The sequence below is a fragment of the Bubalus bubalis genome, chromosome 2 (assembly GCF_019923935.1).
Source record: "Bubalus bubalis isolate 160015118507 breed Murrah chromosome 2, NDDB_SH_1, whole genome shotgun sequence".
Taxonomy (NCBI): Eukaryota; Metazoa; Chordata; class Mammalia; order Artiodactyla; family Bovidae; genus Bubalus; species Bubalus bubalis.
Window position 1 is genome coordinate 16,667,011 of NC_059158.1, and position 72,089 is coordinate 16,739,099.

At 39.1% G+C, this 72,089-nt stretch overlaps 1 protein-coding gene and 1 long non-coding RNA gene across 2 annotated transcripts; one reads left to right on the top strand and one right to left on the bottom strand.

Annotated features, from left to right (window-relative positions):
• Positions 1-8,679: 8,679 nt before the first annotated feature.
• On the bottom strand, positions 8,680-43,562 carry LOC112579574. Its single transcript, XR_006639948.1, has 3 exons — positions 43,291-43,562; positions 8,979-9,171; positions 8,680-8,863 (listed from the first exon to the last, which is right to left on the bottom strand). It is a non-coding gene; the product is annotated as an uncharacterized LOC112579574 (long non-coding RNA).
• Positions 43,563-44,350: 788 nt separating this feature from the next.
• HDGFL1 (HDGF like 1) lies at positions 44,351-46,810 on the top strand. The gene has a single exon (XM_025266222.3). It carries the CDS (start codon positions 44,887-44,889, stop codon positions 45,592-45,594), a length of 708 nt encoding a protein of 235 aa, XP_025122007.3. The 5' UTR covers positions 44,351-44,886; the 3' UTR covers positions 45,595-46,810.
• The last annotated feature ends 25,279 nt before the right edge of the window (positions 46,811-72,089 follow it).

Genomic DNA, 72,089 nt, shown 5'->3' on the forward strand with positions numbered 1-72,089 from the left:
TGAAAAATAGGTTTAAGGGACTAGATCTGATAGACAGAGTGCCTGATCACTATGGACAGAGGTTCATAACATTATACAGGAGACAGGGATCAAGACCATCCCCATGAAAAGAAATGCAAAAAAGCAAAGCGGCTGTCTGGTGAGGCCTTACAAATAGCTGTGAAAAGAAGAGAAGCGAAAAGCAAAGGAGAAAAGGAAAGATATACCCATTTTAATGCAGAGTTCCGAAGAATAGCAAGGAGAGATAAGAAAGCCTTCCTCAGCGATCAATGCAAAGAAACAGAGGAAAACAACAGAATGGGAAAGACGAGAGATCTCTTCAAGAAAATTAGAGATACCAAGGGAACATTTCATGCAAAGATGGGCTCGATAAAGGACAGAAATGGTATGGACCTAACAGAAGCAGAAGATATTAAGAAGAGGTGGCAAGAATACACAGAAGAACTGTACAAGAAAGAACTTCATGACCCAGATAATCATGATGGTGGGATCACTGACCTAGAGCCAGACATCCTGGAATGTGAAGTCAAGTGGGCCTTAGAAAGCATCACTACGAACAAAGCTAGTGGAGGTGATAGAATTCCAGTTGAGCTATTTCAAATCCCGAAAGATGATGCTGTTAAAGTCCTGCACTCAATATGCCAGCAAATTTGGAAAACTCAGCAGTGGCCACAGGACTGGAAAAGGTCAGTTTTCATTCCAATCCCAAAGAAAGGCAATGCCAATGGATGCTCAAACTACTGCACAGTTGCACTCATCTCACACGCTGGTAAAGTAATGCTCAAAATTCTCCAAGCCAGGCTTCAGCAATACGTGTACCGTCAACTTCCAGATGTTCAAGCTGGTTTTAGAAAAAGCAGAGGAACCAGAGATCAAATTGCCAACATCCAATGGATCATCAAAAAAGCAAGAGAGTACCAGAAAACATCTATTTCTGCTTTATTGACTATGCCAAAGCCTTTGTGTGGATCACAATAAACTGTGGAAAATTCTGAAAGAGATGGGAATACCAGACCATCTGACCTGTCTCTTGAGAAACCTATATGCAGGTCAGGAAGCAACAGTTAGAACTGGACATGGAACAACCGACTGGTTCCAAATAGGAAAAGGAGTACATCAAGGCTGTATATTGTCACCCTGCTTATTTAACTTCTATGCAGAGTACATCATGAGAAATGCTGGGCTAGAAGAAGCACAAGCTGGAATCAAGTTTGCCAGGAAAAATATCAATAACCTCAGATATGCAGATAACACCACCCTTATGGCAGAAAGTGAAGAGGAACTCAAAAGCCTCTTGATGAAAGTGAAAGAGGAGAGTGAAAAAGTTGGCTTAAAGCTCAACATTCAGAAAATGAAGATCATGGCATCTGGTCCCATCACTTCATGGGAAATAGATGGGGAAACAGTGGAAACAGTGTCAGACTTTATTTTTTGGGGGGCTCCAAAATCACTGCAGATGGTGAGTGCAGCCATGAAATTAAAAGACGCTTACTCCTTGGAAGGAAAGTTATGACCAACCTAGATAGCATATTCAAAAGCAGAGACATTACTTTGCCAACAAAGGTCCATCTAGTCAAGGCTATGGTTTTTCCAGTGGTCATGCATGGATGTGAGAGTTGGACTGTAAAGAAAGCTGAGCGCCGAAGAATTGATGCTTTTTAACTGTGGTGCTGGATAAGACTCTTGCGAGTCCCTTGGACTGCAAGGAGATCCAACCAGTCCATCCTAAAGGAGACCAGTCCTGAGTGTTCATTGGAAGGACTGATGCTGAGGCTGAAACTCCAGTACTTTGGCCACCTCATGCAAAGAGTTGACTCATTGGAAAAGATCCTGATGCTGGGAGGGATTGGGGGCAGGAGGAAAAGGGGACGACAGAGGATGAGATGACTTGATGGCACCACCAACTTGATGCAGATGAGTTTGGGTGAATTCTGGGAGTTGGTGGTGGACAGGGAGCCCTGGCATGCTGCGATTCATGGGGTCACAAAAGTCGGACACGACTGAGTGACTGAACTGAACTGAACTTTGTTTATTACAAGTAGGTAGAAAGCTGGTTCTACTCTGTGTCCTTTCAAATTTTAATTAAGCACAATAGAACAGTCACTTAATATGATTACAGATTGAATCTAGCAAAACATTATAAGTCCTGGTGACCATGAAGGATGTGCTGTTGTTAATAGAGATCTGAAAGGATTTCTCAAATGGATAATGCAAACCTTGGCAACACCAGAATAGGAGTATCTCTTGATATTTGAGATCACTCTGATTCTGAAATTTTCTGAACATGGACATCAGCAGATTTATTTTATTTTGTTATAGCATGATATCTTTCAGTAGGAAGAAATGCCAAGGGATCAAAGCCCGGACATGTGCTTAAAAAAAACAGACACAGTGTAACCATCCACTAGAGCTAGGCAATCTTGAAAAAGGCTTTACTCTCCTAACCTCAGTTTCTTCAACTATAAATCAAAGTAATGCTACTCAATACTTTCTACAAGTCTTTTCAATTCAAATATTATGTTGCTTTTAAAGATAGCATTTTCTAGAGCATGTATATTATCTCCATACAGTGGCTGATCCAGTTTTTCCATAAAAAGAAAATAAATTATTCTGATGATATATTAAGAGGGTGATCTAACAGGTTTGTGGAGTAGGAAAAGTTACCAGAAAACATAAAACTTAGGTTTGTGTCTGGTAAATGTTGTTGACCACAGTTTCTGTAATGGCAACACGTGAATTTTCATAAACTCTTCCTGTTGCTGGATCAAGATGCAATAATATGTACAAAAGAATATTGATCAAATAGCATAAAAGGATGATAAAGAACTGTAAAAATATAAGTGACCTGTGGTCTGTGCGGGTTTGCTCACATGGCATTGTTAACCTATAGATACTGAAAGACTATGCAGTTGCATAGGGCCACAGTACTTTTAGGTCTACCAGGAAAATACGTAGTAGATTTGTTTGGATTATATGGATTGTGCATAGTAGATAGACCAAGTCTCCCCCCAATTAACCTTTTAATAAAAGCAACCCCAGATAATATCCCTGAAGGTTTATTTGGGTGACCTTATAGGTTGGATACTAAAATTCATTTCGATGAGAAAAAGCACAAGAATATCCAAGACAATTTTGAAAAAGCCCAGTGCAGAAGGCAGTGGCAAGGCAGGGGGTAGGGAGAGGTTTGTTCTGTGTGGATAATACGGCTACGGCTAAGTCACTTCAGTCGTGTCCGACTCTGTGCGACCCCATAGACAGCAGCCCACCAGGCTCCCCCGTCCCTGGGAGTCTCCAGGCAAGAACACTGGAGTGGGTTGCCATTTCCTTCTCCAATGCATGAAAGTGAAAAGTGAAAGTGAAGTCGCTCAGTCGTGTCCGACTCTTAGCGACCCCGTGGACTGCAGCCCACCAGGCTCCTCTGTCCATGGGATTTTCCAGGCAAGAGTACTGGAGTGGGGTGCCATTGCCTTCTCCATGTGTGATAACAGAAAGTTTCAAAGAACGGATGTTAAAACTCTGTCATTTTGGCCTGGGAATGGTCAAGAAACTATTAGTAGTGGTGTCTCCACCCATCTATTTAATTTTCTAATTGAGAATATTAAAATGGGGAAAACCTGAAACGTTCTACAGGATGGTGACAGTTCACTGTCCTTCCCACCCCCCCCCCCCAAAACTTAGAATCCTGACAGTCACAAAATTCGAAATGTAAAAGAACAAAACTATAAAAACCATAGGATCACATATAGGAGAATGTGCTCACAAATTTGATCCTGGTTTGAATATATTTTTCATCAAGGTACAAAAGGCAAAAGTCATAAAGAAAAAAAATTAAGAAATAATGAAGTGCTAAATAGCAACTCTATAAACAAGGTTAAAAGATAATTTGCAGACTAAAATATTTACACCATATATAACAAATGGTTAATATTTACAATGAAGAAAGAGCTGTTTAAAAACATTAGAAATCCAAGAAAGGATAAAAGGAGGAAGGAAAGGAGGGAGGGAAAGAGGAATGAAGGAAGGAAGGAGCAAAGGATATGGACCATACTCATAGGGGGAAATATAAAAATGTCTATATGTATATTATATCTATATATGGTGTACATTTATATGTTATATATACAATTTATGTATATGCAAAATCTATATATTTACATATATATGTATATACATATAAAACAGTGGAAACAGTGTCAGACTTTATTTTTTTGGGCTCCAAAATCACTGCAGATGGTGACTGCAGCCATGAAATTAAAAGACGCTTACTCCTTGGAAGAAAAGTTATGACCAACCTAGATAGCATATTGAAAAGCAGAGACATTACTTTGCCAACAAAGGTCCGTCTAGTCAAGGCTATGGTTTTTCCAGTGGTCATGTATGGATGCAAGAGTTGGATTGTGAAGAAAGCTGAGTGCCGAAGAATTGATGCTTTTGAACTGTGGTGTTGGAGAAGACTCTTGAGAGTCCCTTGGACTGCAAGGAGATCCAACCAGTCCATTCTAAAGGAGATCAGCCCTGGATGTTCTTTGGAAGGAATGATTCTAAAGCTGAAACTCCAGTACTTTGGCCACCTCATGTGAAGAGTTGACTCATTGGAAAAGATCCTGATGCTGGGAAGGATTGGGGGCAGGAGGAGAAGGGGACAACAGAGGATGAGATGGCTGGATGGCATCAGCGACTCAATGGATGTGAGTGTGAGTGAACTCCGGGAGATGGTGATGGACAGGGAGGCCTGGTGTGCTGCAATTCATGGGGTTGCAAAGAGTTGGACACGACTGAGCAACTGAACTGAACTGAACATATATGAATGTATACAACTTATATTCACTTATTATTTTTGCATCTGGTGTATATTTATGTATATTACATAAATATTCATATCTGAATATGGCCAGTTGTTGAGGGGGATTGATCTCCCTGTCAACATGATTGGACCATTGAGAATAAACAAGCAAAACCAAAAGTCAGGAGTTGAAAACTAATAGTGGGTCTTGTATTAGGAAAATCATAGCTGAGGTTGGAGAGTTTAAAACAAAACACATGTTTGAATATGAGAATCAGGGTCTTTAGAGTCTAGAGCTTCCTGACCTTCTACCATGATGTTACTTTCATACATGTAGGCTTAGAAAGGATACTTAACATGAACAGATTCCTCTAAGTTAAGTGTGGGGATAGATATGACAGAAAATCTGAAGTCACTGATGGTCATTGATAGCATTCTTAATTTCCTAGGACCGAATTAAACTGCTTTGCACTTTTTAAGGACCTTTGGATGTTAGAGAAACAGGAATGGGTTAGGGATGAGGCAGTTTTAGTTGTGTTTCTAGGTTTTCCTATCACCAAAAGATTTTATGAGAGACAGAAAAGTAAAACAGGAGAAATGCTTTAAATTGATTTTAAATGATTTTAAATTCTCATCACAATTAACCTGGGAATGCAAAGTCAAATTAAACACAATCAAATCAAAATAAAGTTTTCCAGTGATGTGGTTTGGCTTAATCAAGCATTTAACTACACTGTAACATTCTGTTTAAATTACATGAATTTAAAAAATACAATCCTATGTCAAGATAGACTTGATTTTCATGTACGTTTCTCCTATTCTTGTACATTCAAAGCTGTATTTATACGTATTTATGTGAAAATAGCACCTTTAATTTTACTTTAGCCATGCCCAAGAACAGTTAATAGCTTTTATAGAGTCAGGTCAAGGTCTAAATTTACATGAAAGCTCATGGTGGTCTTGAGTACACAGTTTTGTTTTGCTTTAAATATAGTTAGATTTCATTATGTGCCCAATAAATATTTTATTGCTGTTTCACAATGTCCGTGGCTGTACAGCTCTCTTAACAGCCAAAACATTTGTTGAACTTCAGTTCTCTGAGTTATATCAGTCATGGGAATTTGGTTGTTTGGGAACCGAAAGGACAGTTTGCTTAAGGCAGAGAGAAAGCAGCCTGGGGGTGCCCTCTCCTCTCTCTGCCCGAGGTTCTCTCCTACAGAAAGGTCTGCCCATCCCCAGGAGGTGATATCCTTTCTCTGGCCCTAAGAGCAGTCCGGAGGCTGGATGTCAGCAGAATGTTCCGCCTCACCCCTGTTCTGCTCATCTTACTACTTAACTCTTTCCCCCATTTCTTTTCCTGTGTGCCCACATTGACTCTGAACAGAGAGCAGTGAAGTGCCTTCCACAGGAAATGGTCGTCTAATGCTTAGAATAAATCACAGATGCTGGAACTCAGAATTAAAAACCTTCTGTGATCTCATCATGAACTGCGTCACCTGCCTTTCCATTTCCCTTCGAGTAGCCCTGCCTGCAGGAGTCACGTATTACATTGTTGCCTTGCGCTTTCAGCCCACTCTAGCTTTATTCTCCTCCCCTTAAATACTCCTTCTCTCTTCCTTCTATCTCTACCTGTTCTAAATTCTGCTATTCTTCAGGGCCTTGGTCAACTTCCAGATACTTCTAAAAACTTTCCTCAGCCCTCTATCCTTTTTCATTGTTCATACCTTTGGAAGATCCTTGTTAAGTCTCTCTGACATTCATCACCTTAGATCTCATCTTGTGGTATGTCTCATTTGCCAAGGAAATTCAGAAAAACAAACAAACAAACCTTGTTAAACTATGAAATGAAGATAGCAACAAACTCCAAGCTTTCTCTTTATATTTTATTTGGTTGAGAAGTATACCACTGGCTGAAATGATGGCTTAGAGCTCTCTGGACAATACTCGTCAGAGACGGTAGATTCTGAGTCAAGAGGCCACTATGACAGTGAGTGTCACATTACGGAAATCTAGTTTGAGCAAGTCCAGTCTTTATTGGGGGAAATCTTGAGATTTTATAAAAATTAATTTTTAAAAAGTTTTAATTTATTTTTTAATTTTTGGCTTCACCAGGTCTTCATTGTTGCATGCAGGCTCCCTCTGGTTGCAGTGCTCGGGCTTCTCATGGTGGAGCACAGGCTTTCTAGCACAAAGGCTCAGTAGCTGTGGTGCATTGGCTTGCCCCAACGCAAGCAGAATCCTAGTTCCCTGATCAGGGACTGAACTTGCGTCCCCTGCATTGGAAGGCAATTCTTAACCTCTGGGCCACCAGGGAAGACCCAAACCCTGCGCTTTGATCTGAAGTAGGTCATAAAGACTAAGGGAAACTGGGTTTCCATAGCACCGCTCTGTGTAGTCGCCTAGGAGATAGCCCTCTTTCCCTTGCATTGAATAACAGAACCAGTTTTTATCTGGGTACCTTGCTGCCAGCTAAAATACTACATATCGCTTCTTCCCTTGAAGTTTTATGTAGGTCTGTGTTTTATTCAAAAGATGTTAAGTGAAAGTTTCCTTCATTAACTATTTCTAAAGTGTGCTTCTTTAGCTCCTTTTTTCATCTTGCTCTTTGGCGTAAGGAGGCTGGACTGGATAATTGTCCAAACAGCCACCTTGGACCATTCGGAGAGAGCTGTGCAGTAATGTAGAGATTATGGGAGGTGAAAAGTTTAGGTGCATTTTTATATTAGCACTTGGGTCACATGCAGCCAAACTTACTTCTCATATGCTCTGTAAAGCCTGGTTCACTTCTGCTAATCCAAGAACTGTGAACTTAGTTCATTCCCAAACCATTAGAAAATGACATGCAGCAGAACCCTGAGTCTACTGTGTGTAGATCTGAAAGATCATGCATAGATCAGACTCTTTGAGACAAAGACCAGAAAAATATTGACCTAAAGCCAGGACCCCAAGCATTACACTACTTGGACCTCTCCCAGTCCTGTTTCCATGGTCATGTCTGATTTTAGGCCACATTACTCCTCTTTTGGATTACTTGAAGGGTCGCTTGTCCAGTTTCTCCTTGTTCAGTTCTCCCTAATATATACTACTAATGGAGTTATCTTTTCAAGTATTGATTTTTGAATGTCCTACTGTTTGCTAAAGTGTAATTTTTTTTCCATTGCTATCTAATGTTTTTCAAACTACTTATCCAGGGAGGCAACACATGCTCTCAAATCAAGCTTTCTTTGGTTTGTTCCTGTCTATTCTTCCATGTACCCCCTATACTTCATCAGAATATATGGTTGTTTCTATGATGAGCCCGGCAATGATTCAGCTCCTGCACATAGCCTTGTCCATATTATTCCTGATATTTGCAAAGCTTTCTCACACCATTTGTCAGGGGTTTCATTCTACCCATCCTTAAAGACTCAGCTCTAATACTATCTCTTATTTGATACTTTCTTTGATAATAATAATGCCTTTTAAATTATGGGTATAGTAGTTTAATAATAATAATGACTAAATTTTAAGGAACTACTGCTTGCGTGCTAAGTCGCTTCAGTTGTGTCCAACTTTTTGAGACACTATGAACCATAGCCTACCAGCCTCCTCTGTCCATGAGATTCTCCAGACATGAATACTGGAGTGCGTTGCCATGCCCTACCCCAGGGGATCTTCCCAACCCAGGGATTGAACCAGTGTCTCTTATGTCTCCTGCATTGGCAAGTGGGTTCTTTACCACTAGTGCCACCTGGGAAGCCTAAGGAACTACTATTAAGATGTAAATAGTCTGAAAGTTTAGAGTACTTGCAAGCTAAAAATTTAACTGACCGTTTATTTATGTCTGTTTATCTGTCTGTCTATCTGTGCATACATAAACACATCCACCAACTATATGTATCTGGGTCAGAGACAAAGGCTATTTATTACACACAACAACGCAGCAGCAAGAGCAATACTTTGCATGGATTCCTTACGGCTCCAGTTCCCACAGGGTGATGTTGTGAGTGCCAGATGTTGCTTGTGCATCAAAGGAAAGGAACTCCAAAATTAGGAAACTGATCGTATAAAGGGCTGCTGGTGACATGCCCATTCTCTCCTCTAGAAAGGAAGAGAAATCATTGAGCTTAATTGTAAGCAAATGTTCCCAGGAGAAGAGGGTAAAGGCATCTTTAGGATGATTACCCTGGAATGGAAGGGAAGGGAAGTTCTTTACCTTTATTGTCCCAGGATGTCTTCAAGGAGGGGATGTAATTCAGCTTTACTTTCTTGAAATATCTCCTTATATAAACATTGGCTATAAATGCCTTTTCTCAAAGGGCTTGAAATATGGGATGATCATAGAGAATTGTCTTTCTCCAACTATGCGTCAGGCACATCATCCACAGTATCTCCAATCCTAGCTGTAACTGTGTAATGTAGATATTACTATTCCAGTTTTGCAGACAAAGAGGAAAAGTTAAAATCACATGCCCAAAGCTACAAAGTTACCAGTATTAGAGTCAGGACTCACTATGGTCATTGGATATTAAAGTCAAAACTCTTTTCATCACAAAAATCAACATAGTAGGTCTTCAACTGAAAGCAGCCTCATGGAGCTTAATGTGAGTTTATTTTATGGAGTATATTTTCTATTTTTCCTATTCTCATGTAAGCGTCTTGAGGGCAGAGTCATGCTTATATTCTCCACTGTGCCTAATAAAGTGAATACCATGTTGCTATTGGATGCTTTATTAAGATGGTCTGAATGAAGAAAATCTGACAAACTATGTATGATGAAAACTTGACATTATACTTCCTAAATAATATATGATTGTGGAAAAGAGGTCACAGCATAAAATTCAAATATAGCAACCTCTTTCTTGAAATATTAATAATGATCTCAACTATTTTTTACTTGGCTGACAATTTAGCTTGAATATTGATGAAAATTTGATGTCTAAAGTTTAGAGAAAGTAACTAAGAGTTGATAATAATCAATGAGCAGGAATATATAGAAACATTGCATGAGTCAACTCACATGAGAACTGATGTTTTAATATAGGATATGTCAAAAAATGAAAAATTCATTTTATTTTAGAACTAAACCTCTTCCATTCTAACCAAAAATATGCTCAATGCTGAAGAGTAAAAATCAGTGGTTGACTTACAGACTTTTTCCCTTTCAATCTTGTTCTGGGGCAAAAAGTCTTTTTCTTATTACTGTTTATTCTAAAGCACTTATCTTCTATTTACATAGTTCATCTTCTATTTTCATAATTTATATCCCTGGGATATGTGTTTAGGTCTTCTTGTCTCAAACCAGGCTGTTCCACTATTCAGAACTTAACGAGCTTCTTAAACAGAAACATTTAGGGGCTGTTAAACACCTATTGCAAACCTTAGCCCTGACTTTGTCATATAAATACTCCACTCAGATTATTTAGTAGAATAAATATATTTGGTTGTAGTTCCCCCTTTGGGCAGTAGTCACTGTTTTCTTTTCCTCCTTATGTCAAGTCATAAGTTTTTGAGTCTGTTCTTGCATTTCTACTAAATACTTGCTTGAATATGTGCCACTTCGTGAGATAAGAAACCTCTATTCCCAACATATATGGAAAGAACAAACTATATTTACATAATATTTTCATAAATATTAAAAGTGATGTTTTAAAATAAAGAAGATATTTTTACCTTTCCTCAAAAAGATATAACAAGAAAATAGAAATGCAAGTACTCATGCGTGGGAGGAAGGTGATGTTTCATTATACTTTAAACTACTTTGGCAGTTGTTTTCCTTACATATATGCAGGATATTAAAGTGTTAGCTGTGTGTGTGTGATTTACTGTGAAGCCTCTTTGCCCAAAAAAGCCCTGCTATTTTAGTAGAGTTCAATATATTTCCTTTGGGGGAGATTAAATAAAATATGTTAACTCAGTTAAATTTGGAGTCTGATGACAAATGACTAAATGTGTTCAAACGAGGCAGGCACAGGAAATCTGTCCAGCAAAGGACTAAACTGGGAAATAATGTTTGAATGTCCACTGGCACAGTTTTGCAGTGTGTTGTTCTAGAGTTCAGTATTACAGTATGCCATTAATTTTAAGTAGTGAATTAAACAAGAGAAATAAGATTCCTTTATTCTGGCACATGCATGCAACTCAGCTCTTCAGCCGTACACTAAAATTCAAATGTACACAAAAAGATAAACTTAGAATGGGAAAGTGGAACATGTTTTAGATTTTAGTGTATGATATTTAAAAAAGAGAAGGATGTCTCAACCCCAAATTGCATGTCGAACTACATTCAGGAAGTACTGTTATTATATTCTGATACTGAAACTAAAGTATCCTGGAGGTAGGAATGCTGTGAATTTTACATCAATTATTTTCTATAAGGAGCAATTGTAAAGATAGTCTTAGGAATTAACTTGGGTCCAATCAAGTTCATGCCAGTTGACTTGGTAGATAAAGCTAGGAAAACAAGGACTGAGGCATAATTGTTAAGTGTTTTGCTTAAGATCAAAAGTGGAGTTGATGGCAGTTGGACATCCCAACTATACATGCTTCTGAAAGTAAAATTTCAGTATTAAGATAATCTTGATAATTTCACAGTGACTTATGCTGAGAGGTTTAAAAGACAGCCTATTGCTGCTGCTGCTGCTGCTGCTGCTAAGTCGCTTCAGTCGTGTCCGACTCTGTGCGACCCCACAGACGGCAGCCCACCAGGCTTCGCTGTCCTTGGGATTGTCCAGGCAAGAACACTGAAGTGGGTTGCCATTTCCACTAAACTCACAAATGTAGGAGTAATTCTATGTTGTGAATTTCAAACCTTAGAAAAACATATACAGATACCAACAGAGACCTGGAGAATACTACTTATGCCCTAACATTTTCCTTTTAGTTAACTTTTGATGCTCAAACAGAGCTATACTCTTTAGTAAATACCCAGAGCACCCCTTTCATCCTCAGAATAGAAACTGGGTTCCACTGCTATGTCTGTTCATAGAATAACCTCAAGGGCAATTCATATGTCCAGCCCCTCATCTTCATTAAAGACAGAATCAAACTTAATGAGAACAAAAAGCCTTTAATAGTAAAGTAATATAACAAAATGGTTTATCTCAGTTTTTCTTACTTTTCCTATGAAGCCTAGTCTGGTTTCCCAATGCCATAAAGCAACATGTAAAATACCATGTATGAAATGAGTTGCCAGTCCAGGTTCGATGCACGATACTGGATGCTTGGGGCTGGTGCACTGGGACGACCCAGAGGGATGGAATGGGGAGGGAGGAGGGAGGAGGGTTCAGGATAGGGAACACATGTATACCTGTGGCGGATTCATTTTGATATTTGGCAAAACTAATACAGTTATGTAAAGTTTAAAAATAAAATAAAATTTAAAAAAAAAAAAGAAAAAAAAAAAAGATCAATCTTTTCTTCTATACCATCCAAAATACATCTTTGGTATGATGTTTTCTACTGAAGATAAATTAAAAGAGAAGGTATTTACATCATTAAATCACAATGATCTGCCTTGTTTTTCAATAAACTTACGTGTATAAACCCATTTCTAGAGTCTAAAGGAATTACAGCCCACCACTGAGGACAGGCCATTGAATTAAGGGTGGATAGGATTTCTCTGACAAGTGGAATTTAATCTCACATCATGAACCAAAAGGATTTTAAAAGTTGATATTTTCAATGATGTTGAGTTAGCAATATTTTATAATGATGCTTGCATTACCTTGAAGAAATGACCTCTCTATTTTTAATATATGATGCTACAGAAAATGTAAAATAAACCTGTACACATGAGACCCTGCATGAGCATAGATGGGAGATAAAAAAATGGGAAAGTAAAACATAAGACTTCATAATAACAAAACAAAAAAATAGGGCCTGGAAAAATATCTTCCACCAGAGAGAAAATAAACTATTTAAACTATTCTTAGAGTCTTATGCAAAATCAGATATATAATTGTAGTTTAGTTTGAAAGATTCCCTAGGTCTTTGAAACTGTTCTGATCCTATTTTTCTGTCTTGACACCAATGCACTGCAACCAACCACTCGCATGAAGCATTAGTAGCAGGAGATACCATCACCTGTGGTGCTGTGTTGAACCTCTGTCGATTTTGATCAATTTTAAGTGTAAATGATTGAATAGCTTAAAAATGAGTAGCTTTTAGAGAACTATTATAGGTAAGAAGAACTGCACTTAAAAGATCACAAGATGGGGGTAGGTTAATGTGTCTGGCAGTCTAATTGTTATTGGAAAAAATAATCTTGAGCCTAACAGCCATGGAGAATTAGGCAGCAGGACTTTGACAGATAGGCATCAGACCTCTTTGAACTAAGTGTTTTTGCTTTTATCTCTGTCTATTCACGATAACTTCTGAGGAAGCTGGATGACTCTGACCCAATTTAGTAGAAAGTTCAAGGTGTACCTTAATGTCAATTAATGTGTTAGTTTGCCACCTTGATTGAAAAAAAGTTTGGATGATTTGGGCCTATTTTTAAAAATTATTTTTTCTATCTTTTTGTATCAAAGAAAATAGCTAGGACCTTTCATATTTCCTTCCTTGTTATAACTGTTGATTGATAGTAATTTTTGGTTTAATTTTCCATGGAGGCAATTTGTTTCAGATAATGTCTACATTTTGTTATGTGTGCTAAGTCACTTTCGTAGTGTCCGACTGACTCTTTGAGACCCTATGGACTGTAGTCCGTCAGGCTCCTCTGTCCATGGAATTCTCTGGGCAACAGTACTGGAGTGGGTTACCATTTCCTTCTCCAGGGGATCTTCCTGACCCAGGGACCGAATCTGTGTCTCCTGCATTGGCAGGCAGATTCTTTACCACTAGTGCTACCTGGAAAGACCTTTCAACATAAATAATAGTGGTGAAAGTTCTTCTCTTTTTAAATCAAATAATGTCTAGAAAAAAATTTTTCTGTAGTAGATAATGGAATTATGTCAATCTCTGAAAGCTCTAGCAACAAGCTAAGTTTAGTGAGACACCTGGTAGAACCTGAATCTTTTATAACCTATAGCTGGCAAATTCTGTGCTCTACCCACGTCTACCAATACATACACACTATTTTCATGAACTACAGTATCCTAAAATACTACCCAGGAGATATCTTAGATGTACCACGAAGCAGGTCTAGTCAGTTCCTATGCAGTATCATTCCATTTTCCTCCTCTTCTACTCAATTCTCCTGCACTGTTAGAAAGTCTGTGCTTCTAAGACCCATTGACATGGCTTATTGCTCAATTCTCTGGGGTTGTCCAAGTATAAAGGCAGGTTGTATTCTAAGCAGTGGTTTGGAAAATCAGTTTCAACAACCTAGTGCTTCATATGTCCATAATGGTCATTTTCAAAATAACCCTTAAAAAATGATAGACCCTCCCCTTCAAACATTTCCAAGGCTCCTACTACTCCATTAAGTGGAACTTGGGCTGGGACTTATGGTTTAAGGTAGTGCAGTGGTAAGGAATCCACTTACCGAGGCAGGAGACAAGCATTCAGTCCCTGGGTTGGGATGATCCCCTAGAGATGGAAATGGAAACCCACTCCAGTATTCTTGCCTGGAGAATTCCATGGACATAGGAACCTGATGAGCTATAATCCATGGGGCCACCAAGACTAGGACACAACTGAGCATACATGCACACACACAACAAATGTCCCTAGGAACAGCTCTCCCCACTGCTAATTAGGCTTTCTTACTGGGCCACATTGGTCTGCAGGGTTTTCTGTTACCACAGAGTTATCTTCCAGGAAACTGATCAGTCTCTTTAGCTGGTAGCCTTAAGTTAGGCTTGAATGCAGCTGTTTCAAAGCAGCAGCTTGTTAAGGCGGAGGCCATTTGCTTATCATCTCCATTACTTTTGTTGATGAAAATCCTCTGGAGGATAATAAGAACTATTTTGGTGCAAACTGTTCGTAAATCTTCTCAGTCATCCTCTGGAGACTGGCAGCTGCTGAGGGCAGAATCGATTCTGGAGGTAGCTTAAGATGCATGCTGTTGCAGGTTTCCCAGTGACCTAGCACACGCATTATTATTTTGGTTGTTATCGCTGTTATTGACTCTCTCGGGGCAGTCATTCTCTGGAAATGTATTAGTGAAACACAACCACCCCATAGGAGTAGCCACATATCAAAATACATGTATATTTTATGATGCATGGAGATTTTCTCTGAACTAGAGAGATGCTGTGTCTATGCTCTTCTCTCAGAATTCCATGGCTTATGTTCATCTGGTGTCTGTAGAAACGTTCCCAAAATCTCATGAGCTTTTCAATACCCCACAGCCTCTTCGGTAATGACAGGGAAGCTACCCTGTAGTTTAGTGAATCTCTCATCAGCCTTGGTATGTGCAAGCAACAGCTTCGTGGCCAGAAGCCCCCATCCAATGAGGAACTGTGTGTCTGATCCAGTCTTCTTTCTTGGATGGACCCAGGACACACCTCCCTTCTCTGACTCTGTCTGACTCCACAGACAATAATTCTTTTAGCGTCAAGCCAGTGCCAGGACTCTGGTATCAGCTTCCTGAATCTCCATAGTCTGTGATTACTGAAATATCATTGAAATTTGGACACAAAACTGAAGATAGTCAACGTAATATATGTGCTATATTGAGGACGTGTCTCTTTTTGCTTTTGCTAGAAAGTATCACAAGAAGAGTGTGTTGTTCCTACAACCTAATAAATCAAGAAGTTAAAATAGTTCACCCAGAAGGTAACTCCATCTCCTAAGAGCACAGCTGGAGAAAGCAAAGAAGAAATCTCCATAAATGGTATTTCCCCTGCACTTCAGCATCTTGCTCTTAAAATGTGTCTCTTATATATTTTATACCATTTCAGGCAAGCAAAATACTAAACTCTCTTCAAAAGAATAAGATAACCAAATTTCTCAAAGAAAAGGAACTCACATTTCAAAATATTTTTTTCTAATTGTGGAAATAATAGATGTTTATTCTGGAAATAAAAAAGTTATATTAAGTAGGAAAATAATGTCCTATAATCCCATCAGTGAGTGTTAACAGATGTTAATGTTTTATTCAATTTATTTGGAGTCTGTCTATGTACACATACCTATCTATAAACTGCCCATATGATAACAAGAATAATGGCAATAATGAAAGCTAATATTTATTGAGCATCTTCTGTCTTTTCAAACATTAACTAATTTAGTCTTCATGTATTTCTGTGAAAGATATTAAAAAGAAGTAGTATTATTGTAGTATTGTAAACAAATAGTATTATCCCCATTTTAAGAAAGAGAAAACTGAGATACAGAAAAGTTAAATAACTTTTTTCAGTGTCACATAACGTGCATTTGGTAAATATAAGAAAGTCACACACACACACACACGCACACGGAAACTCCCAGACCCACATATACATACTAACACACTTACATAGACACCACACACACATACATTTTAGGCAGCTTGGTAACAGCATTTTACAGTGAAAGATTTAAAAATAATATAAGCCTATTATGAAAACATAGAAAATGCACAAAAATTATAAAGAGAAAAGAATAGTCATCTAATCCCACCATTTAAAATAACCACTGTCAACACATGTAAACTATTTTCTTCTTCTCAACTGGTGCTAAGTTTTAAAATATTTTTCAGTGGCTTTTTAGGCCACTGTGTGTTTTCACTCAGTACTAAAACAAATACATTTTTTCATAATATGTCATACCCAACACCCTGATTCCCTACTTTTCTATTCTGGATTTCCCTCAAGAACTGCCCACTTTTCTCCTCCTATTATGCAGAAGAGTTTAGCACGTGTTATGACATCTTAGTGTGAGACAGCTCCTAGGCTCCAGGGAGGGAAAAGACAAGAACTCCCAGGCTGCACAAAGCATGGATTAAATAATTTTCCCAAAGGCAGTGTTCTCCCTAAGAGGAATTATGGTGCACATACATCTTCCTGTCTCGTTATTCTGAAAATGAAAAAAAATATATGCAATGTAACCAATATGCAATTTAACTGAAATTTATAGTGATAAATTAATTTTAAGTAAGAGTCAACATGTAGTAAGTGGTCAAAAATACATTATGGTGCACAGTTCTAAGTCAATTTCAGTTAAAATAAACAGGAACAACATACATATTCTACTTGCCTTGAGTAGTGTACTGTCTTATTAATGATACAAATACTACTTATAAATTTGTTGTTATTACTTAGTCACTAGGTCATGTCCCACTCTTTTGTGACCCCATAGACTGTAGGATCATCAAAAAAGCAAAAGAGTTCCAGAAAAACATCTATTTCTGCTTTATTGACTATGCTGAAGCCTTTGACTGTGTGGATCACAATAAACTGTGGAAAATTCTGAAAGAGATGGGAATACCAGACCACCTGACTTGACTCTTGAGAAACCTATATGCAGGTCAGGAAGCAACAGTTAGAACTGGATATGGAACAACAGACTGGTTCCAAATAGGAAAAGGAGTTCGTCAAGGCTGTATATTGTCACCCTGCTTATTTAACTTCTATGCAGAGTACATCATGAGAAATGCCAGGTTGGATGAAGCACAAACTGGAATCAAGATTGCTGGGAGAAATATAAACAACCTCAGATATATAGATGACACCATCCTTAACGCAGAAAGTGAAGAGGAACTAAAGAGCCTCTTGATGAGGGTAACAGAGGACAGTGAAAAACCTGGTTTAAAATTCAACATTCAAACAGGAAAGATCGTGGCATCTGGTCCCATCACTTCATGGCAAATAGATGGAGAAACAGTGGAAACAGTGTCAGACTTTATTTTTTTGGGCTCCAAAATCACTGCAGATGTTGACTGCAGTCATGAAATTAAAAGACACTTACTCCTTGTAAGGAAAGTTATGACCAACCTAGATAGCATATTCAAAAGCAGAGACATTACTTTGCCAACAAAGGTCTGCCTAGTCAAGGCTATGGTTTTTCCTGTGGTCATGTATGGATGTGAAAGTTGGACCATGAAGAAAGCTGAGTTGCCGAAGAATTGATGCTTTCCTTTTTTTTTGAATTGATGCTTTTGAACTGTGGTGCTGGAGAAGACTCTTGTGGGTCCCTTGGACTGCAAGGAGATCCAACCAGTCCATCCTAAAGGAGACCAGTCCTGGGTGTTCATTGGAAGGACTGATGCTGAAGCTGAAACTCCAATACTTTGGCCACCTCATGCAAAGAGCTGACTCATTGGAAAAGACCCTGATGCTGGGAGGGATTGGTGGCAGGAGGAGAAGGGGACGACAGAAGATGAGATGGCTGGCTGGCATCACCGACTTGATGCACGTGAGTTTGGGTGAACTCTGGGAGTTGGTGATGGACAGGAAGGCCTGATGTGCTGCGATTCACTGGGTCACAAAGAGTTGGACACGACTGAGCGACTGAACTGAACTGAACTGAGACTGTAGCCCACCAGGCTCCTCTGTCCATGCAATTTTCCAAACAAGAATACTGAAGTGGGTAGGCATTTCCTTCTCCAGGGAATCTTCCCAACTCAGGGATTGAACCTGTATCTCCTGGATTGGCATGCAGATTCTTTACCACTGAACCACCAGGAAGCCCTACTTATAAATTAGCATGTACTAAAATTAATGTAAAGAGAAATGTCCCAAAATGGCAAACCATTTAAAAATTTTTATTCATGATGACCATCCTTTCCTCCTTTTGGAAAATGTCAGAATAATTCTTTGGAGATAACACGTTAGGCTTTGGAGTTAAGATTTTTTTTGTGATAAGAAGGAGTGTTGGTAGCGGATGTATGGGTGCCATGTGAAGTTGTTACAAGAAACTTTCTGAAGATGGTAGGATTTTTTTTTTTACCTGAAAATAACTGAATTTTGATAGTGACCTAAAAACACTGCAACATTTTGATGAGCTGGATATGAGTTTAACCAAATCATCATGGTGCTCACATTTGAGACATACTCCTAAGAAAATCTCTTCACTTAAAGTTTCTGCCTCAGATCTTGGGAGGCAGCTGCAAGTTTGCACAGTTTCAATGGATCCCTCAGCTACTGTCTGGGAATCCAAACATCCTCAAAAGCACCTTCTGACCCTGGTGATAGGTGTCTTAGTCATATCTACCATATAGATTTAAATAGCAAATTAATTTCAAATGTTTGGCTTGTAGCTTGTTTATTTTATAGTTCCTTTATTATAGTAGGTCTGTACCATCAAGGCTCCAATGATAAATATGTTTTGTGCCCAGCACAATAATCTCTATCACCAACAAAGACGATAATTTATTTCACACTTCATTACAGCTATCACTTAGTGAATTATTTTCAATGCTCATCTTAATGCATTGGTAGATATTTATAAACACACACAGGGTGTAGGAATACCATATTTTTTTTTCTCAGCAGACTATCTGATGTTTCTTAGCTAATGAGAGATTAAATGAGAAATCTGATCACTGCATGGATCATCTCTGCCTGTGAAGTATTGTTGATATTCTCAATTCCAACATCATCTCAAAATGACACCAAAGCCCCAGGAGGGGCATAGCATAAATTTACAAACTGTCAGTATCACACTTTTTCTCTCACACACACAGGCTTAGTTACCTGCAAGTTTTCTAAAACTCTTTTATGGTTATGCTGCTCCTGTCTTTAAATTTTGCAATGGTTGTTGCCATTATTTGAATTGAGATGGTGACCGTCACTTTCTTTGGACTAGAATTAAAATTTCTGAACCAAGTGCTAGCCATTTAGTAAATATTAAAATTAGTTTCTTAATTGCATTGTGTACACACACACACACACACACACACACACACATATGGGCTTTCTAGGTGGCGCAGTGGTAAAGAATCCCTCTGCCAAACGGGAGAAGGGAGTTCAATCCCTGGGTTAGGAAGATCTCCTGGAGGAGGGCATGGCAACCCACTCCAGTATTCTTGTACCACCTGGGAAGTCCTGCCAAGACCATACTGTCCCAGAAATGCAGCCCAGATCCAGGAACATGATAAACTCTACAGAGCCCATCAAGCTCACTCAATCCAAACCAACTACTCATATGAAAGGCAAGCTATTGGAAGCCCTCATTTTAGACACCATAATATTGGGTTCTCAGTGTCATGTAGTCTCATATTGACTTATTAACATCATCTAAATGATGTTTATTATGCACTTGCTGTGTGTCTGACATTATATTCAACACTAAGGACATATTGATGAATAAAACAGATTCCATCTTTTCTAAAAGTCTTTCTAAATGTTGTCGGCAACACACTGCTGGATAGTAAATACACATTTGGATAATAAGTCCTCTGCTGGCAGTTTGATGCTTTCCTGGAAAACACATTAGAATATTTTGTATCACAGTATACCTTTCACAAAGGTGAAATGTAAATTAATTATGATTTTCACAGATATATTTTGATGTTACATTTTTAAGGTTTAACATAAGCTGTAAGGAATAATGTGGTCAATTTATCTTGACTAACATACTGTTAGGGTAGAGTTTGTCCTAACTGATTTTTATAAATAAAATGCTATTCTTTTTATGTGCTAAATTTATTTGATTATTACTATTGTATTGAATTTTATCAAAATGTCATAAAATAATGTTTCATAATATATTCACTAAAATATAAAAGGAATCAATATTCCTTTTATTCTTATTATATAAAAATTATTCTGTATTTATTACATATATCCTTATTTTCAAATTTCAAATAATTGAAAATAAGATTTTTATTGGAGACTCAATCCATTTTACTTTAATTCTTCAGAGTATTATTTATTATGAAGCTATGTCAGTGAATCACATAAATTCATTCATAAATGAGTGATGAGATTTCTTGTCATTTTCAAAATAAAGTGCCCTTTCTTATATTGCAACGAGCATTTCCAGAACAGGGCAAAATACTCCTTTCAGTGTGAAAAGGCATCATTCAACAGTATACAACTAGATGCAAGTCAGGGTATTGCTAAGTTGTACAACCTGCACACTTCATACTAATTTTTTCAGAGGCAGCAGAATAATCAATTGGTAATATTCTCTAATCTGAAGGCACACTTGGAGATTGTCTCAGTGGCATACAAAGTGGAGGTTTAATTACTGTCTATGTACTAGCAGATATTTTTATATTGTAGTTGGATAAAACAATTGGCTTTTCATTTAAATAATGATTATTCTAAAAAACAATATAAACTTGAAATAGCATTTGGTTCCTAACTGACATAGTTTCAGCTATCTGATCAACAAGGACAGGCATTGTCACATGAACAAAAGAAGCTGCACAAAGATGACAATCCACTTACCACATTAATTAGAGGAAACAGTTGGAAGTTGATAATATGTCTTTGAATTTTGATTCAGTGGTGAAGAAAAGAATTAAAATTGAAAATACAATCAAATTTTGCCTCTAAAGATACGTTTTTCCAGCATGATATATACATCTATGCTACAGAATGCTGATTGTCAAGGAAAGGTACTCATGTAAATATCCGATGGGGGCAAGAGAAAATTTATTTAAAAAATAATTTGTTTAGGTGGTTGATAATGCCAAACAAAAAGTCAAGATTCTGTCAACATAACCTTCAGAATCAAATGATCATAGTTCCAAGTGCAAGACTGTCAGGATTTCTAAGAACTGTACTGTCATCAAAATGATTTCATTGTCAAGAAATTGACTTTTTACTACCCTCATTGGAAGACAGTTGATCATGTATTACTCGACATGTTTTGGAATAGCATCATATTTCCTCAACAGAACATAAATGTTTCCCAGCACTGAGAGCCTGATTAAAAAGCAGTTACTATTATCACTCCTATTTGTCCTCAGTTGCTCAGTCATATCTGGCTCTTTGTGACCCCACAGACAGTAGCCTGCCAGACTCCTCTGTTCATGGGAGTTTTCAGGCATAGATACTGGAGTAGATTGCCGTTTCCTCCTCCAGGGGATCTTCCTGACCCAGGGATTGAACCCATGTCTCCTGTGTCTCCTGCATTGGCAGGCAGATTCATTACCACTTAGCCATTTGGGAAGCTCATGTTGTATGGAGTACATTTTCAGAAATGGGAACTTAGGTAGTAGAGATCTCTGAGGACCCTCTGTAAGTGGCATACTTTAGAATTGTGGGTCTGTAGTTATTGAAGTACACAGATGCAGAACGGATGGGCTGTGTGCAGAAATACGTAAATAAGTAATGCTTAATTTCCTTTTCAGAGTCCAAAAACTTACTTGAAGTTAACCACAAATGAGAGAACTGCTTCATAACCTATAAAAAAGCCTTTTAAAAATCCTAATTATGCACACTTTTTAAGAAATGCCAAATGGTGATGATTTGGAAGGAGCTAGAAAAGAACCAAACCTCGAAAAAGGGCATGTCCTTCCCTAAGTCCAAATTGACTGCACATGCTCTTATTTAGCTTTCATTACAAAATAGTCTCATTTCCTTATTCATAAAATATGGAGCATTCTGATGTTGGGTTTTTTTTTTTTTCTTCTTCTTCTTCTTTCGACACCGAGAATAAAACATTAACTTTGTCTTAAGAAAGTCACAGATACATACCAACCTTAACTCTGCTGCTAATTAATGCTATCAAAAGACCTAGCAGGAGTTTCTGCAGCCTTTTTATCTCTGCATGATGAGTGGCTTCAAATAGCTCCCATCTCCCCTTACCAGTTGGATGTCATCTAAAAACTGAATAATAGCGGCAACTGTTCTTAGGAAAAATACTGCAGCCACTTCCTCTAGAATATAAAGTAAAAGAAAATGGGCAACCACATAATTATCTAATGACCAGGTTTTTTCCAAGGTAGTTGTAAGGTCAAGATTAGCTGGGAAAGTAACACCAGAATATATTTCTGCTTTGACAGTAAGCAAAAAACAAAAACCTCTTTACTTGAAACTCTTTCATGTAATTATTTCCATACTCTTTTTTTCTATACACACACCACCCACACTCACACATAAAATTAAAATGCTCACCATTTTAATTTTAGAAAGAAATGTTCTCTGCCTTCCTTAGCTGTGTATATTAGCAATGTCTGAAATGCTTCAAGGTGAATTAGTTTTAGGATTATATTGCACTATACTGCAGGAAAACATGATATAGGGTTTTTTGTAAAACATCTCCAGGATCTTTGCAATAAAATTAAGAGGATAAGCCAAGGCTTACATGTTACTGTCACATTCTATATGATACTTTATGTAGAATATCATTAAGAGGATACACTTTGTGCAGATACATAAATGACTCTTATCTTTTCCAACTGTACTTAAAAAATCATGTGTTCTGAATGCAACTCCCATCATTTCCAAAGTCTTTTATTTTTCTATTTTGCTATTAAGAATCAATTTATCCTATAAATGACTTGATTTCTAGTTTTAGAAAGTTGACGAGGTAAATCTTTTTAGTCTAAGAATTACAGAATAGACTGCATGGTTTTGTGAGCTAAAATTTTTAGGAACGAAGTTGGAAACACACAAAATAATTCCACATGCTCCACAATATTCCAAATAAGAACTAAAGTGAAAAATTTCTGACCAACTCTAGCAATTAAAGAATATTTAATCCACTATAATTTTCAATAGGATCTAGGGGAAAAAGTCACTGGTATATGATTACATTATCATCACAAATCAAAAAACATAGTACCATGGTTTGAAATAGCAGGGTTTTTTTTTTTTAATAGAAAGTTATAATAGCTACTGAATAAATAATCAGTATTTGGAAAAATATTTTAACTAATCTTTTCCCCTCCTTTCTCAGAAGCTAAATTGTTTGCTATTTCTGAGACTAATACCATTGTACTTGTTGGATAATTTACAGTAAACACACATCCTCTTAATCACATCACAGAAACTTAAATAGATTTGTAAAACCATTAAAAAATCAATACTTAGCTTTTAGGTGATGAATTAATTAATGGAGTGTGAATGCTTGAAGTCTGCATTACCCAGCATGCACTATGGCTTTTCATAATATCACTGTCAATGGGAACAGTATGCAAAGTAATGTAATGTAACTAGTGGGGAAGTGCAGATAAAAATATATCAATCTCTGCTACCCAATGAGAATATTCCAGTAAAAACTTCCTTTTGGTAAGAAATGCAATTCAATATTTTTCTGTTATGTATAATGATGGAAGAAAGAAGCATTGTTGACAAATGAAATCCAGAGAAAAAATAGTCAGAAATGTCCCAACTCTTTTTAATTAATCAGGCAATAGATGATGATACAAGTAATCAGATCAGTCACTCAGTCGTGTCCGACTCTTTGCGACCCCATGAATGGCAGCACGCCAGGCCTCCCTGTCCATCACGAACACCCGGAGTTCACTCAGACTCACGTCCATCGAGTCAGTGATGCCATCCAGCCATCTCATCCTCTGTCGTCCCCTTCTCCTCCTGCCCCCAATCCCTCCCAGCATCAGAGTCTTTTCCAATGAGTCAACTCTTCGCATGAGGTGGCCAAAGTACTGGAGTTTCAGCTTCAGCATCATTCCCTCCAAAGAAATCCCAGGGCTGATCTCCTTCAGAATGGACTGGTTGGATCTCCTTGCAGTCCAAGGGACTCTCAAGCATCTTCTCCAACACCACAGTTCAAAGCATCAATTCTTCGGCGCTCAGCCTTCTTCACAGTCCAACTCTCACATGTAATGGCAAGATATAAAATTATGGAGGTCTGTATAAATTGGGGAATGAGACTTTACTTGTTTCCTCCATTGAAGTTTTTAAAAAGCCTTTTTCTGAAAAAATAGATCACATTTTCCTATTTTCATTGCATTTATTCTATCCTAACCATCTTCCAGTGCTTCTTTCCACTTCTTTTAAAACTTCTTGCTCAAAGATACCGACTAAGGGACTTCCCTGGAGGTCTAGTGGTTGACTCTAAGCTTCCAGTGCCTTCACTGCAGGGGGTGCTGGTTTGATCCCTGGTCAGGGAACTAAGATCCCATATGCTGTGCACTGGACAGCCAAAAAAAAAAAAAAGAAAAGATACCAATTAAGAGTTCTACAGAAAAGTGTAGTCATAAATTGGATATTGGTTGCTGCCTTCAATAACTTACATTCTAGTTGCATAACATTATAAAGTAGATCAATACTAACAACAAAGGAGTAACGGAAATGGAGGAAGTTGTATGTTTAAGGTGGCAAAACACATAATTTTGGAGACAATTTTTAAGAACAACAAGTTATAAACGTAAAATTAAATATGAGGGTTTTTTACTTTTGCTATAATTTCAGCCAGACCTCGGTTGTCACTTAAAGCTGAGAAAGTTTTCTTTAAAAGTGATCTGTTAAACTAGGAAACTGTTGTGGCAAACAAGACTTTAGGACAAACAATCTGACAATGGGAAACCATATAGGGAAGAAAAAATTCAACTTTAACTTCAGAACTTTTGTCAATTCTGGATATAGGGGAAAAGATTTAGTTAGGATCCAAAGTGTTGGACAGAGAACTCCTACTAAGAGGCAGAATAATAAGTAGAGATTTTGGCAATCTTGCAGGAACAGAGACCAAAATTACAGCCTCACAGACCCTAATTAAGTTAAAAACCAGTAACGAAAACAACAAAAAGTACTCAACTTTTAGCAAACTAAGCTTTACATTTCTAAATAATATGTTGGTCAGATAAGATATCAAAGGGAAATTTAAAAGAAATATTTTTGTGTGATAATGAAAATTAGATATCAGATGATTAGGATGCAGCTAAAGCTGAGTTAAAAAGAAAATGTAGTCTTCTATTCATATATTAGAAAATTTGAAAGGCTGGAAATTGATGATCTTACTATTTTAAGAAATTAGAAAAAAACAGTATATGAATATCAAAGAAATAAAAGGAAGAATATATAATAGCAGAAATGAATTTAATAGAAAAATCAACTGCCTCTTTATTTGTAAGCTATGTTATTACAAGTGTTCAGAAATCCAATATTGTTTTTATTATCCATACAAAGTAGTGGTTATTACTGTTTTATGCAACTGATGTTTGTTTACATTTACCCAGACATTTAACATTTTCTTTCTTCACCATTTCTTCTGACATACTTTTTTCTTTTTACATGGGCCTTCAGAAGGAATATTTGTGAGGGATCGTTTTTGGCATAAAATCCTCCAAATGTCTTTACTTTGCCATAACATTTGAAAGATAGTTTAACTGGGTGTATAACTGTAGATTGTGAGTTATCTCTCCTAGGACCTTAAAGATATTGTTTCATTGCCTTCTGACTTTTACTGCTGATATTTTAGTCGTTTATGCCTTATGGATTTTTTGTTTTGTCCTTCTCACTGTGTTATTTCTGAGAAAGTTGTCCTTCAGAATTCAAAGTTTTGTGGAAAATTGGAGGGAAGGTTGTGGCAGAAAAATGAGGATGGGGCTTTCTCTGCTCAGATTTCTACTTTGATTGGGTACCATGTTTTGTTTTGTTTTGTTTTGTTTTTTTCGTCTCCTAATTATGTTTCTGTTCCCAGTACAGTTCAGGACCTAGTAGCTCTCAAGGAAAGCACTATTTCTAGAGTTTGCTTACCTCTCTTGCTTCACCTTTTAACATTTTTCCCCCCACCAATTTTGAAGATTTCCTTTGCTTTTCTGCCAGTTAAGCACAGCTTTTGAAGAGAAGTTAACACAAAATAGTTTTGGATCAATTGAAGTGTTTTTTGTTAGGATAAAGTTTCTGGAAATCTAGTCTCCCTTTTTACCAGAAAAGGCAGTGTGACAAGGATTTGTGTATTCTTTGCATGTGTTTGTTTACCCTCCTAGACTGCGAACTTCATCTCATCTGAGACTCTATTTATTTTTCATTCCCTTGACCCAGCATATCATCTGATATGAAAAATACATATCAAGGGATCTTGAGTTTTTAAGGTGTGTGGCCAAAGAAAAATACAGTTAGTGTGACTTTTTAAAAGGAATGAGGTGTTCAGAGGAGCTGGAATGTACAACCCAGGGCCAGGAGAGGTCACTGGACTCAGACATTAGAAGGTAAATTTGAAAGAAAATTTGTAGGTGGTAGAGGGAAACAGAGTAGAGTGATGAGCAGAGGAGTCGGAATTAAATGGTGAAGTGGCTTCTCCAAGTAGAGTGTGAAGATGATGGGAAAAAAAGGTGGAGAGGGGGAGATTGATGGGAAGGGAGGATTAAGAAAATAACATTTCTTTTGAGAAAATAACATTTTTACTATGAAAGATCTTTAATCAGAACTTAGAGTGGGAAGATCTGATAAAGACTGAAATATTAAAGAAAGGGAATTCTCTGACAGTCCACTGGTTAGGACTTTGAGCTTTCATCACTGAGGGTGCAGGCTCAGTGCCTGATTGGGGAACTAAGATCCTGCAAGCTGTGCAGCATGGCCAAAAATAAAAAAAAGAAAGAGTGAATAATTGATGGAACAAGTTCACTGAGAAGGAGTAAAAGTATGTGATCAGGAATAAGAATGGTGAACTTCAAAACAGAATAGAGAAAAAAGAATGGATGGTAATAAAATTCAGTTAAGGGACAAGAAAAGGAAGGGGAGTTTTTACCTGATAAAAATGGTTTTCTCATTTATTTATAATGTATTTCCCACCTATTACATAAAAAAGGATTAGAAGCATGTGGAATGCTGGTAAAAAGTCAAGAAAATGCATCCTGAATAATTTATTTTGGACAGCTGCAAGAGAATTTATAGATAGCTAACATTGAATTCCACATGAAAAGGTGACAGAGACAAAGGATTTGGGGAACAGGCCCATAAAAAAATATCTATACTCTCATTTATTTTCATTTAGCACTGTCATCTGAGAGGTGCTGGACATGAAACTTTTATTGTATAATAGTTGTCACACTTACCAGACTGGCAGAGGTTTCTTTGACCTAAGATTGGAGATTCCAGGGGAAACATTGTGAGTCTTTCCTGAGACCAGAATGGAAACATCCCTATCCTTATAATTAGGTGAAGACAAGAGTGGGGCCCAAGTCTGGACTGATTTTCCTTTCATTTTCAGCTCAGCTTTGAAGACCAGGGGACTCAGTGTCGAGTTTCAGTCTATGTAGAAACTTCAAAACATGGTGCCATATTTGCTATCAAGATGCTGAATCATGTCATGCAAAATATCATGCGAATTTCTATATGAAGCAGACCTAGAGAACATTTTATAATTAGAATTTGCTACAGTCTTCATTAGCATTCCTGGTATAATTGTGTCAGAAAAATTTTTTTCCCAAGACTTAAAATATTGTAGAATATTCAAGTTAAATAATATCCAAGGCAGGTAGGCCTTCTTTGAATCATTGGCAAGAAAGTATATATTTTGGGAGTCCCTCTTCTCGCCTTATATTTTCACAACAGATTGCTTTAGGTAGAAAAATCCACAGTGCTGAATACCGACTTACTGACTCACTGAAAGGCAATGGCCCAATACAAATATCATAATAAAAGATGAAACTAAGAAGGAGCAAATAAGAGGCAAAGATCAAATGGAAAATGCTGTTTCCAAAATGAAACACTGAGTCCAGGAAACCCTCAAGTGTTAATCTTGAACCTGAGAAGAGCTTGGCTCTGAAATCTTGGCCTCCAGTATATGAGTGTATCTGTTACTCTCTGTGTGGCTCCATGTGACATATACTTCTCAAGTGTGGAAAAAGAAAACAAATTCCAACCTGGAGTGGAAGGCTGTCTAAAGATAGCATCTCATTCATCAACCACCCCTGCCACCCCCTCACAGGGTGCTGTTATCTAATTTCCTCTTTCCAATCCCAGGACCAGTGATCATGCTGTTCTGCATGGGCCATGAAGGAGGCTCTCGCTGCTTCACGCACACCTTGTTCCCCATTTGGTCTAAGTATCACCAACTATAATAGTAACTAGGACTCCTGTTAGTAAAGGCCAGTAGAACTAATTCATCTTATGTAACACATATGTTATTACAAGAGTCTTTTAAGGGAAAAGTTTTTATCCAGAAGAGTGGCTGTGATGGAGGTCATGTCAGGAGCTGGGAATAACAGTGGGAAAGCATGGATTGAAATCCATCTTGTGTCTCTTCTCGCCTAAAACTTTCAAGGTGAAGAAGAAGAATTTCTAATGTTTAAGGATCTCAAGCAAATCCTTTGTGCCAAACACTGTGTCTATTGCTTTCACATCCAGCGCTTCTTTCACACCTTCCAATAACAAGTGAAGAAACATGCCATAGGGGTTCACAACTTTCCTGCAGAGGATTTAAACTCAGGTGTGTTTAAAACTTAAGTCATGATAATTCCCTGTTCATGGTACTCTGATGCTTTCTCACCACACTTAAACTCCCAAGTCCACCATGTTCTACGAGGTCTTAGCTCTCTGGCCTCTGTCTACACCTCTGTCTTTATCTCCTACAATTACCCACTCTGTATCAGGTTACCCTCTCCCTATCGGTAGTCACCTTCTTGCTTTCTTTCTAACACAGCTAGTTTGCTCACATGCAGGGTCTTTGCATATCCTGATCCCACTGCTGGGAAAGCTCTTCCCTCGGCTATCTGTATAGTCACCTCTACTCAAACACTTCCTCTTCAGAGAAGCCTTGCCTACTACCTTATAGAAAGGAACACTGACCATCCTAAATCATTCTGTATTCCTTTATCCTACTTCATTTTCCTTTGTGGCCTTTTTCACTCTATGTCATGTTGGCAATATTCCATTATTTCTTGTCATATCATATTTTTGTTGTGTTTCCCACTAAAATGTAAGTAAACTCTGTGGGTGGAGGTATTGTATAACATGAGTGTTTGGAACAATGTCAGGCACTTAGGAGGTGCTCAATAAATGTCAAATATCTGAATAAATTATATGATAGTTTTAGCTCTGCAGTCCTGCACACCATTTTGATGCAACAGTAATGCTGGCATTTTACAGTTGTTGCTGATGTTTACTGGGTGCTCACTGCATTTGAAGTATAAACTCAATGCCTTACAGAATTTATTACATTTAATTTTCACACACTCACATAAAGGCATATGAGTGAGATTTTTTATTATATTTTTACCACCATAATTTCTCCCTCACTTACATGATGACACGCTGTGCTGCAAAAATTAAATAATAATCACAAAACTAAATAAGTGGAACAGCTGAGATTTGACTCTTGAGTCCATGTCACAAACACTATTGACAGACATGCTCATATTGTCTCATCAGTGATTTTGTTATATCCATCTCCTACTAGAATCAGTGATTTAGTCCTGCCCCTTTTTTTGTACAGATGAAAAAACTTGAGGCCAAGAGTAATTTTTTAAAAATATTTATTTATTAAACTGAGCCAGGTCCCACAGTTTCAGCATGTGGGATCTAGCTCCCTGGCCAGGGATCGAACCCAGGCCCCCTACATTGAAAGGGGACCACCAGGGAAGTCCTACTAGACCACCAGGGAAGTGCCCCAAGAGTAATTTAGAGCAGCAACCTTTTTGGCACCAGTGACTGGTATCGTGGAAGACAATTTTTCCACAGACCAAAAATGGGGAATAGTTTCAGGATAATTCAAGCATATTAAATTTATTGTGCACTTTATTTCTATTATTAATACATCATCTCCACCTGGGATCATCAGGTATTAGACCCCACAGGTTGGGGACACCTGATTTAGAGGGTAGGAAAGATGGCAAGATCTAGAACCCATACTTCTTTACACTTTCCTGAATGTACCAAAGCAGCCTGGGACTAATAAAGAATTTGCTGAATACCAATCAAGAAGGAAAAATGTTTAGGTACTTCCTGACAACACTAATCAAAATAATACATTCAGTGGCAAATTCAGAAGAGAAGTATGTGAAATTGACATTTGGAAGTGTGAACAATATTTGAAAGAAATAAGAATTCTTTGGATATAAACTTGAAGTTAACCCACAGTATGTAAGAGATTTTAGCACATCCGTGTGTGACAAAGGCAGCCTTTCAATTCCAAATAGACTTCTGGTCCAGTTTGCAACCATATTGAAGATATTTAAATGAGCATAATCTGGATGACCAAGAAACTCACTCCAGCACTTATTTCTTCACATTTGAAGACAATTGTTCTCGGATGCTGGAGCAGATTTCATTGTATGTTACTCACAGAGATTGAAAATTGCATTAACACTCTATTACATGGGAGGGAAAAATCATCAAAAAACACGATGACTGAACTGTTTAAAAAGATAAAATATGGACGAATGGATGGATACCTAGACAGAGATTAGTACAGGTGTTTATCACTAGAGAAATTAATAAGTGAAACACTGTGGAAATAGTGCTGCATATTAACATGTATCTGTTGGAATCACAACCTATACGTGTGTATGTGTGTGCGTGTTTAGTAGTTCAGTTGTGTCTGACTCTTTGAGACCCTTTGGACTGCAGCCCTCCAGGCTCCTCTGTTCATGGGATTTTTCAGGCAAGAAACACTGGAGTGGGTTGCTATTTCCTACTCCACGGTATCTTCTAGACCCAGGGATCAAACCCGCATCCCTTCCATCTCCTGCATTGGCAGGCGGATTCTTGAGCCCCTCTGTTTCTTGACCTTCAGCTTTTACACCAGCTCTCTAGAGAAAGGTTTATTGGGTGGATTGGGGTGAGTTCAGTCAGAACTCTGTCTCTTTGTGAATGCTTGTGATCATAAACAGCCACATTCAGAATGAGAGGACTCAGTCAATGACCATTCAAGAAACAATTATTTTTCATGCATTTTAAAGAATTTTTGTTTTGGACTTACAAAGACCCTGAACTTTATATAATTATGGGATCCCTCTCGTTGTTTAGGATGATCAAATCACTACATAGAAGTTATCTCTATGAAACACATATTCAATAACATATTGAGAATTGTAACAAAGGTTAAGAAATATAGTATGTGTATACAGGTATATATTGTAGAAGGAAATGGCAACCCACTCCAATATTATTGCTTGGAAAATTCCATGGACAGATGAGCCTGGTGAGCTATATAGTCTATGAGGTCGCAAAGAGTTGGATGCAACTGAGCATGCAAGCATGCGTATGGGTATATATATTTACATTTATATTTGTACATACATGTTTTATATATATATTTCATGGACTTGACCCAGAGAACATTTGCTTTTATAAACAGTTTTATTGCTTAATTGGTAATTAGGTCCTGGCTTGCTTGTGTGTGGTATTAACATAAATTGATAGAGAGCCTCACCAGGTGCATTCAATTTAAAAAGTTTTAAAGTAAGGTATCATGTTTTACCACTTGGTTGCATTTTGAAAATATATTTAATAGGTTTATTCCAATGTCAGGGTTGCAATAAATGGAAGTCAAGCTGACTTAAAACAGACCAGTCTGTGGGTTAATCTTCCTGTCTCCTGATTTCCATCACCTACTTTGAACCTATTTAGTCATCCATTTGCAGACCTTGCCATAGCCCGTGGCTGAAGCCTGCAGTTGCTCATTTCCATGCACTAGAAGAGCTACATATTTTTCTTTGCCTGGAATGTTATTTGTCTGAGTCAGACTAACCATCAGAACTAACAAGGCACAGGGCCAAATATATCCATTATTTCTGTAAAATGGCTGGGTGAACTTCGGTGCAGCATGAATAAGAGAGACTTAAACACAGGCATTAAATAAACCGTGAGCCTATTTGTGAAAAGTCCTGCCTTTGGTTACTGTTCATTTACTGGCTCTTGGCTTGTGTGCTGAACCCCTAGTATGGGCCCTGATGAGCAGGCATCAGAGGTATATTAGGGAATTATGTAATGCAATTATTTTTAGGCTTTTCTGAGGATATGAACAGTTTATGAAGTAGCTTAAAGCTGAAAATTCAGGCAGAAGAAGTAAGAGACACTGAGCATTAGGTACTGGATTTCTCTGGGAAATGAATCAATACTGATCCAATTAGTTGTTGCTAATACTTTCCTGGAAGAATATTCCTTTAAATGCAATAACATAGTAGTTATAGTCTTAGCATTTCTTAGAGGACGTAGATGTATGCATACATTTCCACCTCTTGCATCAGCTTCTGCAAAACTGAGTGACTACTGGGACAGGTTTTATGTGAAGCTATTTTAGGGCCCCCTTAAAATTATCTAATAGTCCCACTTGAGTGTGTACCCAGAGGTTTACAATTTAACACACTGTCTTTCTAATGGAAGTTCCTGAAAAGCCACTAATAGAAGTTACATATATTGCATCTTCTGGGCACATAATAAAGTGCATCTGTAAAGAATTAAAATTCATATATTTCCTACAAATCTTACTCATTCTGTAAGAAAAATCTCAACTCCTTCTGCTATGTTCAAAAAGCCTTCCCTGATTATTTTGGTATAAATGGGTACAAGTTTTTATTTTCATTAGAGTCTCTTTTGTATTCTCTAAATGTTTCTTGCTAGAATGTTTCATGTGAGAATCTTTTCTCCTCAATTAATTTGCAGACTGCTAAGGGGAAGGGTATGCATGACATTTTATAACTTCCTGATACCTAATTAAAATGTTATAAATTCACGCTTTGAGACCTTCCCTTTTTGATCCAACATATGGCAGAAAGCAGATAAAATATAAAAGATACAATTAAATATCTTTGACATACTGAAAGACCAGAAATGGGAGGAAATGAAAAATACTGAGAGGAACTAACACTGCAAGTCTGTTAGGATCTGAGACTAGAAGCAAGGAAAGGCAGATTCCATGGAGCAGAAGGAAATGTGGTTCCTCGGGTGCAATGGGGCACTAGAGCTGGTCTCACTGTGGAGCTTCTTGACACTGAAAAGGAGCTGAAAAAAATCCCTAATTTACTACTTTGGGGGGACACAGTGCTTATAACACTACTTCTTATACAGGCACAAAGAAGCAGACAGCCTTGCAGCCAGGCAACCTTGAGCCAAGCCACCACTTGGCAGCAGGAAATGAACTCATGACAGATTAAATGAAAATAAGAGAAAAACATCAATAGTGGTTTTAAAATAAGTATGTTTAGAATCTCTAAAGGGAATGAGAAATGAGTAACTCAAGAATGAGAAATTATGAAACCAAAACAGATATAAATGTAATATTGAAGGACAAATATAAAAAAATTAAGAGATTCTTAAAATGAAAATTATTGTTTTTGAAATGGTCGTAATTAGAGTAACCTTTAAATGAGACATGAAGGATAAATAAATGGAAATACAGTTTTGGGGAAGTTTTACAGAATGTAGTACAGTAGATAGAGACATAAAACATGTATAAGAAGTATGGGCTATGGATTGGGATAATTTAATGTAATTATATCAGTGATCCCGCAGAGAAAATGTCTGAGGCTATATTTAAAAATGTAAGAATTTTCTGAATTAAGGACGTGTGCTAAGTCGCAGTAGTGTCCAACTCTTTGCCACCCCGTGGACTATAGCCTGCCAGGCTCCTCTGTCTATGGGATTCTCCAAGCAAGGATACTGGAGTGGATTGCCCTCCTCCAGGGTATCTTCCAGACCCGGGGATCAAACCTCCATTTCCTGTGGCTCCTACATTGCAGGTGGATTCTTTATGGCTGAGCCACCTTTGAAGTCAGACATGAATTCAAAGTCTCCACCAACTATAATGGATGAAAATAAGTTGATAACGATACCTGTCTTAAAGAAACTGAAGTATATCAAGGATAAAGAAAAAGGACACTTGGCAAGGAATAATGATCACACAATGGGAGACTTCTCAGAAGCAGTAATGAATGCTAGAACACATAATGCCCTCATAATATTAAAGGAATAAAATTTTAAATATGAATTATATACCAAGCTAATATACTTTTTATAATGAGGTTGTAATAAATATATCTTCAACTATATAAAGCTAAGAGAGTATATCTACTACTCCACACCATCATTAAAACAATTACTACGTGACACATTGCCTTTATTGAAGTAAGAATGTGTAAGAACTTAATGATAAATATGTGGATAAATATAATAAATAATTGCAAAAATACCTATTATGAACTTTTTAAAATGTAAAATTTTAGACAATTGCAAAGTTGAGTGTTAGGGCTTCTTAAAATATGCTCAAGTCTTTAAATTTGGGTTTAAAAATTTATTCTTCTGCATATAAATTATATATGCAATAAATAATAATTACTGAAAATAATGAAGGAAGAGTTACCAACCAGCAAAGAGGAACCAGCAAAAAAGGAAAACAATAATAATAATGATGATAATGATTTTGGCTACCCACTCTAGTATTCTTGCCTGGAGAAACCCAAGGACAGAGGAGCTTGGTTGGCTACAGCCCATAGGGTCTCAAACAGTAGGATATAACTGAAGGGACTTAGCACACAGCACACAATGATTATATTACGAACTTTACTGACCTACAGGAAGGCAGAAAAGCAGAAAGGGAAAAAGAAAATCCTACAAAGGTGTAAGTCAAAAACACAAAATGAGGTGGTAGACACAGAATTCATCACGACATGTTAAGAAAGTTAAATTCTCTTGATGAAATATTAGATTGAAGACAATTTACTTACACAGTTGGCCCTCTGTATCCAAGGGTTTAGCGTCTATGGATTTGATCCATAGTTGGCAAAGACTCTACCTGCAACGCAGGAGACCCTGGTTTGATTCCTGGGTTGGGAAGATCCACTGGAGAAGGGATAGGCTACCCACTTAGGTATTCCTGGGCTTCCATAGTGCCTCAGCTGGTAAAGAATCTGCATGCAATGCAGGAGACCTGGGTTGGATCCCTGGGTTGGGAAGATCCCCTGGAGAAGGGAAAGGCTACCCACTCCAGTATTCTGGCCTGGAGAATTCCATGGACTGTATGGTCCATGGGATTGCAAACAGTTGGACATGACTGACTTTCACTTCACTGGTTGAATCCACAGAGGTGGAACCAGGGATGCTGGGGTGAGGGGGCGAGATGGGGGAGGGGCTACTGTACTCTGCCATTTTATATAATGGACTTGAGCTGTGGGGAATTTTTGGTATCAGGGGAGATGGGTGGACACTATCTTGGAACCAATTCCCTGCCTATACAGAGGGATGACCATATCCTGGTTTCAAAGGTATAACTAAACAAAATGACAAAGGAAACTTAAAGAACTGTTAACACTGAAATGCTAATCAAAAAAAGTAAAAGCAGCATGCTAATACAAAAGCAGAAATTAAAGCAACAACCTTCAATAAGGCAATCATTTCATTCTAATAAAATGAAGATTCTAATGAAAGTAAAACAATATCAAAATAAAGAATATGTAGGTACTTAAAGCAAAATGGCTGCCTGGGGAAGCCTTACAAATAGCTGTGAAAAGAAGAGAACCAAAAAGCAAAGGAGAAAAGGAAAGATATAAGCATCTGAATGCAGAGTTCCAAAGAATAGCAAGGAGAGATAAGAAAGCCTTCCTCAGCCCTCAATGCAAAGATAGAGGAAAACAACAGAATGGGAAGGACCAGAGATCTCTTCAAGAAAATTAGAGATACCAAGAGAACATTTCATGCAAAGATGGGCTCGATAAAGGACAGAAATGGTATGGACCTGACAGAAGCAGAAGATATTAAGAAGAGGTGGCAAGAATACACAGAAGAACTGTACAAAAGAGATCTTCACAACCAAGATAATCACGATGGTGTGATCACTCACCTAGAGCCAGACATCCTGGAATGTGAAGTCAAGTGGGCCTTAGAAAACATCATAACGAACAAAGCTAGTGGAAGTGATGGAATTCCAGTTGAGCTATTTCAAATCCTGAAAGATGATGCTGTGAAAGTGCTGCGCTCAATATGCCAGCAAATTTGGAAAACTTAGCAGTGGCCACAGGACTGGAAAAGGTCAGTTTTCATTCCGATCCCAAAGAAAGGTAACGCCAAAGAATGCTCAAACTACCGCACAATTGCACTCATCTCACACGCTAGTAAAGTAATGCTCAAAATTCTCCAAGCCAGGCTTCAGCAATATGTGAACCATGAACTTCCAGATGTTCACACTGGTTTTAGAAAAGGCAGAGGAACCAGAGATCAAATTGCCAACATCCACTGGATCATTGAAAAAGCAAGAGAGTTCCAGAAAAACCTCTATTTCTGCTTTATTGACTATGCCAAAGCCTTTGACTGTGTGGATCACAATAAACTGTGGAAAATTCTGAAAGAGGTGGGAATACCAGACCACCTGACCTGCCTCTTGAGAAACCTATATGCAGGTCAGGAAGCAACAGTTAGAACTGGACATGGAACAACAGACTGGTTCCAAACAGGAAAAGGAGGACGTCAAGGCTGTATATTGTCACCCTGCTTATTTAACTTATATGCAGAGTACATCATGAGAAACGCTGGGCTGGAAGAAGCACAAATTGGAATCAAGATTGCTGGGAGAAATATCAGTAACCTCAGATATGCAGATGACACCACCCTTATGGCAGAAAGTGAAGAGGAACTCAAAAGCCTCTTGATGAAAGTGAAAGAGGAGAGTGAAAAAGTTGGCTAAAGCTCAACATTCAGAAGACGAAGATCATGGCATCTGGTCCCATCACTTCATGGGAAATAGATGGGGAAACAGTGGAAACAGTGTAAGACTTTATTTTTTTGGGCTCCAAAATCACGGCAGATGGTGATTGCAGCCATGAAATTAAAAGACGCTTACTCCTTGGAAGGAAAGTTATGACCAACTTAGATAGCATATTAAAAAGCAGAGTTATTACTTTGCCAACAAAGGTCCATCTAGTCAAGGCTATGGTTTTTCCAGTAGTCATGTATGGATGTGAGAGTTGGAATGTGAAGAAAGCTGAGCGTCAAAGAATTGATGCTTTTGAACTGTGGTGTTGGAGAAGACTGTTGACAGTCCCTTGGACTGCAAGGAGATGCAACCAGTCCATTCTGAAGGAGATCAGTTCTGGGTGTTCTTTGGAAGGAATGATGTTAAAGCTGAAACTCTAGTACTTTGGCCACCTCATGAGAAGAGTTGACTCATTGGAAAAGACTCTGATGCTGGGAGGGATTGAGGGCAGGAGGAGAAGGGGATGACAGAGGATGAGATGGCTGGATGGCATCACCGACTGGATGGACGTGAGTCTGAGTGAACTCCAGGAGTTGGTGATGGACAGGGAGGCCTGGCATGCTGCAGTTCATGGGGTTGCAAAGAGTCGGATACGAGTGAGCGACTGAACTGAACTCAACTAACAGTAATAGAGCCTTGAAATGCACAAAGCAGAAATAAACCTAACTGGAAGGACAAATGACAAATCTAGAAATAAACCATGGAAAAAAATTTTTTTAATATGTTTTTAATTAAATAAAATAGATAAAATATTAGCAAGTACATAGAACTATTAACACTGAGATTGCTCTTGTATATTGAAAATATATATGTGTAAATTATAAAACATCACAAATAATGTTTGAAAATATATCAAAAGACTGATATAACACAGACCACCTAGTGTGGTTAAAATATTCTACACTCATGATATATTTCTCATAGCACTAGCTTTCTGGTGGCCACATAGTAAGTACTCATAAACTGGATTGCCTGAACTAATGTCCTAAAAGATACATTACAGTCTAGATTTCAGTTTTCACTGTTTTCTATATATGCAGCCTACAAACTGCCTGTCAACTTACAGGAGTCCTATAAAGTGAACAAAAGAAAAAACTGAACAAAACCAGATTAATCTTTCCCAATATGAAAAAGCTATATGTTTTCATTCTTTTATTTTTTCCAGTTATATTTAAAAGTGTGAAACAGCTAAAATTAGTGAAGACAAAATAACTCAACTACTTCAAAATTATAATCAACTGAAGCGTCATTGTGGTGACTTAGTTGTTAAGTCGTGTCCCACTTTTGCGACCCCATGGACTGCAGCCTGCCAGGCTTCTCTGTCCAAAGGATTCTCCTATGCATCATTAACTAATTATTATTAATTAGCATAACATTGTTCAATTTAATAGTTATGCATTTTTTAATTTATCTGTTTTATGAAAACTGTTGATTTTGCTTTTTCTCAAAGAGCAAAAGGCTTGGTTCAGCCATCATGAAACAAGTTGGTAGCTGATAAAAAGCTCAGAATATATGCTTTTTGATAACTTCAAAAAAGTTCTCCTACATGGTTAGAGTTTAAAGTTATAAATATCGGAAGAGAAAAAGAATGGTGGGACATTTTTTAAAAAAGAAGCACATTTTATCTATAATATTTATATTGTAATATTTATTCCAATAAATAATATACATGTTCCCTAATACAGAAAATCCTAATCTCTTCAGGAGGCCAAATATTTCCCTCATAATGTTTAAAAGGAGAAAGTCACCCACCTCCAATAACTCTCTGGTTAAAAGATAACTATCAACTCAATACAGATATCACTAAATGAAAATTAAGTGAAAAGTTAAAGTCATTTTGTAATAATAAAATAGCAAAACCTTGATAAGTCAAAATGATTGTCCAGCTCCACATACCATTATCATTAATTCAAAATTAGACATCTTAGTTTAAAATTTTCTTCCTTTTCATTATTATTCACCTTGTTGATGACTTCCTTAACTTTTATAATTATTTATTCCCAAAGACTAATATTTTGATAATATTATTTCATATAAAATTTCAATATATGAAAGCTAGGAAACCACTGAGAAACAATTGAGATAAAGACAGAAGTTACATCATCAAAAACTTTAGCCTGACTTTCTGAAAACTTTGGTTGTTTTAACCAAATTTGTGTGATATTTTAATGTAATGGCAAGAAGTAAAAAATTGAAATTGCAAAACCAAGTTCCATATTTAGTTATAGATACAACATTGTTGATCTTAAATCTTTGAAAATGTATTTTTATTTTATGAAGAATGCATCCTTTCCAAAAAATAAGAAAAAAAAATATGATGATAATAAAATTAAAGAAACAACTTGAACAGGGGAAAATAATAGTTACAAGAAAAAATATGTATCATATACTGCAAAAAAATTACACTTTAACAAAACAAAATAGAGCATGTTGTTGTTGTTGTTGTTTAATTGCTAAGTCATATCTGACTCTCTTTGCAACCCTGTGTACCCGCCAGGCTCCTCTGTCCATGGGATCTCCCAGGCAAGAATACCAGAGTGGTTGCCATTTCCTTCTTCAAGGGATGTTCTAACCCAGGAATTGAACCTGTGTCTCCTGCTTGGAAGGCCAATTCTTTACTACTGAGCCATCTGGGATGCCCAAGATAAAGCTAGAACTGGCTATTTTAATAGCAATGGCTAATAGTAACTGAATACTTAATAGGTGTCAGGCAACATACTTGACACTCTGTTCTGCTTATTTTAAGCAGTGTTTCTCTCAAGATTATCCACATTTTAGATTTAAGGAACTGGGTTTCACGTAGGCTAATAAATTACTTATGTTATATATTTTGTCCTGTCTTTTCACTCAACTTCATATTGTAAGAATTTCCAAGTAACTAAATTATACTTTAAAAACTCTAAACACAGAAGATGACCATCTAATTATATAATTATTGTGTAAACAGATGATGTTATATACATCCAATACCTCATTATTGAATATTCACCAGCATTAACTTATTTAAACTTTGCTAATTATGTAAATAAAAGGAAAAAACCCTCATATATTTTCACATAGCAGAGCTCAAATAAATATTATCATGCAAGATTCAAATTAGAAAAATATTCAAATTATTTGATACTTTTCATTTAAAACATTTTCCAGAGAGTAATTTTTAAAATCTTTAAGTGATCCCCAAATCAGTATGTTGTTGTGCTGGTGTGTAGTTGCTAAGTCATATCCGGCTCTTTGGGACCCCATTTACTGTGGCCTGCCAGACTCCTCTGTCCAGGGGATTCTCCCGGCAAGAATACTGCAGTGGGTTGCCATTCCTTCTCCAGGGCATCTTCCCGACCCAAGGACTGAACCCGTCTCCTACATTGGCAGGTGGATTCTTGACCATTGATCCCCCAGGGAAGCTCTAAAATCATTATAATGAAATATTCCAAACCAGCCACATTTATTCATTTTACAGTGGTCATTTTCTTTCCAAGGTCCCTAAATTCTGATCTCTCTATATGGCCCTTCTGACACTCCACCCTGTGATATTTATGACTAGCCTGAATCACCAGTACACATAAACACATACATCACTTGGAAAATCGGCACTCCCATCTCTCCCCACGACCCCAAACTCATCATCAAATTAGACACAGACTTGACACACCATTCAAATTGATAATGATACAGCTCCTTAGGAACATTCCTTAAATTATCCGTTAGTTGCGGGACATCCCCCAGGTACAGAATTTATCCACCCCCAGCAGATCCTGTGGATTTCAGAAATCCCTGAGGCTTTAAAGATTAGGCTAAGTGTGCTTCCCTTGTGGCTCAGCTGGTAAAAAATCCACCTGCAATGCAGGAGATCTGGGTTCAATTCCTGGGTTAGGAAGATCTCCTGGAGAAGGGAAAGGCTACCCACTCTAGTATCTGGCCTGGAGAATTCCGTGGACTGTATAGTCCATGGGGTTGCAATGAGTTGGACATGACTGAGTGACTTTCACTTCACCCTGATAAAAAGAAGTGAATAAATACAGAAGTAGCTCACCTCCTATGACTTTTAAAGAAAGCAGGGTGGGGGATTTTCTATCCATGGTGGAGTAAGGGGCTTATTTTCTGTGTGATTATGTCTGCTAGAACATTTCAAAAAGAAAACCCTTGATCCCAAATACCAATTGTGTATAAATACTTCTGTTGTATAAACCCAGAGGCAGCTAATATTTTTTAATGAAGACAAAAGCACATAGAAGACAATTACATTTATTTTAAATCATAGTTTACACCAAAGTAATTGAATTTAAAACTAATTAAACAAGAAAACATCAATTAGATATCTATTCTCTCTCTTGTACAATTACATTGTTTTATTGCCCATGTTTCATAATTGTTACCAAGCAGCTTTTAAATCCTATCATTAGTTTTCCAGAAAAGGAAACTGTGATGTGTTATCTGTTCTGGAATCTAAGGTGTTTTGATAGGTTTGCTGCTGCTGCTGCAATTAAGTCCTTTCTACAAATAGATGTTCTTGGTACATTTGATTTCATTAGAAATATGTGAGCTCATGGAGATCTAGTTTCTGAAAATTAATAATGAGAGTTGCTCATGGGTACTTTGTTTATATAATAGCCAAATATAGACCTAACCAAATTATCATGACCACTACTTATGTAGTCTCCTCACTTTGAGCGAAAGATAGACAATAACTTTAAGAACAAGTTGGTTTCAAGGGTAAAAGAAGCCAAGATCCTGTTATTTAATTCCATCAGGGAGCATGCAGGCACAAAATGAATGGGGTATCTGTCAAAATGATATCCAACTCTGTAAATGCATTCAACTTTGCTCAACCTTCCTCTTATCCTCCCCTTTTAGGAATTAGCTACCATTATGGCACCCCACTCCAGTACTCTTGCCTGGAAAATCCCATGGATGGAGGAGCCTGGTGGGCTGCAGTCCATGCGGTCGCCAAGAGTTGGACATGACTGAGCGACTTCACTTTCATTTTTCACTTCCATGCACTGGAGAAGGAAATGGCAACCCACTCCAGTGTTCTTGCCTGGAGAATCCCAGGGACGGGGGAGCCTGGTGGGCTGCCGTCTATGGGTCACACAGAGTCGGACACAACTGAAGTGACTTAGCAGCAGCAGTAAATAAATTTGGGCTTCCTAGTGGCATTAGTGGTAAAGAACCTTCCTGCCAGTGTAAGAGTTGTAAGAGATGCAGGTTCAATCCCTGGGTCAGGAAGAGCCCCTGGAGGAGGGCATGGCAACCCACTCCAGTATTCTTGCCTGGAGATCTCATAGACAGAGGAACCTTGCAGGCTAACAGACCATAGAGTCACAAAGAGTCAGACACAAATGGAGTTAGCACATATGTAGGTGATAAATTTAAAGAACACTGCTTTAAAAAAATAATATTTCCATGTAGGAAAAACTTTTATGTTGTTTCATATAGAAATTGTGCTGATAAATAATGCCATATGGAATTCCAAGCTTAATAGAGAATTTGGTTGGTAGGTAACCTTTCTTCATTCTTCAGTGTCCTTAGTCATGACTCTATTCTTTTTGACATACCTTTTCCTTCATTTAGCCTAATAATAATAGCCCGATTTATCCATAGTGAAATTCTATGACATACTCTTTAGTACATTCTAGAACTTTATACCCATTGTCTGTACTTTCATACCCATAATCTCATTAATAAATATTAAAAAATCCTGAGGGAAATTCTAAATATTACTTTAAACACCTTAAGATCTTATAACAGAAGCTCAGAAAGATTATATCTATTCCAAGCTTTACAAGGCTGGTAAACAAGTGAAGGATACCACACTCCCACTGGTTTCTCCTGGAATGCCTTCAATATTTATGTAAGAACACATGATTTAACACTTGAAGACTAGCTTGCATTTCTCCTAATGATGTCCCTGATGCTTTCGCTCTTAAGTTATAAAGTCCTCAAAATCAGCATCTTTTATGCCAACCCTTAGCACTACACAGTGTATTAGTGGGCAACGGGTAGCAGTACAAAAATTACACCCTTTTGCCTAACAGAATATCTATTACCCTTTGGGATCCTTCTTTACTAGATCTTTTCACTTCTCCTTAGTTTGTGTTTTTGTCTCAAATGCCTACCTGTTCACCTGCAGTGATCCAGCTCTCCAATAGTCTTTGATGTTTGGCTTATACCCCTGTGATCCTCTTGCTGAAAGTCATGCTCAACTAGGGCGGGCAGTGGTTCTAATTCTCCACTAATCACTGTCGGTTACCCTTAAAAAAAAAAGAAGAAAAAACCTTTGTAGTTAAATTGTGTAATTGACACTGAAAGATCTTTGTCATAACAGCCCTTATGACAAATTTGGCTAGGTTTCAGAGTGCAAACTCATAGCTAGCTGCTGCTGCTGCTGCTAAGTCGCTTTAGTCCTGTTCGACTCTGTGCGACCCCATAGACGGCAGCCCCCAGGCTCCCCCGTCCCTGGGATTCTCCAGGCAAGAACATTGGAGTGGGTTGCCATTTTCTTCTCCAGTGCATGGAAGTGAAAAGTGAAAGTGAAGTCGCTCAGTCCTGTCCGACTCTCAGCGACCCCATGGACTGCAGCCCACCAGGCTCCTCCATCCATGGGATTTTCCAGGCAAGAGTGCTGGAGTGGGGGTGCCATTGCCCTAGCAGGGCTCAAAAAAAAAAAAAAAAGTGTAGACAAACGTGTAACAAGGGCAGTTACACGGAAACTCCCATAAATGTCAGTTAAGGAGAAAAGTCTATCCTTTAGATGATGCTTTTTCTTTAGTCTGTGCCACCCACCCCACCCCCAGCCCCCCAACCAAGAAGTTCCAGATACCAACAAGATATCTGATATGAACAGACCTCTATCTAATTCTTCAGCTCAATTTTCTCCTAGAAAAATACTGAGAGCATTTGACATTCTTTCCATGTTATAAACACATAGACTTATCTCTTAAAATATGCAAGGATAGTTGAAAGGGTAAAAAGTCATGCCCAGCATCCCATCTAAAGTACATGCCCAGTTTGGACATGGTCATGATGCCTCTCTACATTCGTGACCTCACCCCTACGCCCCCTCCCCGCCACCACCTCGTCCCCCAAAGTACTATTTAGGACACTGGTTTCCAAAAGAGTCGCCTTCTAGCCGTCCTATCAAGGTGGCTGACTCCACTGTTTTTGAATCCCCTTGCAGGCACCAGCATTAGCTCTCAAGGAAATCAGAAATGGGGTGAAACCACTGACTTAGGGAATCTCCCGAGGCGAGAATGGAGTTTTCAGTCATGAGCAGATCGGGATCCCCACCGATCCTGCAAATGTGCCCTAACCTGTGACTAGTCTCACGGAAATGGGTGCTCGTCCTGTCACTGCGTTGTCTCGCCACATTGCCTCATGTCTCCCCTTCTAGGCCCCTCTGGCTATCACAATAAACGAGGCCTAGTGATGGATCGGCACAGCAGAGCCGCCACCTGGGACACCCAAGCTCCTCAAGCTCTCATTCTAGAAAAACTCCAGCGTCGATGCTGGGACCAAACAGGCTTAGGCTCTCCGAGATACGGCACTCTTTGCACTAGAACCTTCTCAGGGCGCCAGAGCGTTGAGCCCACAGGGGCGCGTGGTGGTGGTGGGGGGCCCTCGAGGCGAGGCGCGCGCAGTCTCAGCCCAGCGGCCGCCGCCGTGCTAGCCACGGTGGGTCGCCTTTCTCGGCCGCTGAGGCCCTGTCCGCAGTCATGTCGCTATTCTACCGTCGCAAGTACAAGTGCGGGGACCTGGTGTTCGCCAAATTAAAGGGCTACGCCCACTGGCCCGCCAGGATCGAGCAGATGGCCGAGGCCAACCGCTACCAGGTGTTTTTCTTCGGGACCCACGAGACGGCCTTCCTGGGCCCCAGGCACCTCTTCCCGTACGAGGAGTCCAAGGAGAAGTTTGGCAAACCGAATAAGAGGCGGGGCTTCAGCGAGGGCCTGTGGGAGATTGAGAACAACCCCACCGTCCAGGCTTCCGATTACCAGTGCGCCCTGGAGAAGAGCTGCCCTGAGGAGCCCGAGCCCGAGGCCGCCGAGGGCGGCGAGGACCCGAAGAGCCACACCAACGGCGGCGACGACGGTGATCAAGGGAAGCTGGGTGTCGACCTGCCAGCTGAGGAAGAGAACGAGAAGGAGACCCTGAAGAGGACCGCCGAGGACCCGCCAGAGGACATCCCCAAGCGTCCCAAGGAGGCTGATCCGGAAGAAGGAGAGGAGATGAAGGAGGCGGCTGCTGTCGCCGAGGAGGCCGAGGGTGCGAGGCCGCTCCTTGTGGAGGCGGAGAACGACCTCGCCGCCTCCGGGCTGGGCCTGGCCTGGGGGCTGCCCGCGATGGAGCAGGAGCCAGAGGAAGAGTCCGCTGAGAGAGAGGCCCAGGCCCCAGGCGTCGGAGGCGGCCACGAGAGCCAGTAGTCACCAAAGTTTCCAGAAGAGCCCCCCCGCCCCATTCCTGCTGAGGCCTGGCTGTCACAGGGGGAACTGGCCATGGCCTGCAAACTGGGACCGCCTCCCCCACCCCACTTGCTCTCCACCGCCCTCTCTGCCTCTCCCGCCCGGCCCTAGGGGATTGACCCAGAGAGGGCAGCCCACCAGGCCCTCACCTCTGCGCCCCCACACCCTGGGATCTGAGTCAGCGCCTCTGCTCCCTGGGGCGAGTTGAAACCACCGTGGCCCCTCCCTGCCTGGAACTGTTTGCCAAGGCTTCTGTTGGAGCCCAGACCGGCCGTTTTCCACCTCCTGATGCCCCTCTGTCCCTCCCCCACCCCACCCCCCGCCCCGGCCTTCTGGAGTCCACGTTGCAATCAGAGCCGGGAGTTTCGGAAGGGGTGAAGGATAAGGAGCCGGGGGGCACTTCCAGGGACCTGGCAGGGGCAACCCTCAAGCTGTGGTGGTGGGGATGGCAGGAGGGTGGCGTATTGCTGAGCTCGCGTCCACTCCTCCCAGGCCTACGGTATCTGCGGCCTAGATTCTGAGAAAGTGAACGGCTTTGGCGGAGGGCCTCCCTTTTTGCTGACCCAGGGAGTTATGGGAGTTGTAGTTTTTCATCAGATAAGGTGGGCGCTTCCAGGTTGTCAGCGCGAGCGGAAGCTTAGCTTCGCCCAGCTTCTTGGGTTGTAAGGCTGAGGAACATCTGTCCCCTTTTAGATCTTTAGAAGCTCACGGGATGTTCTGGGAAGACCCCTGGCCACCCCTTTCCCTCCTCCCCCAGCCTCAAGGCCACCGCAAGTCATAAACATCACCCAGGTATAAAAGAACTGGGTACCTCCACTCTCCCAGTTTTACCGTTGCAGTTACCCGTTTCTGAGATGAACTAGGTGGTTCCCTTTCTACTTGGAGTTTCATGGCTCGTTTATGTAGTTAAGCTTCGCTGTTCCTTTTTTCCCACCCACATCCCTGGACCTGGTCCCCTCAGTGTTGTCACCAGATCTGATGTGTAACCGACCAAGTCGGAAAACAAGGGGCCCCTCCCCCACCTCTTCCTGGTGGTCTCTGCCTTCCTCCATCTTTTGTCTCACCCATGCCCTTCTCCCTTGGGCTCTGAGGAAATATTGTTGACAGTAGCTTTCAAAGTTTAGATCTGAATATTTTCATTTCTAAGGAAATAAAACCCGTTGATTACTTTAACAAATCTCAAGTCTGTTCTTTGGGTTGCTGAAGAATTTGCCCTTAAATGTAATGTTCCTCTTTGTTTTCTATACATCCTGTGTTAAAGGCAATTATTTGTAGTGTACAGGGCTCCTTTAGAATCACCCTTGATAAACCTCTGTTAGGGTATTTACACTTCACTCTGTCTATAATAATTACTGCCACTGATTAGAATGAGTAGAAAGAAGTGAACTTAAAATGCTGGAATGGTGACACCTGGGACAGCGACTGAGTTTCTAATATTCTACAGGCTTTGCCAAAAAACAGATTCAGTCTTTATTTTGTTGCTGCTCTCCCAGATCTCACGACTCCCAACACTTTCTATGGGGGCAGGGGGGTGGGGTGGGGACTGGAGGGGGGAAGCTGTTACTTTTTATTTCCAGTTCTTAATGTAGTATCTGCAGAATACTTTGTGTCTTTTCAATGATTTGTGCAAGTATCTGGGGTTATGTGGATCTACTTAATGGTGCTCATGCTGGGTTCCAGTTTCAGTATTCCTCAACACTGCATGCATACAGTTCAGTTCAGTTCTGTTGAGTTTAGTCGCTCAGTCGTGTCTGACTCTGCGACCCCATGAAACGCAGCATGCCAGGCCTCCCTGTCCATCACCAACTCCCGGAGTTAACCCAGACTCATGTCCATCGAGTCAGTGATGCCATCCAGCCATCTCATCCTCTGTCATCCCCTTCTTATCCTGCCCCCAATCCCTCCCAGCATCAGAGTCTTTTCCAAAGAGTCAACTCTTCGCATGAGGTGGCCAAAGTACTGGAGTTTCAGCTTTAGCATCATTCCTTCCAAAGAAATCCCAGGGCTGATCTCCTTCAGAATGGACTGGTTGCATCTCCTTGCAGTCCAAGGGACTCTCAAGAGTCTTCTCCAACACCACAGTTCAAAAGCATCAATTCTTCCGCGCTCAGCCCTCTTCACAGTCCAACTCTCACATCCATACATGACCACAGGAAAAACCATAACCTTGACTAGATGAACCTTTGTTGGCAAAGTAATGTCTCTGCTTTTGAATATGCTATCTAGGTTGGTCATAACTTTCCTTCCAAGGAGTAAGCGTCTTTTAATTTCATGGCTGCAGCCACCATCTGCAGTGATTTTGGAGCCCCCCAAAATAAAGTCTGACACTGTTTCCACTGTTTCCCCATCTATTTCCCATGAAGAGATGGGACCGGATGCCATGATCTTCGTTTTCTGAACATTGAGCTTTAAGCCAACTTTTTCACTCTCCACTTTCACTTTCATCAAGAGGCTTTTGAGTTCCTCTTCACTTTCTGCCATAAAGGTGGTATCATCGCATGCATACAAGGACTTAGTAAATACTCGAGTCCTTCTCATAGAACCTGCCAGGCTATTGCTAACCAGTAAGGTTAGCAACTGATGACAGTCCTATTTTTCTGTTCCTATATAAAATGGTATTATTTTATTTCAGGGCTTCCCAGATGGTGCTAGTGTTAAAGAACTGGCCTGCCAATGCAGAAGGCTGAAGAGAAGAGGGTTCAATCTCTGGATCTGAAAGATCCCCTGGAGGAGGAAATGGCCACCCACTCCAGTATTCTTGCCTGGAGAATCCCCCCTGGACAGAGGAGCCTGGCGAACTACAGTCCATGGGGTTGCAAAGAGTTGGACATGACTGAAGCAGCTTAGCATGCACACATGTTTTATTTCAAGGCAGATACATTAGATGATTTCTTGCTTTTCAACTATTTCTGTTTACAATAATAATACTAGGAGTTACTATTCAGTGAACATTTACCATGTACTGAGAAGAATGGTCCCATTCAACCATTGTAATCTGGCAAGTAGGTATTAGTATTCAAATTTCCCACTGGAAGCAACTCTGGTTCAGAGAGCAACTCTGGCTTTTCTTGCACTTCACAGAACACTCAGGTTGCAAATACAAATTTTGCTGGTCCAAGTCTAAGCTTCTCCCCCTGAGTTGCACATTCAGAAAAGCGACCTCATGACTACACAGTCCATGGAATTCTCCAGGTCAGAATATTGGAGTGGGTATCCTTTCCCTTCTCCAGGGGATCTTCCCAACCCAGGAACTGAACCTAGGTCTCCCTCATTGCAGATGGATTCTTTATCAGCTAAGCCACAAGGGAAGCCCATGGTAGCCTATCCCTTCTCCAGAGGATCTACCTGACCCAGGATTCGAACCGGGGTCTTCTGCATTGCAGGAGGATTCTTTAACCAGCTGAGCTATCAGGGAAGCCCTTCAGAAAAGCACTACCATGAAATCAGAGGTTTAAAAAAAATGTTATTTTCATATCAGTAACAAGTACTCATGAGAGTAGCTAGTACTGAGTCTCTAAAATGAGTCAGGCCAGTGTACTGTATTCTATACATGCTGCTAAGTCACTTCAGTCATGTCCAACTCTGTGCGACCCCATAGACGGCAGCCCGCCAGGCTCCCCCGTCCCTGGGATTCTCCAGGCAAGAACACTGGAGTGGGTTGCCATTGCCTTCTCCAATGCATGAAAGTAAAAAGTGAAAGTGAAGTCACTCAGTTGTATCTGACTCTTAGCCATCCCATGGACTGCAGCCTACCAGGCTCCTCCATCCATGGGATATTTCAGGCAAGAGTACTGGAGTGGGGTGCCATTGCCTTCTCCGATTCTATACATAATGTCTTTATAAATACAACTACCCAGTTAGGTTACCTACTATAATCTCTTCTTCAAAGCTGAGAGAGATGAGGGTCAGAGTTGTTATGTTCCCAAGGTCAGACAACTAGACAATTCAACTAGACAAAATTCAAAGGCAGGTGTCTCTCCTTGTAAATCATGGGTGCTTTGTTTTTATTTTAGCATTTCCCATTGTATAAAACTTCTTATTGAATAAAATGGAAGTACTCATGCTCTACTGTTTTGAAATGACCATTTAGAAATTTGTATGGGAAATAATATATTAGCAAACATTGCTTGTGGGTGTGTAAGAAAAACCATTTGGGACATTTGACAATTGTTTTGTCATTAAATGACTTTGTGAAATGATGAAGACAATTGCACATTCAGTATTTTTCAAGAAATATATGACTATAGGAATTCTGAATATGGATCACTATATTTGCCACAGGCAGGCATGCAGGTTTGATAAAGTTTTTGTGGAGATACATCTTCTGAAATGATTCAATAACCTGAATGATATAAAGTGAAATTACTATTATACCATCTGAGTCTTTCTCTTTGTATTCTTTCTTTCTTTCTTTTTTTTTTTTTGTTCAAATGTTGAAGATAGAAAACTTTAGTGTTTATTAGGAAGCAGCCTTCTTGGTGAGTATAATATTGTAGTTAAAATGGTGACCTAAGTAATAGTGCACCTAAAGAATGATTCACAAGAGTTAGTAAACACACACACACATAAAAACCCAATAAAGAAAGGGAGACATGGAAAATCTGTGTTCTCACCCCTCTTCTGGGCAGGAGGCCCTATATGTATGCTTTGGTGACCAAGGAATATTGTGTGGACTGAAAAAGACACTGCTTTCTAAAAATTTCTTTGATTTTAAAATCTCCCATAATTCTGGTGCTATTTTTTATTTTCTTCTGAACAAGCATGTCTCAGTGACAAAATTACTGATCAAGAATTAGTTACTCTACTGAACAAAGAGCACCTCCTGGCCTTTTACTGATGCTTTGTTGGGGGTATTCAGTCAGATGCATTCATGACTGTTCTGAAGATCGAATTCAAGCATTCCAAGTAAATGTGTGTTCATCACATTGTCAGTGATCTGCAGACATATTTAGCGTTCTGATTTCTGTGAGGCTTTCCAAGTATTCGGTATTTCACACAAGCATCAGTGATTAAGTCACTTTGGCAGGGGACTAAGATGCCACTGAGGGTTGTAAATTTTGTTTCTTTCAGCTCTCACGCCTCTGCAAATTCTCATCCACGGTACACATTCTTCCCTGTGGTTCATACATCCATTTTAAGTTTCCTGAAAATGTAGTAGTGTTCAGGGCACATAGGGCACCTTCTCTTTGCTTCACTGTCATCAGTCTAGTCAAAGAAGCTTCTGCTACACATGCTATGCACACAGGCTGTCCTTGTGTTTAAATGACTTTGCCGCCTTCTTTGAGCCTGGCCAAGTACTCAAGGCAAGAGCCACTCTGGGTGTTCCTGGAGAACTTTATATCCATACTGATTGTATTCTACTTTCTTGTCTATTTTTTGCCCTTCCACTAGACTAGAGGAGAAAGAAAATATGCTCTCTTACTTTCAGTAAATCAGTGAAATTTATTTACTGATTTGTATCAACCAATGGGCTGTACCTTCTCAGCAGCCAGGAACTATGATCATTTTGCTTATTTTAAGAATCTAGCAAGGTTCCTGGTTCACATTAGGCACACAATGTGTGTATGCGTTAGTTGTTCAGTTGTGTTGGACTCTTAGTGACCCCATGAACTGTAGCTCGCCAGGCTCCTCTGTCTATGGAGTTGTTCAGGCTAGAATACTGGAGTGGGTTTCCATTCCGTTCTCCGGGGGATCTTTCCAACCCAGGGATCAAACCTGGGTCTCCCGCATTGTAGGCAGATTCTTTAAACTGCCTGAGCGACTAGGGAAGTCCAGGCAGTCAATAAATGGTTGTTAATAAAGAAATAAATGAATGAATGACTAAGTCCTGCTGCTCACACTCATTCCAGCCCTTTGAGAAAAATTGGGGAATTTTGTTATGCTTAATAAAACACACTATGGATTTTTTAAGTGGATGTGTGTACATTTTTAAAGATTTTTTTGTTGTTGTTATTGTATAGAGGTATGTGTTGGTCTCATTAAATAACAAGCCTTAGCAAGACCCTAGGAGGATAAATCAAATTTTTCAAGTTGGCCATCTGACTCTGAGTGTGAATAAGCATATTAAATACAATATCCAGTTCCTTAAGTTATATTTTCTCTTTAATAATTTGATACTTCATTCTCAACTTCCTTTGATGCAGCAAGCAGCTTGACGGACCCTGGCTTTGGAGCCACCCATGCTTAGATGTGATTCCGAGCTGTTGAGAACTGTGTGATCTCAGGTTCCTCCAGCTACACATGGTGATCATGCCTTTTACGTGACAGTTTTGTTGTGTGAAGCCAAAGACTTAATATATGTTAAAATATCAAAGGGGACCCAACACAATATCAGCATTCTGTACAAGTAAATTCACTTTCTTTCTGTGTCATCCAGAGAACTAACCATACCATTTGAAATAATTATGGCCCAGTGCATCACTTTTATTTAGGAAAACACTGGAAGCCACTGACCAATGACCAGACAGTTTCCTAGTTGGGAAAAATCCTGTATTTATCCTGTCCATACACAGAGAGAAACCAAATTTTATCCTCCCATTTACTCACATGACTCCTTCAACTAATTTCTTTAAATTCCCTTGCTGTTAACTGAATTATTTCATGCAAACACATCCAATTTTAAATACTTATCTTTTGGCATGATGCATCTCTCCTGTGGTCAGTTTCATTGCTCCTATTATTCCCAGGGGATCCACTCACTGTTTTCCAATGACTATCTCTCCAGTCCAACTCCTCCAGAACCTTCCAGTGCTGGTTTTCTGCATCTGTGGATATAGCCATTGTATTGCTCTAGTTTTGTCTCGCTCCTTTGCCTTTTTGCCAGAGTATCTATCTATTCACACATAATTTTAATGAGCTGCCCAATTTGATTACTAAAAGGCATCGGAGTGTAGCGAGGGATGGACCATTCTTTTCAGAAGCTCTCTTAGGTTTCATGTCCTCCTGTGATTTACCAAGTGTCACTTAATTTTGCTTTTTTTTTTTTTTCGCACCCTGGTCAACTCTTCATCACAGTCATTACCTACCTCTCTTGGTGATCTACTTAACACTTCATTAAAAAATATTGTCAACTCAGCTACTTTCTCACTGCTCATCACTTGTCAGCAAGGCCTGCTTTTCCCCTTCCACTTGTGATTCTCCTGGTGCTTAGTATTTGTCAGTCATTCCTTTTGTTCTTGGTGCAGTTTTTTTAACATGCCTTTCCTCTGCGATGTTTGTATTTTAGCCCTATGCTTATCATCACCTTCTTTTTTCATCCTTGTTTTACCCTGAGAGGCTGAGACAAAAGCATCGACTTTTAAAAAAATTTTTTTTTTTTTTTTAATGTGGACCATTTAAAAAAAAAAAATCTTCATTGAATTTCTTACAACAGTGCTTCTGTTTTTTGTTCATTTTGATTCGGATTGGTTTGTTGGTCTAGAGGCATGTGATACCTTAGCTCCCTGACCAGGGATCGAACCCACACCCCTCTCTTTGGGAGGAGAAGTCTTAACCTCTGGACAATCAGGGAAGACCCTAAAGCACTGATTTTAGTCAGTGAATGCTTTGATGACTACACCTCAAATATACTTTAAAAACAAAAAAATTAAAAAGATGAGTCACTGTTCCATAGTGTGAATCACTTTTATTTTTTTTCTTTTAAAAATTACAATCTGCTGAATGATCAGAAGTGGAATAACTGCTTGGCTTTCACAGTTTGGGGGAAGATCCCACGTGCCATGGAGCAACTAAGCCCATGTGCCCCAGCTACTCAGCCTGTGCTCTAGAGCCCGGGAACTGCAACTACTGAAGCCTGGATACTTCTAGAGCCCGTGCTCCACAACAGGAGAGGCCACCGCAGTGAGAAGACCAAGCACTGCAGCTAGAAAAAAGCCCATGCAGCAACCAAGATCCCAAGACCCAGCACAGCCAAAATAAATAAGTAAAAATAAATAAAAATTTTTAAAAAAACTTAAAAAAAGACTGTACTTAACAAGGGGACTAAACTTAACAAGACTACACTTAACAAGGGGACGACAGAGGATTAGTTGGTTGGATGGCATCACTGACTCAATGGACATGAGTTTGAGTGAACTCCGGGAGTTGGTGATGGACAGGGAGGCCTGGCGTGCTGCGGTCCATGGGGTCGCAAAGAGTCGGACACGACTGAGCGACTGAACTGACTGACACTTAACAAATAAGAAAATTATCCTGTATGTTAGAAAGTTATAAATGCTGTTGAATAAGAACAGAGCAGGGTAAGAAGGACTCCACGAGGGAAACAGCGTAATGCTAAATAGGGCCGTGAGGGTTGGTGGCCAGGTTTAGGTGTGCACCTGGATCTTTCACCTTCCCCATCCTTCCATGTGTCACATCAGAATGTAAGTGCACAGAATGGCATTCTTATAAAAGTGGCCTTGAATTGATATAATTATGAAAACACAAACTCAAAATACTCATTGTTTATAATAAGTTACAGGTGGCACAACTTACGGCAGAGAAGACACACAGATTCTCTAATATTTGAAATGAGAATTATTGCCCAAGAGCATTGTTTTGTGTATTTATCAGATACATCCATGTGGTCTTCTTTGCTCTGTGATATAGACCAAGATTCTGTCTATGTGACATTTAACATTTTATGTGTTTTTTTTTTTTTTTTTCCTCCCCAAATAGAAACTGCTCAACCACAGGGCCATAAAATGTTCCATATCTTCTGCAATATCTAGGAGAGCACTTCACAAACAACCATCCATTTTAAAAAAATGTTTTTATTGTGGTAAAAATTACATGATATAAAATATACTATTTTAACCATATTTAACTAGACAGTTCAGTAGCACTAAGTACATTCCCACTGTTGTGCAACTCTCACCATCACCCATTTCTCCCAAATTTTTCACCTTCTTAAACTAAAATTCTGTCCCCATTAAATACTAACTTCCCATTTGCCTTCCCCACCCCTCACCCCCACATGGCATCTACCAATGTATTTTCTGACTCTCTAAATTTGACTATTCTAGGTACCTCGTATAAGTGAAATCAAACAGTATTTGCACCTAATGAATACTAGAATACATTTTTAAGGTGAACTTAATACATGTCCTACATACAAATGGTAGTTTTTCTTTTCCCTGTGGTATACAGTAGATTCTCATTAGTTACCTATTTCATACATAGTAATGTATGTTTCGCAGAAGGCAATGGCAACCCACTCCAGTACTCTTCCCTGGAAAATCCCATGGACGGAGTTGGACACGACTGAACGAATTCACTTTCACTTTTCACTTTCTTGCATTGGAGAAGGAAATGGCAACCCACTCCAGTATTCTTGCCTGGAGAATCCCAGGGACAGGGGAGCCTGGTGGGCTGCCGTCTAATGGGTTGCACAGAGTCGGACACGACTGAAACGACTTAGCAGCAGCAGCAGCAGCAGTGTATATATGTCAGTCCCAATCTCCCAATTCATCCCATCCCTTTTCCCCACTTAGTGTTCATAAGTTTGTTCTCTGTGTCTCTGTTTCTTCTTTGCAAAATGTTTATCTGCAGCGCTTTCCTAGATTCCACATACATGCATTAATATACGGTATTTGTTTTTCTCTTTCTGACTTACACTTTGTATGGTAGTCTCTGGGCCCATCCATCTCTCTGGAAATGGCACAATGTTATTCCTTTTTATGGCTGAGTAATATTCCATTGTATATCCACATCTTCTTTATTCATTTCTCTGTCAATGGACATTTAGGTTGCTTCCATGTCCTGGCTACTGTAAATAGTCAATTATAACCTAATGGAATCAAGGTAGATGTCAGTGGCACACCTCAGTGTCCTGAGAATTCTGTGCACATGTGAGATAAGTTTCACATGTGATGCCAGATAAGGTCAGGTCTGGATGTTGTAATCTGATGGGATATGTGTGAGGCATGTGGTAACTGCCTGCCTACAGTTTAAGGTTTGCAGTGTGGGTATTTTTGCTGGAATGGCTCCCCATGCCAGTCTTTACTAGTTAACTTCCCTGAGTGATTCATTTTGGAGTGTGCATAGTGAGGGAAGTGTGTGTGCAGGTGGAGAATATCCCAGAGACAAATTTTTATTGTAACTCTCAAGGTCAATTTTTCACTTAGATTGCATAAAGATAGGTTGAATTTCTTGTTAGTGTTAAATCATTTTAGATTTTGAAAGCCATTTTTTTTTTCCTGGTCCAGAATCTGAATTGTTGTTTCAGGAGCAGAGTTTACGATCGATATAATAGATATCAATCAAATTGAATACCTTTGACAACAATCACATGCGATGCCTCTTCTTCATCTGATGACATCTACCAACCCTAAAATGGACTGGTGCAACACTTTGTACTTTAATTATGAACATAATGTGACTTTTAATTTTGATTTTAACTTGTTTTAATGACTACGTTGCCTGCATCTGTAATTGTATAACTGGATTTGTTTCTAGCTGCATGAAAGCTTTTAAGTTACAAATGGATGCTCAAATTCCTGCTACTGCTGTAGCTTCCTCCAACTACTATTTGGGGCCCCTGGATCAGATATCCTCAATATGAGGATTAGGAGAATATGTTGCCTCACCAATTTAGGGACAACGCCCCTTGTCAGCTCGGAAGCAGTTATGGAACGAGAACGACACCCCTTTTCCCTAGGCAACATAATTCTCCTAAAAGAAAAGGGGGAAATGAAAGAGTCATTTCCTAGGCAGGTTGATAAGGAGTCTAGGAGTCCCCAAGGAGAAAGGGGTCTGGAATTCTCAAGGAGGAAGAAAGGACAAACTTTTTTTCTTTCTCCGCATTCCTTAGGATTATATAACGATTATATAACAATAATGTATCCTGCCTGAGGACAGTCTTTGGATTAAACCTTCTGGCTAATTCTGTTATCTTAAAATGTAAATTATGGGAGTAGGTCTGATGAGGTCTTTACAACCTCCAGACATTCTTTGGATTATATAACTTCATTGTTAACACTAGCAAGCGAGTACTCTTTCTGCCCCCTTCTGATGCCTGAGTCAGAAGCTTTCTCTATCTCCTTTATACTTTAATAAAACTTTATTACACACACACACACACACACACACCAAAAAAAAATCAAATACGTTTCTGGGGTCCTATTTTGCATTCAGTCTTCCACAGAGAGGCCTTGTAGCATCCTGGGTTTCTTGAAATGTTAATCTTTGAAACTAACAATATAAGCCTGGATTGGGTGATGGTCCAGAGGGTGCAGAGATGGGTTTAAGAGAAGTTAAAAGCCTCCTTTCACACTAGAGAGAAAGCCAATAGTTTTACTCTTTCCACTCGATTGTCATTTGTAACTACTGCTTACTGGTAGCACGCATGGCCTTGTGGAAACAATCCACAGTCAGGTTCCTCAGTGAGACAGAAAACGGCGGGGCTACATCAATGAATGAGACAGCTGAGTATCCACCTTCTTGTGCTTCTTACGACTGTCATGAGAAATGGACATTCTAACTGTATTTTAATCACATTGATTTATATGTGTTTGAATGCCAAGCAGATGTCACCATACAAGCAGTACAAGCAGTGCAGGTACTCTGTAATATTTCTGACTCCATGGCTTAAAAAGAGAGAGAATGAGGAAAATGACATTAAGTGCTAAGTGTAGAACAAAAACACCAATAACGAAACACAGTCCACTTTCTCTTGTCTTCCCCTCAGTCCTCTTCCCTCCCCCTGGAAAACGTCACCGCTCTCAGCTCCCAGAAACAAATATTACTTCATGCAGGAGACCAACTCTCTGGTCCTTTGATTGTACTCACCTTGGGAACTGTTTAAAGAGATTACCTCAAGTGAAAGTGATAGTCACTCAGTCGTGTCCGACTCTGTACCCTGCCAGGCTCCTCTGTCCACGGGATGCTCCACACAAGAGTACTGGTGTGAGCTCTCATGCCCTTCTCCAGGGAATCTTCCCAACCTAGGGAGCGAACCTGGGTCTTCTGCATTGCAGGTGGATTCTTTACCATCTGAGCCACCAGTGAATATAAATAATAACTAACATGTTAAAAACGGTGGATGAAAAATGGCCCCCAAACTCTTACGTTGACAGCATAACCATATGTGTTATCACGGAGATCAAAGAGAACCTTCCTTCATAGAAGCTGCATATTGAATCTTTTTTTTAGTGATCTTATGAGACCAAAATGGATACCACATATTTATCAAATTAAAAAAAAAAACAAACAGACCTCAAGCCACAGATGGTTAATGACAAGGTATCTCTTGCTACACTTGAAGGGCTGTTTTGGCTGTTCAGATAGAGATGCCCCCAAGAATTATATCACAAAAATAATTAGCATAGTGCATATCTGCAGGCTGCTTTTTCTGCACTTTCCCTCTCTGGTTCAGGAGGACAGATGATGGTATATTGCTCCTGCTGCCATCACCTCCCTCTCATAATGGCCATTATTCACAGCAGGGCACTTAGGGTCACTGGTGTGGTCTCCGTGCCCGGGACCCCGCTATTCATCCTACGTGTCCTCTAGGTTATGAGCTACAGCCAACGGATTAGAAAACCAGTTTGTTCTTTGTATATGAGATGTAGATTTGACCTTGTGTTGTCCTTCTGCATCTTCTATGATCTGGCAAACCCTGGATGCAAGACGTTCAAGCAGCCTTGTAAAAAAAAAAAAATCTCCAACTGTGCTTTGGTTTTGAGTTTAAATCATAGTATTCCAATCATTTGTTGGTTTTGCTCTGAAGATGCCTGGGGCATCCAGCTGCAGCTGAGAGGGCAGACTTGTCATTGTTAGTAATTAGAAGGAGCCTGCTAGTGATTCAAGGTAGCTCGGAATTCATACATTAAAAAAAAACACAAAAAACCCAAATGTGTTAGTGAGATGGTTTGCTGAATTCACTGTGGCTGTGTGGCTGCCTTTTTAACCTTACTGCCCTGCTCATTATACATGCAGTCAGTCACCAAAGACCATGGTTCCCTGTTGTGTTCCTGAAGCCTGATGAAATGCATCAAATATTAGCTGAATCTCCTGGTCTTCCTCTCTGTTAGTCACTGTCTCTGAGATTTTAAGTGCATTGATGGAGTTCTACATTGCAATACATTTCTAATATTTAATATGTGTACTAGGGTTCAGTAGGCACAAAATAAATGCCTAATGAATTAATAAATGATTGAATAAGAGAATATCACTTGTGATCTTTCAATGAATTATTATTTTTTTAATAGAAATTGAACATAGAGGCTTGCTTAATCTTGCACACCTAAAGAATACTTATCAGGGGGGGCAAAATTCTATGGCTTCTTTTCAGTTTTGGCTTAGTTACTGTGCAAGCAGCACCTAAATATATAAAATAGTTGCATTTTACTTAAGACTTTATTTCAGGGGTTATTTTATTGTTACTAAAGAAGATATTAATAGTCATTAGTAATTGGACTCTGCTTTGAACACTGCCTTTCTGAAAATAGCCAGGGATGATTTTTCAGGGGAAAAGTTCATTTTAGAGGTATAATCAGGAAACTTTGGGTGGCATAAATTCCAGAGTTTAAGATTAAGGTAGACAAGTTAGAGGGTTTTCCTGGTGGCTCAGATGGTAAAGAATTCACCTGCAATGCAGGAGACCTGGGTTCGATCCCTGGGTCAGGAAGATCCCCTGGAGAAGGAAATGGCTACCCACTTCAGTATTCTTACCTGGATAATTCCATGGATAGATAGTCTGGTGGGCTACAGCCCACGGAATTGCACAGAGTCAGACACTGAACGACTAACAGACACACAGGAGTTATAACCATTGAAACATTTATGAATTGTTTACATTTTCATTTGGTTAACATCTATATGTCTTATGATCTCTTCTATTAAAAATGAAACTTTATTCAGCTTTCTTAATCTAGATACGCAAGCATAGTTTCTCTGGAATTTAAATTTGTTTGGAATGGAACCAAATTGCATTTTAATGAAAATATGCACAGAAATGATAATTAATTTCCTAATTAGGTTTTACTCTCAGCCCATAAATACCTTTGTTTTTCTCCCTAGTATTATCAGCCTTTTGAAGCCTTATTGGATGATGAACAGTTATAATCATAAGCAAAAATTGAAGCTAAAGAGAAAGAAAATGAAAGAATTGTCATAAAGAAAAGAGGAAAAGGGGACCTGGAGTCATTTTTCAGAACCAAGCAAAATGATCAGATTTGATTTAGTTTGCACGTGAAAGCACATGATGAACCCTGGTGAGCAGCCACTCATTGCCTCATGCCTGACCCAGGGATTCTATCAGTATTTTCAAGTAAACTCACCAGAGACATTTATTAAGAAATTTGGGGAAGTCAACCATAGAAGTATTTTTATGTAAAATCATGCCCTGTTCCTCAAGAAGAACAAATTTCCCTATACACACCTAGCAGCAGGCATTTAGATAGTTTCAAAAAAAATTTTTTTTAAGGCCCAGCTTTCTTTATGATAAAATACTTTCACCTCCCTTTCTAAGATGATAATAGTAAGAAGTTGGTTTCCCACCCACCCCCCATGGTAGCAAGTTATAAATTTACATTGGAAATTTATGAGGAAAAAATTTCTGAAAACTGTAGATTAGCATTTATAACTTCACAGAAAATTTTTAAACAGCTCAACATTTGAATATTTTTGCATTAATGGGGAAGAGGGCTATTTAGTGAGATCTAAGGATGGATTATGAGTGTTAATTCAGTATTCTTTGAAAAATGAAGAAAGTGCAATGATTTAAACCAAATTCTAAAGCTGTTATCCACAGTCTTATCTGTTACTTGCCTCCTAGTCAATATTATTTACGATGTATAGTTGAAGAGGTGTTAAGTTTCTTTAAACGTGTGTGAAAGAAGCATACGATTTATGAAGGTTGTAGGTATAAATGACTTATTTAAAGCCCTTCCTGGTCAAGCAGAACAGTACGGGCTCATTGTTGCGATGGTCGAAAACATCAGTATTTAACCTAAATCCCCTAATGGCCCCTCTGTATTTAAAGTATTTGGCAGACTTGTTTAATGTAACTGTTGCTTTTCTGGCAGGTAGAGCTTTATTTAGTGACTGGGATAACTCGTTACCCAAATCCTAGAAATAGAGTTTTCCGTGAGAGTCAGCGTTTCTAGTTTCTGATTATGAACTCAAAAAAGTGATGAGGTCCTCAGGAGTTTAAAGCTAGTGAGAAGAAAACCATCCACTGTCAGGATACTGTGGTTTTACTTTCCGTACAGAGCAAGGACCCTAAGAAACAATGGAAAATGTAAAACATTTTAACAGAACTATTTCATTCTGCTACAAATGTGGTCAGAACTTAGTTGGAGCCACTTGCTGCCACTTACCATCACAAATTTCCATCAAGGAAACAGGAAAATATAAGAATAGAGAAAATTGATGTGTTTGACAACTATTGACAGCATTATGATAGACAGTCAACTTGATCAATGTCTTTAGTGCCATGTGCAAATGAAAGCATAGTAGCAACCCTTGAAGCTCAACCCCCAGAGTGGCTCATGTCCAGACAAATGAGACTTTGTCTCATGGTAGGCTTTGCACTGCAGCATAAACCAGGGTGGGTGTCTGACCACTGGTTCAGATGGGTATCTGATACTGACCCATAAGCATGGGTGATCATCTATTGCTTGGATGAATATATAATACTGACCTCATTTCACATCTGAGTTTTTATGAAATACATCATCATTCAGAGTAAAATAGTGAAGCCAAAAATATGAAAGAGAACAATCTTCAGGCAGCCAAACAGATGTCAATAAAGCCGTGCTTGACAGCATCTGTCCCTGGGAGTCTGGGGACATGGTGAAGAGCTATGAAGGCCGGTGGTCAGTGTGCCCTTTGAGGAGACCCCAACATCGAGAGACTGAGGATGTATTGTGGTAGGCCAGGGCCAAGGGGGCTGTGGAGGGAGGTTACACTCAGTCACAAGGCTCATGGGGAGTGGGGCTTCTGTGGAGACGTAGGGGACCAAGATTCTCCCCCTGCCATAGAAAATAGCCATTTACCTGTGATGCAGGGCTGGGGCCAGAGTCTAAAGATGACACACAGCAGCACAACCATCCTCCTGGTGGGACAAGGCCAGGGTGGGAGAGCTCAGGAGAGAGAAGAAGATAGCAGGTGGTGGCCAACAAGGTTGAAGACCACCTTGCAGGGGGAGAAGCAAAAGCAGTACACTGCTGTGGACAGAAGTTTTAAACAGAGATTAGTTTGAACTTTTAAGCAACTGATACTGGTTAAAAATGATAGCATTTGATCGAGATGACATTAAAGGACATGGAAGGGAGATTTTACAGAGCAGGTTTGAAAATAGTGGTTTGGAGAGAAATAGAAGAAGCACATTTCCATCCTGTTAAGTACACTTCTCAATTCAACTTCATATTCAACACCTTTTTTCTTTTCCCTGGTTGTTATGTTGAATGAATGAATGGATGAACACATGAATTTGGACCTTATCACTAACTGCAGAGTTAAACACGTGTTTTTCTACATTTAAAACAAAATCAGAGCCTCGGTGAGCAGATGGTAGAAGCTTTTCTTTTCCAGAAGACAAAGAACCTGCCCACATATTTTTAACATCACGACAGCGGGAGGCTGCTCTCCCCCACACCCACCTCTACTACAGTTAGCCCCAGGAAATCAGGGAATTGCAAATTGTGAGGGTAGCCATCTCAGCTTTTACATTTATATCATATACAGTGTCAAAGCATCTTGTTTTTCTAACTATTTGATTTTTGAGAAAATTAATACATTGGTGTTTTCACTTTTATTAAAATTGAAAATAATGCATTCAAAAGAAAACAATCAATTCTTAAACCAGGACTCCCAAGAATAAAAATTAAAAAAAATTTAAAATCCCAATACTTGGTATTAGCGCTGACAGAGCCTAAGTTCCTAAAGGATTTCAGTTTGACAATGTGAACTAAAATATGCCAGATCCCACAATGTCACAGTTTTTTAAAAGTGTTATTCCAAGAAAAGAAACTGAAGCTATACTTGTTTGTTATTTCATGGCATAGGATATTTGCTCTTATCAGAGTCTCATTGTTTGAAAAAGACTCTTTTTTTTTTTTTTTTTCCTTCTAAATGTGAATGTGAAATATCTCCTTTGGGGTTCAAGACATGCATAAAGATATATCATTTGCCTTTTAATGGGGCTTTCTGGTGACTCTACAGTTTTAAATGGTTCTATATGCATCAAATATTCCTTACTGAATGTTCTTGCTATGTGCTCTACAAATATGGATGGAAATAATTATAGTGAGGATGGCTTCATATGATGATGTCATTCCAGAGAAAGCCTGCACCGCAGGGAGCATTTCCAGTAAAGTATGGCAGAAACTGCAGGGTAATCAAAGTGCAAATTCCAATTTATTTAAGCAATATTGTTCTTGCTCCTCCATTTCACAAAGCTGTCCTTTCTCATTAAATTTTTGAAAGAGAAGGGATGAATTTTAGCAGCATAAATCTGAATGCTGGTTGACCTTTTTTGAAAACTCTGCCTGAAACACTGACATCAGCTGTCTTTTCACACATGTGGTGACAAAGGAATGAAGTTGATGCTTATAAGGAGTAAGTGGAATAGAGGCAAGGCTTGATGCCAGCCAACTCAGTTTCTATTTGAAGAGAAGTTTGTGTATCTTGAGGGAAGTGCCTTGTTTTATGACCCCCATAAAGGCCTTGTTCTGGGTGGACATCCCAGAGATGGGCTTTGATTTGACCATGATTTGGCTGTCTGGCAAAATCAAATGACTGGATATAAATAGAGTTGATATCACCCTACACTGGCAACAATTCAACAGTTAAGTGTCTTTACTTATTTAATAGCTTATTTTTAGCAGATGTTTATTAATCACCCACAATGCATCAATTGATGATGTACAAGGTGGAGGGATTATAAAATCAAATTAAATGCAGTTCTTGTCCTTAACATGCAAATAATTAGGAGCAGTCGTCTCATTAGAAGATTACACTACAGTGTGGCCAATTCTATGATGGAAGGAGACCCAGGGTGCTGGAGAAGTACCTGGAAGGGACCCTTACCCAGATGGGTGTGAGAAAGAAGTTTCCCATATATGGTGATATCTGTGTTGGAGTCTTTAATGGCCAATTAATCAGGAAGGAGTGAAGTGAAAGGGTTTGAAAGCAAAATGACTAGAGTTTTTCAAAGCACCCAACATTATAAAAAGTGAAAAACAAGAATAATTTGTTTTCTTTCCTTTGGTTGGGGATGAGAATATGGAAGAATGAGGAAAGCATCAAGTGGGAAAAAGAAAAGCAAGTTTGCTCATAAAAACCCTTGTCTTCTCTATTGTGTTTGAAATTTATGAATTTTAGTGTAAAGATCAGAATAGCTATTGACATAATTGCTCATAGTCTCAGGTGAGAGGGGCCCTTGCTCTGGAACCCATGCTTTAGGAAGCTTTTGTTTCTTTTTTTAAATTATGAAAATATGATAACACATTTACAGGAGACATAGAAAACACAGAACAAGTTACATATAGTTAGAAGACTTTTCATACAAGCCACTCTGTGGTCTTGTTTAGCAGTCCTCTGTGCTCTGCGCTCTGGGTTTAGCAGTCATTTCTGCCCAGTTCAACACATAATCTAAAATACCAGCTCTTGTTATGGATGTTCAGAGCCCAGGGAAACCCGCCCCCCGAAAGCTGGGCTTTTGTCTGCCAATTACTGAGTCCTTACTCTGTGAAGATCTATGACTGTGCCCATGTAACACTGGAAATGGACCCTGTTTCACAAACGGGACACTTGAGAAAAAAATGGAAGCAATTTTCTTGCATTTATTTGTCCTAATTGACTAAAACTTCTCAGATAATATGTGCGCAATAGATTTTTGCCTAAAAAGGACAGTTTTCAATTAGGACCAAAAGAGCAGCCATATCCTTGCTTATCTTTAATGTTCTAGTTTGTAGATGAGGAACGAAATAAAATTAATTCCTAATTCCTAATTTGGTAAGTAGGGTGGTATTCTCAAAATTTTCACATAAAGGCTAAGGAATGTTGTACAGTATTAAATATTTATGGGCTTCCCAAGTGGCTCAGTGGTAAAGAAACTGCCTACCAAGCAGGAGACACAAGTTCGATCCCTGGGTCAGGAAGATCCCCTGGAGAAGGAAATGGTAATCCATTCCAGTATTCTTGCCTGGGAAATCCCATGGACAGAGGAACATGCAGGGCTGCAGTCCATGGGGTCACAAGAGTCAGACATGACTTCGTGACTAAACAACAACAAATTAAGTATTTTTATTCCTTAAAAAGTTCTCTCCCCCCACCCCCGCCTTTTGCTCTTTCTCTATGCATATACACTCACACATAATATATACACAAATACATATTCATGAAAAATAAAGCATGAAAATTTTACATTGCATGCTAAAATCCAAAAGGCTTTATTTATATAAAAATACTAAATTCTTTAAAATTACATAAAGATTTCAGCTTGTTAAAATATTTTACTTACTCTTTTGACACTTTTATTGTAATTTGCCTTTTGCCTTTTAATTTTAAAGATAACTGAACATTTTGGAAGAAAAGACCGAAAATGTGAAAACATATTCATTTTTCATTTGTCCTTATGACTTACATCTTTAGCGAGTGAAACTAAAACTTTTGAATACTTGGAGTGTTTTTTAATCCTCTAGATCACTGTAATCACTAGAACATAAATTATGTAAAAATTTGATTAAAATAATATAATTAGTAATTTTCCTAAAATGAATATTGTTAGGTAGTTAGAATAGGGAAAAGGAGTCCAGAATGGCGGTGGCTAAAAGACAAGGATGGGAAAAGCCCACGAAAATAGAACAGAGGAAGGTCCAAGGAAGGTCCGAGGACCCGAGTCAGGACTTCAGGTAGAACAGCATTCCTGACTAAGCCCAATTTGCATAGGGCAGGCCTACGGGGGAGAAAAAAACATAAAAAGAGGAGCCAAAGGGCTCTCTCTCTCTCTCTGAAGAGTGCTGGGGCGCTCTTCTTTTCACGTCTTTGGATTGACGTGCCCTCATGCCTCGAAGATGGATTTTCCTGCTATCGTCTAAATAAAATAGAGCTGTAACACTGAGCTGTAACACTGATTTGTCTAAGAGCTATAATATGGTCCATTCAAGACCTGAGAGCTATAACACGGTCTGTCCAAGACCCGAGAGCTGTGACATGCCGAGGGGGCTTTAATGTCCATCACTCCAAATCTTTGTTGTGACAAGACAGAACCGAGCAACATACACTTGCCTGACAATATTATAGACATATATAAAATCTATATTTTTGTGTGCTTCTATTACCCATTCTAAACTCACCAGACTAAACAGAATACTAAAATATGCAGAATAGTGACACACTTTAGTTATTTTTGCTATTTTCCTGACTTCATATTTAAAAAAAAACATAATTTTACATGTTATATATAAGACAATGTCAATATAAAGGCATATTTTTCCTAGAACATATTCTATTTATCAATTTATTAAATTGAATAGTTTTTATATATTTAACCATATGTATATGGGATTCTATCTGTACTCTTGCCCCAGGCCTTGATTACCGAAATGTGTTAAGCAAGGGAATAACATATCCAACACTTCACTTGAGAAAGATCACTCCATTAAAGACAGTAAGACCAGTTAGGAAGCTGGTCTCTTTCTGTCTGGATAATGTTTTGACCTCTAGCCTGACCTTCCGATTCAACCCCACTCATTTATTTCCATATCATATCTTCAGAGGAGGTTTTGAGCCCTGCCACTGTGGGTTTCCTGGCCAGTAATTTCCCAGCTACAGGCCTATCCATTTTCAGTGCAGGCCTTTTTGACAGCTCAGCCACAGAGATAGATAGATAGTCTTCTGTCCTTAACTAAAAAGAAAGCTGAGAATCCACGGGAGTCTGTCTTGAGTTTCAAATCCCAAGGCTTATGCAATATCTAATGCCAGCCATGAGTCACAGGAACTGCTCTGCAAATAACAGTGTTTTGAGTCCACTGGAAACCCATTGGTGGGAAAGCCCTGTAGACATGAGTTTCCAATTGGATCCACCATGGACCCCTCAAGACTCAGTCATCCAACTTCTTTAATGACAAATAGACAAGAGCTGGGTATATCTGGGATGATATTTCAAATATTCTGCATAGGTTCATTTCATGGGGAGAAGGAAATTATAAGGACAGAAACCAGAGCTTTTTTTTTTTTTTTTAAAGCATTTTTCATTCTGGCTTCAACTTGAAATTGAATGAGAAATCTCCTGCCTACTGTCAAGCTGAAATAAAATGTAGAATACATCTTAAGCCAGAGCCAGGGATTCTAATTATAGTTTTTCTTGGACTTACAGATTTGAAAGCTTTCTTCTCTATTTTTATCTTAAAGTAAAATACAGAAGTTAAATTTGATGGTAATGCCTTGGTGACATCAAGTTTCTAAAATGGGAAGCGAGTTTTGTTTAGAAAATACATTCTGTAATACTTTTATGTTTTCTCATCATTGATGGGACAATATATTTTGATGGGAATATTGAACGTTAATAAGTACTAAATTATTAACTAGGAGATGAAATTGAGTAGTCCTGATAAATTAAAGTTTATACATGTAAATGTATAATTTATGTATATGTGCATAAATTTACATATGTGATAATATAGAGATAGTATTTTAATAAGCAATATAATTTCTGTTTTCAATTTGTATAGATTTTGTGAATTTCTCATCACATCAGTAGGACTTCTGGAATGAACTTAAGTAATTAAAACTAGATTTAAAATAATTTTTGGATCTATTACTGTGATTATCTTATTAGCAGTTTAACTTGGCCCTAATACATTTTATTCGATTTTATGCATGTCATCTCTCCATTTCCCACAGGAGTGGGATGTGGCAGCATCGTCAACTCGAAAGACAGCTCTGCACAAGATTAGCATCCTCAACAAGAGTGTCAGAGGCATGTAGATGAGGAAAATGCAATCACACTCACTGTGAATTTCCCAGGATGAAATTATGCTTAAATATCAACAACAAAAGTTAAACTTGGTTAAGATGATGGGTGGCCAGTTCTCCCTCGTTCAACTTTATTCAGAAGACCACAAGTTATACCTAACAGGGTTCTCATCGAACAGTCAATTACTATTCTGGTTTTGGCCTGGGATCTGCTACTTATTATGTGTAGGACCCTAGTCGAGCTAACATTTCCCTTCCTCAGTGTACTTATCTGTAAAATGGGGAGGAGAATGGTATTTGTTGGGATGTAATATAGAAGTAATACTTCTTGTAAAGATTAAATGATATGCTGGAGATAAAACACTTAACACAGAGACTTGCATGCACTAAACTCAAAACATATGTCAACCATTCGTGTAGTACCTGAAAAGTGTACTCTACTAATAACTGAACAACTGGTTTTTCTTGATAATTGTCCATGATAATTGACCACCTTGGATATTTGTTCTGCGCCATAATGACGATGGAGTCAAAAAACAAACCAGTTATCACTCATAATTGTAAAGAATCATCTTTAATGAACTTCAGTTATAAACTCCCAGGAAAGAATATTCTTTATGAGGCCAAAGATAAAGAGAGCCAAAGCTGTAAAGAATTGTAATCCACTTAAACATTCTTTCCCAAGCCCAGGACTGTAGTTCTTGCCTCACTAAATGGAATCTTAAAGCATTGCTCCCAATCTCTTCACAGGTATGTTTTGACTCAGTAGAGGGCTCAGCCTGATGTACAAGAAACCTAAAGCAGGACAGGGCGGCTCTCCAACAGTCCAGACCTATAGCCTCCATTGAGAGCCCACCGCAGGAAGCCATGCAAGCACGAGCCACAGCATGGAGAACTCACAAGTTAGCACTTTAGAATATTTATTTTGTCTTCTTTAAAAATATTTAGTCTGAACTGTTTAAACTGATACTTTATTGGTGGACACACTTGTCCAAATTTATAGCAACCGACACTGCGTAGAGCTTTAGGGACTCCAGGTTCATGGCTAGCTGATTGTTTAAAAAGCCCATATGTGAAAAGCCAGATCTCTCTGTGAATGTAGATAAAAAGTGGGTCAAGCCAAATGTATGGAAAATGAGATAATGGGAGATTCAAAGCATATTCCTATGGGGGCCAGTTTCTCTGATGTCCAACTGAACTCCATATTAATGAAGGATGAAAACCTCTCACAACTGATAAGCAGGCTGTCTCCTGGCAATTATCAGAGCTCCTGTTGCAAAATAGGTGCTTTATGTGGGCTTTATCCATTCCTTGACTTGCTCTCCGTGAGGAAGCACAGCCTCAAATAATTGCGGGTCTATTAGCACATCAATTATCTAAAGACCTTGATTTTAGCAAGGAGTGGATTTTAATCAGTCACTGCAAATGTTATCGAGAGATTAGTTGTCCCAGAGAATAAAATAAAATTAACTACAATTAGACTGTAATAACTTGCAAGTGCCACAAGCATACATTTTCTTGTTCCTTTAGAACAAACACATTCGTCTCTACCTTGTATAGAAAAAAGATGCTTACACTTTTGCAACAATAATGGGAATTAATGGGACCTCTTATCTCCCTTCTCTGTAAGGAGCTGAAAGTACACAACTAAACTAATAAATAAACAGCTCATACTTTACTATACCCATGATCTTAGTAAATAAGACAATGTAAGATAACCGGGAGTTGGTGATGGACAGGGAGTCCTGGCATGCTGCAATTCACGGGGTCGCAAAGAGTCGGACACGACTGAGCGACTGAACTGAACTGAACTGAAGATAACAGAAACTAAACAACTTGTTAAAGAAGGATCTCATTTCAATCCTGGAGTTCAATCTTACATTTTTAAAGTGCTGGTATTTGGAAAAAGGAGGGGGTGATGAGGAGTGACAAGAGAAGATGCAGAAAGTTTCAGTGATAGTCAGTACCTCACTTGAGGTACCAAATGACAACATGGTAGATCTGAGGACATGTGAGCATTCTGTCAGGTATCCAGAAATACTCGGTGAGAGAACTTATTAAAGTATCACACTTGTTAATTTCAAGCTGAATGGGGGACTATTACAAGTGTCTGTAATGATTTACTTTAAAACACTTTGGCACACACTGTACAATATTATGTGCATGCTAGTTAGTTTAAGCTTCAACTCTAGGGCCATTCAGTATCTCTAATCAAGAATCCACACTCCAAGGAAGGCGCTTAACATCATAGGAAAAAGGCTAATTCCAAAGGTGACTATTAAAAGCCTTTAACTATCTATAGCTCAATCAACATCTGAGGATTTTCTAATCAGCATAATGAAGCTCAGACAAGGGTTTGCTCAGTGAAATTAGTGACTTGGTTTTTGGCATGATCTTGAGTAGAACTGTACTCTGGTGAGATAAAATGAAAACTGTTCTGAAGATATGGCCTGGCTGAAATATTTTAGTGATGTTGCATAGACATGCATGGACAGAGTGTATAATTCAAGGAGGCTCATAGCCTGTGGTTCTCAGGGATGGCCTCTGATGCTTGAACTCTTAATGACTTTGCGGTTGGTCCTTGATGGCCTGATGATAACTATTAAAGTCACAGTTTTACATCCCCCAAATGTTAAAACACTTACCTGGAGAGAAAGATTCATGTGAGAGGGTAGGCAGGAAAATGAGGTTTCATCCAGCTTACAGAATAGAGATTTCAGATCAGATCAGATCAGATCAGTCACTCAGTCATGTCCGACTCTTTGCGACCCCATGAATTGCAGCACGCCAGGCCTCCCTGTCCATCACCAACTCCTGGAGTTCACTCAGACTCACGTCCATCGAGTCAGTGATGCCATCCAGCCAGCTCATCCTCTGTCGTCCCCTTCTCCTCCTGCCCTCAATCCCTCCCAGCATCAGAGTCTTTTCCAATGAGTCAACTCTTCGCATGAGGTGGCCAAAGTACTGGAGTTTCAGCTTTAGCATCATTCCTTCCAAAGAAATCCCAGGGCTGATCTCCTTTAGAATGGACTGGTTGGATCTCCTTGCATTCCAAGGGACTCTCAAGAGTCTTCTCCAACACCACAGTTCAAAAGCATCAGTTCTTTGGCACTCAGCCTTCTTCACAGTCCAACTCTCACATCCATACATGACCACAGGAAAAACCACAGCCTTGACTAGACGGACCTTTGTTGGCAAAGTAATGTCTCCTGCTTTTGAATATGCTATCTAGGTTGGTCATAACGCTCCTTCCAAGGAGCAAGCATCTTTTACTTTCATGGCTGCAGTCACCATCTGTAGTGATTTTGGAGCCCAGAAAAATAAAGTCTGATACTGTTTCCACTCTTTCCCCATCTATTTCCCATGAAGTGATGGGACCGGATGCCATGATCTTCGTCTTCTGAATGTTGAGCTTTAAGCCAACTTTTTCACTCTCCACTTTCACCTTCATCAAGAAGCTTTTGAGTTCCTCTTCACTTTCTGCAGTAAGGGTGGTGTCATCTGCATCTCTGAGGTTATTGATATTTTTCCCGGCAATTTTGATTCCAGTTTGTGCTTCTTCCAGCCCAGCGTTTCTCATGATGTACTCTGCATAGAAGTTAAATAAACAGGGTGACAATATACAGCCTTGACGTACTCCTTTTCCTATTTGAAACCAGTCTGTTGTTCCATGTCCAGTTCTAACTGTTGCTTCCTGACCTGCATACAGATTTCTCAAGAGGCAGATCAGGTGGTCTGGTATTCCCATCTCTTGAAGAATTTTCCACAGTTTATTGTGATCCACACAGTCAAAGGCTTTGGCATAGTCAATAAAGCAGAAATAGAAGTTTTTCTGGAACTCTCTTGCTTTTTCCATGATCCAGCAGATGTTGGCAATTTGATCTCTGGTTCCTCTGCCTTTTCTAAAACCAGCTTGAACATCAGGAAGTTCACGGTTCACATATTGCTGAAGCCTGGCTTGGAGAATTTTAAGCATTACTTTACTAGCGTGTGAGATGAGTGCAATTGTGCGGTAGTTTGAGCATTCTTTGGCATTGCCTTTCTTTGGGATTGGAATGAAAACTGACCTTTTCCAGTCCTGTGGCCACTGCTGAGTTTTCCAAATTTGCTGGCATATTGAGTGCAGCACTTTCACAGCATCATCTTTCAGGATTTGGAATAGCTCAACTGGAATTCTATCACCTCCACTAGCTTTGTTCGTACTGATGCTTTCTAAGGCCCACTTGACTTCACATTTCCAGGATGTCTGACTCTAGGTCAGTGATCACACCATCGTGATTATCTGGGTCATGAAGATCTTTTTTGTACAGTTCTTCTGTGTATTCTTGCCACCTCTTCTTAATGTCTTCTGCTTCTGTTAGGTCCATACCATTTCTGTCCTTTATCAAGCCCATCTTTGCATGAAATGTTCCTTTGGTATCTCTGATTTTCTTGAAGAGATCTCTAGTCTTTCCCATTTTGTTGTTTTCCTCTATTTCTTTGCATTGATCACTGAAGAAGGCTTTCTTATCTTTTCTTGCTATTCTTTGGAACTCTGCATTCAGATGCTTATA

What these genes read in the sequence shown, in the direction of transcription:
- HDGFL1 (XM_025266222.3), top strand. Translation starts at nt 44,887, where the DNA reads ATGTCGCTATTCTACCGTCGCAAGTACAAGTGCGGGGACCTGGTGTTC.